This window comes from Pediculus humanus, genomic scaffold (genome assembly GCF_000006295.1).
Source record: "Pediculus humanus corporis 1103172108260 genomic scaffold, whole genome shotgun sequence".
Classification (NCBI taxonomy): Eukaryota; Metazoa; Arthropoda; class Insecta; order Psocodea; family Pediculidae; genus Pediculus; species Pediculus humanus.
In genome coordinates, this window is record NW_002987829.1 from 561,261 (window position 1) to 633,349 (window position 72,089).

General features: G+C 29.5%; 8 protein-coding genes across 8 annotated transcripts in view; 6 read left to right on the forward strand and 2 right to left on the reverse strand.

Moving 5' to 3' along the window:
- Positions 1–2,879, forward strand: part of Phum_PHUM492170 (DNA replication licensing factor Mcm2, putative) — a gene marked incomplete at both ends in the record, with an annotated part of 3,787 nt that extends 908 nt beyond the window's left edge. The window contains 8 exons of the mRNA XM_002430581.1: positions 1–512; positions 590–1,117; positions 1,209–1,367; positions 1,449–1,613; positions 1,697–2,179; positions 2,250–2,405; positions 2,533–2,646; positions 2,862–2,879. The exon at positions 1–512 is cut by the window's left edge and continues 70 nt beyond it. Of these exons, the coding sequence (XP_002430626.1) occupies positions 1–512; positions 590–1,117; positions 1,209–1,367; positions 1,449–1,613; positions 1,697–2,179; positions 2,250–2,405; positions 2,533–2,646; positions 2,862–2,879 (2,135 nt within the window). The remainder of the gene's footprint in view (positions 513–589; positions 1,118–1,208; positions 1,368–1,448; positions 1,614–1,696; positions 2,180–2,249; positions 2,406–2,532; positions 2,647–2,861) is intronic.
- Positions 2,880–3,195: 316 nt separating this feature from the next.
- Phum_PHUM492180 (D-beta-hydroxybutyrate dehydrogenase, putative) lies at positions 3,196–4,965 on the forward strand (the record flags this gene model as incomplete). Its single annotated transcript, XM_002430582.1, has 5 exons — positions 3,196–3,426; positions 3,826–3,909; positions 4,010–4,175; positions 4,265–4,728; positions 4,810–4,965. The coding sequence occupies 5 exons, from the start codon at positions 3,196–3,198 to the stop codon at positions 4,963–4,965; spliced, it is 1,101 nt and encodes a 366-aa protein (XP_002430627.1).
- A 510-nt stretch (positions 4,966–5,475) lies between these two features.
- Phum_PHUM492190 (uncharacterized protein) lies at positions 5,476–7,553 on the reverse strand (the record flags this gene model as incomplete). Its single annotated transcript, XM_002430583.1, has 5 exons — positions 5,476–6,063; positions 6,162–6,329; positions 6,428–6,630; positions 6,708–6,980; positions 7,076–7,553. 5 exons carry the CDS (start codon positions 7,551–7,553, stop codon positions 5,476–5,478), a joined length of 1,710 nt encoding a protein of 569 aa, XP_002430628.1.
- A 17,722-nt stretch (positions 7,554–25,275) lies between these two features.
- Positions 25,276–26,595, reverse strand: Phum_PHUM492200 (Cathepsin L precursor, putative; the record flags this gene model as incomplete). The annotated part of the gene is made up of 4 exons (XM_002430584.1): positions 25,276–25,842; positions 25,924–26,139; positions 26,240–26,392; positions 26,491–26,595. The coding sequence occupies 4 exons, from the start codon at positions 26,593–26,595 to the stop codon at positions 25,276–25,278; spliced, it is 1,041 nt and encodes a 346-aa protein (XP_002430629.1).
- A 1,900-nt stretch (positions 26,596–28,495) lies between these two features.
- Positions 28,496–29,749, forward strand: Phum_PHUM492210 (uncharacterized protein; the record flags this gene model as incomplete). Its single annotated transcript, XM_002430585.1, has 2 exons — positions 28,496–28,536; positions 28,627–29,749. 2 exons carry the CDS (start codon positions 28,496–28,498, stop codon positions 29,747–29,749), a joined length of 1,164 nt encoding a protein of 387 aa, XP_002430630.1.
- Positions 29,750–30,132: 383 nt separating this feature from the next.
- Phum_PHUM492220 (uncharacterized protein) lies at positions 30,133–32,056 on the forward strand (the record flags this gene model as incomplete). The annotated part of the gene is made up of 2 exons (XM_002430586.1): positions 30,133–30,147; positions 31,160–32,056. 2 exons carry the CDS (start codon positions 30,133–30,135, stop codon positions 32,054–32,056), a joined length of 912 nt encoding a protein of 303 aa, XP_002430631.1.
- A 2,206-nt stretch (positions 32,057–34,262) lies between these two features.
- On the forward strand, positions 34,263–35,028 carry Phum_PHUM492230 (cutile protein, putative; the record flags this gene model as incomplete). The annotated part of the gene is made up of 2 exons (XM_002430587.1): positions 34,263–34,271; positions 34,360–35,028. The coding sequence occupies 2 exons, from the start codon at positions 34,263–34,265 to the stop codon at positions 35,026–35,028; spliced, it is 678 nt and encodes a 225-aa protein (XP_002430632.1).
- A 20,377-nt stretch (positions 35,029–55,405) lies between these two features.
- Positions 55,406–56,760, forward strand: Phum_PHUM492240 (cutile protein, putative; the record flags this gene model as incomplete). Its single annotated transcript, XM_002430588.1, has 4 exons — positions 55,406–55,504; positions 55,896–56,357; positions 56,592–56,621; positions 56,650–56,760. The coding sequence occupies 4 exons, from the start codon at positions 55,406–55,408 to the stop codon at positions 56,758–56,760; spliced, it is 702 nt and encodes a 233-aa protein (XP_002430633.1).
- Positions 56,761–72,089: the final 15,329 nt, after the last annotated feature.

Below are 72,089 nucleotides of genomic sequence, written 5' to 3' on the forward strand. Positions count from 1 at the left end.
GCATGGAGATAGCGAATAGATTTCGTAATTTTCTGAGAACTGCAGTCAATGCCAAGGGTCGTCAAGTATTCAAAGAAAGAATGAGACGAATGTGTGAAAATAACGAGTCTAGCCTTGTAGTTGATTATCCTATGCTTGCTCAAGCTAAAAACGATTTGGCTTATTTGCTACCTGAAGCTCCCTTTGAAGTCCTATCAATATTCGATGAAGTCGCAAAAGACTTGGTGATGGAAATGTTTCCAAATTATTCTAGAGTAACAAAAGAAATAAGAGTTAGAATTGCTGAATTGCCTTTGATAGAAGATATTAGAACATTTAGAAAAACTCATTTGAATCAATTAATACGTACCACTGGAGTAGTATCTTCTACAACTGGTATATTACCTCAGTTGTCAATTGTTAAATACGATTGTGGAAATTGTGGAAACGTGTTGGGACCCTATCCTCAAACTCAAAATGTTGAAAATGGTCCAGGAAGTTGCAGCGTCTGTCAGAGTACGGGACCGTTCATTGTAAGTAGAATCCTGAAAATAAATTTTAATTTATAAGCTGTATAAAAAAATTAAAATAAATAATGTATATTATGTAGGTTAATATGGAAGAAACCGTTTACCGTAATTATCAAAAGATAATTATTCAGGAGCCTCACAACAAAATTCCTGGCGGAAGAATACCACGTTCTAAACCTTGCATTTTATTAGACGAACTTTGCGATCGTGCTAAAGTCGGAGACGTAATCGATGTGACTGGAATTTACACTCACAGTTATGACGGTTCCCTTAACACGGAGCAAGGTTTTCCAGTATTTTCAACCGTTATCATAGCTAATTACATTGTAGTAAAAGACGCAAAGCAAATAATACAGTCACTGACCGACGATGATATAAATTCAATCTTGAAACTTTCGAAAGAAAAAAAAATCATCGAGAAAATAGTATCCAGCATTGCTCCATCGATCTACGGTTACGATTACATAAAAAGAAGTTTGGCTTTGGCTTTGTTCGGTGGAGAAAGTAAAAACGCTGGAGAAAAACATAAAATCAGAGGCGATATAAATGTTTTAATATGCGGAGATCCTGGAACGGGTAAATCCCAGTTTTTAAAATATATAGAACAGGTTATTTATTATTTTATCACGTTAAAATTAAATGTTTTTAAAAATTTTGACGTAAGATAAAACCGGAAATGAAAAATTTATTATTTTTTAGGTTGCACCGCGAGCCATTTACACGACTGGTCAAGGTGCTTCTGCCGTGGGTCTTACTGCTTACGTGAAAAAAAATCCCGCCAATAAAGAATGGACTTTAGAAGCTGGAGCTTTAGTATTGGCAGATCAAGGCATTTGTCTAATAGATGAATTCGACAAGGTAAAAGTTGAACATTATACCAGAACGCTTAGAAATTTTTAAGGGCTGCAAAACTAATTCATTTGCTTTAATTTGGTAAAGATGAACGATAGAGATAGAACGTCAATACATGAAGCAATGGAACAACAAACGATTTCCATTTCCAAAGCTGGAATAGTTACTTCCCTTCAAGCCAGGTGTTCAATAATAGCAGCTGCAAATCCCATCGGTGGAATTTACGAATCGTATTTGCCGTTCGCTAGTAACGTATGATGATTTGATACCGTCAATAATTTCCCTTCTTCTCATTTAAACGAATACATTTTAATTAAAAAAAAAAAAAATTACAGGTTAATTTATCGGAACCGATACTTTCTCGATTTGACGTTCTTTGCGTCGTTCGCGACGAAGCCGACGTGGTTCAAGATCAAAGATTGGCACAATTCGTTTGCAATTCACACGTTAAACATCACCCGATACCGAACGAACACGTGGAAACCCCCGAATTGAATTCGGAAGACAATCAAATCCCGCAGGATTTACTTAGGAAATACATTGTTTACGCGAAACAATACGTTCATCCCACTCTTGAAAAAATTGATCAAAACAAAATAGCAAAATTGTACAGTCAGTTGAGACAGGAAGCTTTGGTCACGGGAAGCATGCCCATCACTGCACGTCACATAGAGAGTTTAATTCGAATGTCCGAGGCTCACGCGAGAATACATTTGAGAGAAAATGTCGTGGAAGAAGACGTGAACGTCGCCATTCGAATCCTTTTGGAAAGCTTCGTCGAAACTCAAAAATTTAGCGTCATGAAAGCAATGAAAAAAGTAACCATTTAATTTCAAAAAAAAAAAAATTACCTCGAAGGCATGTTGACAAACAAAATTTTACTTTCAGGCATTTCACAAATACTTATCATACGGGAGAGATACAGACGAAATATTATATTTCTTTTTGAGAGAATTGACAATTTTTCATTTGGGATTGGCGAGGAGCAAAGGAGATACGGACATAATGATTGTTAAAATACCCGAAAGGGATTTGATGGTCAAGGTAAGTGGGATACCCGCTCAAGCTAAGCATAACAAAACCTCTCGCCTGTATTAACGAGGGGAGGGGGAGGAGAGGGGAAGAAGAAGAAGAAGGAAAAAAAAAAAAAAGCAACAAATTTTTTTTCCAGGCTAAATCGATTGGTGTCAACGATTTGACGGATTTTTACAAAAGTAAAATATTTAAGGATAATAATTTTATATACGACGCCATGGAAAACGTAATCGTACAAAGTGTGCCGAACGTTTAAAAAAACTTTTTATTTCGTGTTTTTTTTTTTTTTTTTTTTATTTTTTTTTTTAAATTTAAGTTTAAGTTTAGTTTTAATAAATCGTTTTTTTTGTTTTTTGTTTTACTATTATTATTATTATTATTATTTTTTTTTTTTTTTTTTTTTTTATTATTATTATGTAAAGTTTTTATAATTTAAATTGTGATAAACGAAAACGAATCGTGTAGGCACACACGCAAATTTAAAATTAAAATCGGCGGGAAAAGTACGTTAAATAATAATAATGATAATATATTTGGCTTGAAATTGTATCTGGTTTTATATTTGGATAAAAGCCAGATGTAAAGTCATGGGAGCAAAGCGCGGCCATATTTATTAGATTTATCCGAATTTCATTTGTTTGCGTTCGAAAGGGGGGTAGTATTTGAACAAAAAAAATTAAAAAAAAAAAAAATTTAATCGAGTAAGTTGTTAATTATTTTTTGTTATTGTTGTGATTTTTAATAATTGGTTGATGATGATGATAATAATAATAATATTATTTATGTAAATGTTTTCAGGATGGGAAAGCAAGAAAAGGGAAAAATGAGGAATAAAATGGAACGAGAGGAAGAAGTTGCTTGGGATTTATTAGATCGTTGCCTTCTTCCAATAATATTTTCTCACGCATCGGCCGTCATAATATCGACCGTATTGAACACTCTTTACATATCTCAAGTTTCGTCATTTTCGTTATTTTTACTATTTCTAATATGCAGTTTATCCGGAGTTTTTTTCTACCACAATTTAAAAGTAAGTTTGCCTCAAATTTTAAATCTGAAAGGGTTTCATCAAAAGAGCCCCCTTGACACATTATTATTATTATTATTATTATTTAATTCATTGTAAATTTTTATGGTTTTTTTTTTTTTTTTTTTTTTTTTTGCATAAGAAAAACTATAAAATTTGAGTTAAAAGGAATTTGTGTGGAGTTTTACATAATTCGCAAGAGAGAGAGAGAGAGAGAGAAACGGGATTCTTAAAATAAACTTGGCTCATCTTCATTTAAAAAAATAAAAAAAAAATTTTCTAGTAAAATTAGATCGTTTCCCCCCCGCCCCCCGTTAAAAAGAAATTTAATTGTTTTTTTAATTTAAAAAAAAAAAATTCGTTTGATGACGATTATTATTATTATTATTATTATTATTATAGGTGAGAACGGCTGGAAAATGCGTTTTGGTAACGTCATGCGATTCAAAACTCGGTATTGCATTGGTTAAACAACTCGATGATTTGGTGAGTTTTTTGTTATTGTTATTATTATTATTATTAAACAATGATGATGATGATGATTGGGGGATGGTGGTGGTGGTGGTGGGGGGTGGTTTGCTTTTAGGGATTTACCGTTTTCGCGGGTTTCGTTAAGAAAAACGAAGAATCAAATAAACTCAAAGAAGTGACATCCGGTCGTTTGCACATAATCGAACTCGATGTAACAAACGAGCGACAAGTTTTATCAGCGGCGGATTACGTTAAAAAAAATTTACCATCGAAAACAAACGGTGGGTAAATGATGATGATAATGATAATGGATTTGAGATCACGTGTTGTTTATTATCATTATCATTATGATAAATTTTGTTTTTTTAAGGTTTGTGGGCTTTGATCAACAGCGCGCAATCCGCGGCTTTCGGAGAAGTCGAATGGGTACCACCCGCTGTTTTCCGTCAAGCCGTAGAAGTTAATTTATTATCCGTCATAAACGTGACGCAAACGTTTTTGCCACTTTTGAGAAAGTCAAAAGGTCGAATCGTCAACATCGTGAGCGTTCTCGGAAGGATTTCGTCACCCGTGAGAGCGCCATTTTGTTCCAGCATGTCGGGCGTGGAAAGTTTCAGCGATTGTTTGAGATTGGAAATGAGACGTTGGGGAGTGGATGTCGTCGTCGTCGAACCCGGGGATTTCACGACCGGAAATCTATGGTTTAACGATCGTAAAATGTTACAAGACGCGAAAAAAATGTGGAAAGAAATGCCGGAGGAAACGAAAGAAGATTACGGGAAAGATTATTTCGAATACAAAATCAGAGGATTGGAAGAATACGCGAAAGAACCGGTGAGCGAGTTGAAATAAAAAAAAAAAAAATGTCTGCCGCCAATTGTTTTAATTGAGTTTTCGTTTTGTCTTGTTTTTTAGGAAACGGATTTGACTCCAGTTGTAAAATCGATAATTGATTCCGTTTGTAGAACTTTTCCACTTCCGAGATATACTCCGATAACGAGAAGAGAAAAAATGAAGGTATTCGTATCCGATCACTTACCAAGGTCTGTCTATGATATTCTCTATAATTAATTAATATCTTTAACTGTTATATGTACGCGAATTCTATTAGTTTTAAATTGTTATCATCATCATCATCATCATCATTCTCATTATTATCATTTACCGTTTATATTATTTGTATATTAATAATCATTTGAACAGGAAACAAGAGTGAGAGAGAGAGAGAGAGAGAAGGAGAGAGAAATAGGTCACGGGACAAAAAGAAAAGAAAAAAGAAATGGAGGAAACTTAAATTAATTTATTTTAATAATATTACGTCATCGATTGGTAACGGTTAACGATTAACATACACGACAACATTGAACTCGACCAACTCTCGATTTTTTCGCATCTTAATTATTATTATTATTAATTTTTCTTATCACAGTTCGCTACGATTCTACTTTATCTGCACGTTTATCGAAATTTAATTTAAAAAAAAAAAAAAAACGATACGATATATCGCCGATCGATTAATCGCTCAAGGTCTCGAACGAGAGGAGGAACAACAACAACAACTCGATACTTCTTATTTGAAATTTAAACTTTTGCCGTACTTCCTTCGCTTTTGGTCACGCTTTTTTTAGCTTTTATAGAAATGGACGAATCGGATGTTCCAGGACTGTACTCATATTGGATTCCATCTTGTGGATTTTCATAAACCACGTGATTCGCTCTGTCGTCGGATATCGAATGATGATGATGATGATGATGTCTTTTCGATTTGAGATAATGCGTGGCTCTGGAGTCTTGAACTGGAGTTATCGTGTAACCCGCTCTTATCAAAGCATCGATTTCTTGTTTGGTGTAAGATCTCGGTTCGGTGGATGCTACCGGTGCTGGAGATGGAACTGCTGGAAGTCTCACGACTGGAACTTTTTCGCTGGAAACACCATCGGCGGCGGCGGCGGCGACGGAAGCGGCGGTGAAAGATAAAGATTTTGGAACGGAAGATCTGGAAACGAAAATTGAAGATCTCGACGTTGGTTGTTTACCTCCCTGTGAAAAATAACCTCTTCCGGCAACGGGATGAAGAAGAGTCGACGGGGATGATGGGATTTCGGGGTGCCTGATTGAAGAACCTGATACCGCCGCTGGAGAGGATTGAGGCTGTTGAACGTAATGAACCTAAAAATTAATTTAAAAAAATTTTTTTTTTTTTTTTTTTTTCATGTTTATTATCGCATAAATTCGTTTTATCGTTTTAGATAAGTTAACTAAATCACTTGTGGAATTGCTTCTGGAGCTGGATGGACGTATTGGGGTTGAGCTGTTGGTTTCGTCGTCTCGATGAGATATTGCTGTTGGGATAAAGCTTGCGACAAGTATTGGGGTTGAACGGATGAAGGAGTTGGCAAAACGGCTGCTGCTGCTGCTGCTACTGGTCTTCTTGGCTACAATAAAACGAATAAGGAGGGATTACACAACGTTTAACAGGTGGGAGTCGTTATCTCGTACAAATCGGTAAATATTATCATTATTATTATCTAACTTTATCTTGAGTTGTTTCGACGGGTTGATAGTATACTTGTTGAGGTACGGTAGTCGAACGGGATGATTGGGCGTATACTTGACTTTCAGGTACATATTGAGTTACGTATTGCGGTTGCGGTTGTGGTTGTTGTGGACTCTGTGCTTGGGCGTACTGCTGTTGGAGTTGGTAGGCTTGAGAATCGACAGGTACCGTTGTGTAAACTAAATACAATACCAATTACTTAAAGTTCTTTTGCAGGTTGAAGGAAGGAAGAGTCGTAGGGATGTCAGTCAGTTACCGATTCCTGGATTTTGCGGGTCTTGGTATTGCGTGGGCGGAAGTCCGGGTTGCTGACTTGAACTTGGAGCTGGAGACGCGGCAAAGACTTGCGGAGACTGAGAGTAGGGTCCCGTCGGTAGGGGTTGCGGTAATTGGGGTGGTTGCCTCGGTCTTGAAAGTCCATTTGCGAACCCGGCGATTTGAGCTCTTATCGGTGCATCCCTGAAGTCTTGCAGGATCCTCTGTTGTTGTCTCGCGTACTCGGTGAGCTTCGGCCTGGTACCTGGGGGTGCTGCGCGAGGTTCGCGCAGTGAGTAAACGGTTCAGTCATTAGTAAATGAGTTTAATTCAAATCCGAAGTAAAAGGGTTACATGACGAAAACTTACGTTTATAAGTCGGAGCCGGTGGCAAAACTTGCGGTCCTGTTTGTTCCAACGGAGATTGCAAGTAAACGTATTGTTGGGGTGCAGCAGCAGTTAAACCGTTGTAACTCGATTGACTCCCGATGGATGTCGTGTACTGTTGTTGGGGTTGTTGACCGAATCCCGAGAATGATCCTTGGAAAAGAGTACCACCCTCCGGAGAAAGTACGTATCTGGTCGTGGCGGCGCCCCCGGATTGTTGTCTGGTACCATCCTTGGAAACGACCAATTGACTGTATAACTGCGTCGGAGATTGAGTGGTGGTAGCAGTCACTTGCGATTGTTGCTGTTGCTGTTGCTGAGCGGCCAACTGATGTAATAAATTGTAATATTCCGGTGAAACTTGTACCGAGGATTGTCTTTCTTGTCTTCTACTTCCTCCTTCAGCGGCTGGTGATCTCTTAACTCTTATTTCCGGTTCGAGTGATTCGTATTCGAGCATAAGAAGTACTTTGTCGTTTTCATTGGCTTTGATGTCGGAACCGAAAACGGCCGCCAAGAAAAATATAACTGTAAATAAAAAAAAAATAAATAAAATTTAAATTTAAATTATGTAATTTCCTATTAAAAAAAAAAAATTTTATGTACATGACCGCATATTCGCATTTCAGAAAATAAATAAATAAATTTTTTTTGGTTTATATTATGTAAATTATTACATTTTTATTTATTTATTTATTTATTTATTATAAATAACATTTCCTTGACTTAATTTTATAAAAAAAAAAAAAATTTCTACACGTAGGAAAAGTACACGTGTACTACGAAAAAAAAAAAAAAAACTAATTACACGTTTAAATGCGTATCCAACCAAAAAATTTGTTTTTTTTTTTTTTTTTTTTCTATTTTTTTTTTCTCTCTCTCTCTCTCTCTCTTTCTCTTACAACACACACAGTAATATTCAAATAATAATTATACCTGAGAGAAAGAGAGAGAGAGAGAGAGTTAAGTAAACAGGATATGATGAAGTAGCCAAATAAATAAATAAATTGTGAACTATTTGAAATTTGAAATTAAAATTTGAATTTTTTTTTTTTTTACACGATTTTTAAATTGCACGAAATTTATTTATTTAGGATGTTATAATAATAATAATAATAATAATAATCATAATAATTTTTAACTCACGTGGAAAAAGTAATTAAAAGAAATTTAAATTAAAAAAATTCTCTCTGTATGCCTTCTTTAACGAGTTATTGCCTATGGCATTCATTTCAAAAAAGAAAAATTATCATTATCATTATTATTATTATTATTATTATTAAATCGTTTTCATTTCATCACGTGTAATGATAAAAACCGTTATAAATTTCTCATAAATTTAAATTTAACAAAAAAAATATTATCTAACAATAATTATTATTATTAATTAATTAATGGGCCCCCCTTTATAAATTTCACTCATAAATTAATTATCGATAAATAAATTTTTAATAATAATAATAACCAGTTCTCGAATAATAATAATAATCAGTTCTCGAATAATAATAATAATAATCAGTTCTCGAATATTAATAATAATAATTAATTACAATGATCTACATAAAACAAAAATTGTAATAATATTATTCAGATTCATTTTTAAAATATATATATATATATATAAAAGGAAAAACATTTTTTACTTTTCGAATGGCATAAATATATATTATTCATGAATCGTCATCATTATTTTTTTTTTAAAAACGATTGTAAATGATTCCTAATTATCATAAATGAATAATAAAGACACAACTCACTAACTAATACTATATTTATTTCCTTTTCTTTTCTTTTCTTTTTGATGAAAATGATTCGATATATTCGAAATTTATTCGAAATTTAAGCGATTTTTATAATATCGACTTGCCAACTGTTGCCAATTTTATATGAAAATGAAAAATAAGATTGTTTTTACTAAATTTTCTGGTTGATTATATATATGATGTAATAGTTTATTATTAAGGAAAAGTAATATGTACAAGTTTTTTTTTTTTTTAGTAAATTAAGTTAGTAGTGTCGAGTAAAAGTCAAATTTTTTCACTTCTCGTTTTCTGGCAAGTTATTTTAATTAATTTAATTATTTTATCATTTCCTTATAGTAATTTGATTATTTCATTAATTTTTTTAATAAGTGTTTGATGGATTTAGATAATTAAATATATAAATAATAATAATAATAATAAAGTTGGCAAGCGGGATCAGAGGCAGGCATAAATCTCTTATTAATTTACATTCGATTGAAATTTTTTTTTTTTTCGATTACATAATTTAACATGTTTCAATTGTTGAGAGCCATTCATAAAAGTAAAAATGTTTTCTTTCTTTCTTTTTTTATTATACAATTATATTTTTTATCCGTAATAAAATTAATATTAAAAAAAAAAAAAAAAAAAAAAAAATTGCAAAATTTCATTTTACCAAGGTTTTTTTTTTCTTTATCCTATTTGATTTATATCCCTTTTTCTAACGTAAGATAATTTTGTTACAATTTCTTTTTATAGACAAGGTTAAAATGTTTCCTTGCTTTAGTATTAATTATAATAAATACGATTAAGATAGAATAAAGATTTTAAATTAAACCGAATCGACGTCAAGGAAATGCTTTTTTTTCTCCTAACCACGTTTAAATTTTTTTTTTTTCCACCTCGGATTATATACATTTATACGATTTTACGGTTATTATTATTAATTTAAAACGTTTTGCTATGATTAAAATTAAAATTTATTACCTTGTTAAGCATTTTTTTCACGTAAAACAAACGATTTTCCTTGTTAAATGAATAACTATATGTATAACTACAACCTCACTGCGTTAAAACCATGAACACTCTGACCGACATCTTGGATCTTGTGACACGATGAGCGTCGATGGTTTGTTTGTTTCAATTACCCGCGAAATTTTTTCCCGCTCAAAAATTTTAAATTTTATTATTATTACGCGAAATAAACAAATACGTTAGGAAATACCTAAACGCGAAGGATGAAAGGGAAAATGTCGCATTTAATTCACTTAATTTAATGTCGGGTAATTAAAAAAAAAAAAATTTTCTTTGGGCGAATAATAATAATAATAATAATAATAATAATAAAGCAAGCAAGGTGATTTAATTGTTGGAGAGAAAGTCTACTGCTACTACTACTACTACTACTACTGACCTTATACTTCCTAAATTTTTTTTTTTTTTTTTTTCCTGGAATTAAAATTACGATTTTAATTCCATGTTTTAAATTTATCAAAAAGAGATTTATTCAGATTTTTTTAAAATTCTCAACCGTTTTTAATCGTTAAAATCTCGTATTTATTTGAAAAAAAAAAAAAAACGGATATGAAAACAACCGGTTAATAAAAAAATAAATATTTTTTTTCCCTTCCCTTTCGTTTTAAAATCAGGCGATTTGCCAAAATAAAAAAAAAAATTAATGTTTATCGTAAATAATATAATCAAAAAACTTTTTAAACTATTTATGACGTCATTGAAATAAATTTATTAAGTAATAATAATAATAATAATAATAATAAACGAGAAGAGAAAATTATAGACGAGACTATAATCTAATAAATAATAAAAATTCGTGACAAAATAATTAAAAACAACTCAATCGAATTAATAATAATAATAATAATAAAGAGAAGAAAGAAAATGGTAGACTAGTATTTTTATTTTTTTTAATTAATTAATTTTTTAAAAGATTCGACAAAAAAAAAAAAAAAAAAAATTGGCTCGTCGGGTCGTTGTTGTCGTTATTGCGTTAATTTAAAAAAAAAAAATGGCGGCTAATTTTAATCGTTTCCCTTATTTTTCCTTCTTGGAATGAAAGAACTAATTTCATTATTATTATCGTTATTATTATTATTATTATTATTATTTATTTATTTAAAATTATATTACCCCCATTTTTTAGATTTAGTTTTTTGTAAAAAAAAAAAAAAAAAAAAAATTTTTTTTATAACCCTACCTGTCCCGCTAAAAAATACTCAGCCTTGAGTTATTTTACTATTTTTTTTTTTTTTTTTTTTTTTTTTAGTTTCAGGTAAAGTTTTGAAATTTTTTTTTTTTTTACTTTGAATATTTTTTATAATAATGATGATGATGATAATAATAATTACGATAAATTTGTCGTGTAATGACGAAAAAAAAAAAAAAATAATTTACTCTATGACTCTATTATTATTATTACTATTCAACGGATTTAAATACGCGCGACGTTAACAACAAATCAAAAAAAAAAAAAAAATTATTATTATTTAATTGTCGGTTTCCCAATACCTATTATTATTATTATTATGATATCGATGTGGTCACGTGGTTTTTACGATAATAATAATAAAAAAACATTTTTTTGCGTGTTCGTGTGCGTGCCTGCGTTTTTCAAATTGACGTTTAATGAGAGGTAAATGAGAAAAACGTTAAAGACGCAATTTGATATTTCATCAATTCCTGTTATCATTCTTGTTATCAATCGTGTTATCAGTAACGTTATCATTTATTTAACGGTTCATTTCCCTAATTTACCCATAATGCAAAGTCACTCACCCGAATTTAAATGCATTCATTCATGGAGAAGGAAAATTTTTAAAAGGGAAAATTTCATTTCATGCCCTTGATATACCCCTCTCTCTCTCTCTCTCTCTCTCTCTCTCATGGTTTATGTCGTTCTACGTCGATCTATTTATTTCGCCTTCAAAGTTTTTTTTTTTTTTCCTGATTAGTTTAACGTGAAAATAAGTGAAAAACCGTGAGAAAAATCGTTCAAGGTTGGTGGGGGCGGGGGGAGGTAGAGTAACGGTTAGGAAAGAAATAATTTTTTTTCCTTTGTTTTTTTTAATTAAATATCAGGCGTTGATTAATTTATTAATCGATGCCTCCCCCTAATCCCCTCAAAATAAAAACGGGGGAAAAGAAATAAGGCAGAGAGAGAGGCGAGACAAGGATAAGAAATTTTTTTTTATTTTTTTCGTAGTCTGTCGTTTGTTGTTGTTGTTGTTGTAATTAAACAAACAAAATTCGTTTGTTGTTTTGTCAATGTAGGGAAATATATAAATTTTTTTTAAAAGTTCAAAACCACCCTTCACTAACCCTGACTTTTGCCTTTTGTCGTCTTCAATTTCATTTTTTTTTTTTTTTTTAAAATTTTCCCAACGCAATATTACGTTGTTGCCAAATTTTTTGTAAATATACTTTTTTTTTTTTCGTTTTGTAACAATTTTTTTTTTTAAATAATTACAATCGAAAATTTCATAATTTTTTTTAAAAAAAAAAAATAATAATAATAACGATTACGATGATGATAATGATGATGATAATGATGCGTGGAAAAAGAAAAAAAAAAAAAAAACATAATTTATCAATATTTTTCACGTTACGAATTATTAATTACGTTTGAAAGTGTTGTTATTAATGTGAAAGAAAAAAAAATGGCGCACGTAGATTTCAAAAAAAAAAAAAAATTTATTAACCGTCATTCATTAAATTCGAAAGGAATCGAGTAAAAAAAAGAAATTTACGACCTTTGACCTGCCAGTTTTCCGCAACTTTAAGCTAATTGGGTTTCAAGTAAAAAAAAAAAAAAAAGTTTAAGAAAATCGGTTGGAAATTGTGAGATGTAACGTGGAAGAAGAAAAATTGAGTTGAGAATAGGACAAGATGGAGGAGTAAACTTTCTCAACTTTTTTTTATTTTTTTTTTTAAATTCTCTTTCATTAAATTCGGTTGATTATCGTTACAAAGGAAGTAATTTAGAATTGCGGTAACAACATAACAATAATTAATCAAGTTAATCATTTCAACGTGGGAACAGACACACCACATGTTACATATATATATGTAACATTTTGAATACAATAAAAAGTTTTTCATAATCGTAATTTTTTGAAAGTTAACGAGCATCATCAACACAATCATCATCATCATCTGGATTTGGATAATAAAAAAAAAAATGGCGGCGGTCGCGAGCGCGCGCTCGCTCGCCCGCTCGCCCGTCCGCCATTTTCGAATAATAATTATTTAACGGTTTTTTTATTCACGCTCGACCGAAATTTTTTTTTTTTTTTTTTTTTTTTAAACTTTCATTCGAAATTCGATTCGATCATTATTTATTAATAAGGATATTTGCTAACTTCATCAGAATAAAAGTAATTTTTTTTTAAAGGAGTATAATTTAACGAAAAACTTGCGTAAAAACGCATAAAAAAATGTTTCAAAAAAAATTTATTATTATTATTATTATTATTATTATTATTATTATTATGTCATAAAGACGTAATTTTTTCGTTAAACGTTCAACTTTCGCGTTAAAAAAAAAAAAAGAAAAATTTAAACCGCTAATGAGACGCCTACGCAATAAAAATTCATTTTTTTAACGGAAAATTATCGTTCGTTTCGACGCCATTTTTTTTTTCTTTTTCTTTCTTGTTAAATTCACGTTTCAAGTTTTTAATTTTTTTTTAAAACCACGTTCGTATTTCATTTCATTTAATTTTTCTCTCCCGCAAGTTTTTTATTAACTCTTAACAACAATAAAAAAATTTACGATTTTTTGTGATTGTTTTTTAACTGCGATCGTCAACCGCCCCCTCCCCACTCCCGCTCCTCCTACCCCCCAAAAAAAAAAATTTGGCCGAGTTTCAAAGGCACTCCCGTCCCGTAAGGAAGTAATAAAAAATAGATTAATAAAAAAAAACATATTCGATTGACTCATTTTCATGAATTATTTTAAATTTCGGGGCCTTGCTACCAAAAATAATAAAAAAAATTTATTTCGAACGTGGCAGAAGAATCAACCTTTCGAACGTACAAATATCGAAGCGTAAAATATTACAAAAAATTCGTTATATTTTTTTTTTTTTTTACTTTTCCTTTTCCTTTTTCTTTTTAATTTCGTTTGACCGTCAAATCCATCGGTTAGTTAAAAAAATTACAATAATAATAATAATAATGATAATAATAATGATAATAAGTACCGCAAAAGAAAATTATTATTATTATTATTATTATTACTTTGGATTATTGTTTTTACCGTCGTTAAATCGTTTTCACGATGTAAAAAATTATTAATTTCCAAAAAAAAAGTTTAAAAAAAAAAAATCGTAATTAATGAAAGCGGAAGCGGAAGCAAAAGAAGAAGAAAAGAAGCAGAAGAAAAAAAAATTTTCTTTTTTTTCCCTTCCTGGAAAAACAAACAAAAAAATTTTCATTGTTCTCGTTCCGACAAATCGCGAAAAAATTAATCGAGAAAATTTATAATAAAAAAAAAAATCTGGAAATTATTTTTAAATGAAATAATAATAATAATAATAATAATAATAATAATAATAATGATAATGATAATAATAATAATGATAATAGTACGGTAATTCGAAACCTTTCCTGTTTTCTTATTTAAAAAAAAAAATTTTTTTTTTCTCCAGTAAATCTTTTTCTTCTTCTTCTTCTTCTTCGCGATAAATAAATACATTTAATAAACTTATCCAGTTAAAAAAAAAAAAGGAAAGCGAGTTAAATCTGGAAAATAAAATAATAATAATAATAATAATAATACTTGGTACTTACCTAATCCAATTTGAATGGTATTCATAACTCATGAACCAACAACAACTCGATATGTTCAACTACCCGATCGGACAAGTATAATAACACTGAATTCCAGGTACGACCATATCTCCATTTTATATTCCGCTCATTACAACTTTTTGTCTTGTTCTTTTCACGTTGTTCATATGTTCACAACGTGTACCTTATTTCTTCTTCTTCTTCTTCTTCTTCTTCTTCTTCTTCTTCTTCTTCCACTGTAAATGAATTCAAAAAATTATTATTATTAATATTAATATTATTCGAATAGTATCTCGTGAAAATTTTATTTATTTATTTATTTTCTTCGCGTTACGTTTACAATCGTTACATTAATAATAATATTAATAATATCGATATAATAATTAATAAAATATTAATAATGTCAATAATATCAATAATAATGATAATGAGTGAAAGGGAAAATTTGGGAATGATGATGATGATGATGATGATGATGAGGATTTTTTTTTTTTAAATTTTCTCCAGTTTTATTTTTTTTATTTTTTCTGAGGCATTCAAATTTTATTAAATAATCAACCCCTAAATAATAATAATAATAATGATAATAGTAATGAGTAAAAGGGAAAATTTGGGATTGATGAAAATGATAATGATAATGATAATGATAATAATGATGATGATGATGATGATTTTTTTTTTTTTTTTAAATTTCTCCAGTTTTTTTATTTTTATTTTTTTTTTGCGTTTTATAAATTTTTTTATTTTGTCGTGGCATTAATATTTTATTTGATAACCCACCCTTTTAAATAATAATAATAATGAGGATGATGATGATGAGTGAAAGTGAAAATTCGGGAATGATGATGATGATGATGATGATTTTTTTTTTTTAAATTTTCTACAGTTTTTTTATTTTTATTTTTTTTTTTTGCGTTTTATAATTTTTTTTTTTATTTTGTCGTGGCATTAATATTTTATTTAATAATCTACCCTTTTAAATAATAATAATAATAATAATAATAATAATAATAATAATATTTTTTTTATTAAATTCCTGGAACGTCCAAAAACAAAAAAATAGGAAGTTAACGTTTGTTTTGTTTTTGTGTTTTTTTTTCTTGTAAATTTGGCGTTTGTTTGTTTTCGCACAAACAAAACGTTATGTAAAAAATAATAATAATAATAATAATAATGATGATGATAATGATGATGATGTTGATGATGATTATGACGACGATGAGATTCGTTACACATAATTTTTTGTTTTTTATTACAATAACATTCCAAAATTTTTCTTAGACTAATTTAAAATTTAAAATATATATATATTAATAATAATAATAGTAATAGTAACAGTAATAATAATAATAATAAATGATGCGAAAAACAACGTGTAATGAAAAAAAATTATATTTTTTTCGATGTAATTAATATTAAGATGAGAAAATATTACTTAACAAAAAAAAAAAAAAAATGAAATAGAAAGTATTATAATGTGGAATTTAGAAAACGTAAATTAATATTTTAAAAAATAGAAAAGAAAAGAAAAGAAAAGAAAAGAAAAAAATGGAAAAAATGATTAAGTAACAACAAAAAAACAAAAACAAAAATGGAGAGAGAGAAAAAACACAAAAAAAAAAAAAAACAAAAACAAAAATATTATTATTATTAATACGTTTTTAAGTTCGTTAAATAAATAAAGATTCATTCATCCATCCATCCAATTTTTTTTTTTTTACTGGAATAAAGTAATTATTATGATAATGATAATAGATCAATAGAAATTAATAAATTTGAAGGTTTTTTTTTTTCGTAATAGTAATTCATCCATTTCCGTTTTTACTTAAAATTTGAAAAAATTAAAAAAAAAAAAAAAATTAAAAACTCTCACTCTTGGAAAAACTGATTACACTTAATAATAAATGAGCGGTTTCAAAAAAAAAAAATTTAAATTTTAAATAAATTACTTTTCCCCAGCGTTTATGGAAATAAAAAAAAAAAAAAAATTTTTTTTTTTTTTTTTTTTAATTTTCCAAAAACGATTTCAAAAAATCAACCATTTCCGGGTTTTGTTTAAAAAAAAAAAAAAAAACAGATGATGATTATTTTATATATATATCGATTATTATTATTATTATTAGTAGTATTATTATTATTATTATTAAAAAAAGAAAGACGTTTCGTTGTAAATTTCTTTTGAAATATTTAAATAATTTTTCTTAATTGACTTTTTTTTAAACGTGTCAGCAGAAACGACGAAAAAAAAAAAAAAATCTCAACGTTTTGTTATTTTCACGAGATTTTCGTTTTGTTTTTTGTTTTACGGCGGGCGGTGAGGGGAGGGAAGGGGAGAAAAGAAATTTTAATATTATTATTATCATCATCATGGTTTTTGTTGGAATATTATTATTATCATCATAGTTTTTGTTTGTCTTCAAAACGCGTTTGTCTTCTGTTGAAATTTTAACGATTTTTTGTTTGTTTGTTGGTTTCCTGCGGTTTGTTTTAAGATGTCGACCACGTTTGTTTTGATTTTGTTTTGTTTTTCCTTTTCCCTGTTCGAAACAGTAAAGTGTCATGTTTGAATCATCTCAATGAAAACATACAAACGCGAAAAAGCAGAAAAAGAAAAAATTTCAATGAGATATTTTTGTTATTAGGAAGCGAGTGTCGGGGCAAAAGGAAACAACAAACGAGTTTTCATTACCTCCGGTTGTTGTTAATCAATTACAAAACAAAAATAAAAATTTTTCATTCAAAATTTTTAATAAAATTCATTTTTTTCCTTTTCCGTTACCAAAAAAAAAAAAAAAAACAAATTTTTGTTTTTTTACGATAGGAGGCGACACCATCGCCATATTAAATAATTTTACATTTTTTTTTTTACATTTTTCCTGCTCCCTCTCACTTTTAATTTTTTTTCATTGTCGACGATAATTGATGACGAATTCGTTTTTTAGAACATTCCAGAATTTTTATTAATAATTAATTTAATCGAAGGTAACGAACGTTAAGAAAATTTTAATCGTTGAGGGAAAAAAAAAATTTTATTTTTCGATTGCATAATAAAATTAAATTAAAGGCGACGGTCACGGTCGTTATTTTTAGTTTTATTAAAATAAAACAAAAGCGAACGTCGCCTTTTTTTCTAGAAGGTTCAAGTACGTTTTAAAAAAAAAAATTTGCACGACAAAATTTTGTCGCAAACAATGACAATTTAATAACGTTCGACACGATAATAATTTGATAATAATAAACTCTATCGTCGTCATTTCTTTCTTTTTAAAGTCGTGTCATTAGTAACGATTGTTATTATTATTATACATTTAAAACATAATCAAATTAATTTTTTTTTTTTTTTTTTTTTCAAAGTCACGAGAACGTTTTTTTTCTCTTTTTCTCTTTATCAAAAACCTGATTTCGTTAATTAATAAATCATGAAGAGAGAGAGAGAGAGAGAGAGAGAGAGAGAGAGAGAGAGAGAGAAAATAAATTTTATCATTAAAATTAATTCATTGAAAAATTATTAAAAAAACGGTTGGAAATTACCTGTAAAAGTTTTTTTTTTTTTTTTTTTTTTTGTAAATAAAGAACAAGGTCCCCCAAAAAAACGTGTTTAGTTTAACATTTATCGATTTTGCACTCGATAATTAAAAAAAAATAATCGTTCCGTGATGTATAAAAATCGATTTTTTTTTTTTTTAAAATTTATTACACTATTTTTTTTCCTACTTCCTTCTTCTTATTCTCCTCCTTTCTTCTTCTTCTTTTTTATTTTCACTTTTTAATTAATGATAATTATTCTATTGCGAGCTAGAAACGCGAGTAAAAACGTAAATGTCTTGGTTAATTTTTACTTTTTTTTTTTTTTATGCGGCGTATAAATAATATTAAAAGATAAAAACAAAATATGTAACGAAACGCAGCAATGAAGCCCCCAAAGAAAAAAAAAAAAAGAAACGCATCAACGAAAGGTTATTACCAAAAGAAATAAAAAAACGCAGCAACGAAACCCCCTAAAAAAATAAAGAAACGCAACAACCAAAGGCAGTAAACAAACGCATAAACAAAAGGAAATAAAGAAACGCACCAACGAAGAGAAATAAAGAAACGCAGCAACGAAACCCCCAAAGAAAAAAAAAACAGAAACGCAGCAACGAAAGGCATTAAAGAAACGCAGCAATGAAAAGTAATAAAGAAACGCATCAACGAACGGAAATAAAGAAACGCAGCAATGAAAGATACTAAAGAAACGCACCAACGAAGGGTAATAAAGAAACGCAGCAACGTCACCCCCGCAAAAAAATAAAAGAAACGCATCAACGAAAGGTAATAAATAAAAATCGTGAAATAACGGTCGTTATTCGCTGTTGTTGTTGTTTTTGTAATTTAATTTTTTTTTTTTTTTTTTTTTTTAAAGACCTCCCGGGGAACCTTAATTTTGATCCAATTTCAAAATGAAATTTTTTTTTTACGAAAAAAAAAAAAAACCGTAAATTTTTAAAGTTTTTCACGTAAAAAAAAAAAAAAAAAAAAAAAAACTCGATGAAATTATTGACCCAATGCGATCGTTCGAATCGTGACGAATCGTATTAAAAAAAAAAAAAAAAAAAATCAAAACGTCATTTCCGGCGTATCGATTTTTTTTTTTTTTTCGACGATGATTATTATAAAATAATTTAAATTGATAAATGTCGCGATGTACAGGTGGTGTTCGCGTGCGTGTTCACGTGCGCGCTCGTACATCATCATCATCATCATTTGCAAGAATGAATTTTGTTAAAAAAATTCAATTAAATCGTTTCCTTCCTTCCTTCCTTCCTTTTTAACCGTCACTACAGGAACTTCCGGAAGCGGAAGTTATTACAAAAAAAAAAACCTAAATTTAAAAACTTATTGCATTTATTTATATATGTGTAATAATAATAATAATAATAATTCATCGAATTTCCTTGAGTGATTTTTAATGTACTTTTTCTTTTCATCTGTTTCACTTTTAATTTTTTTTTTTTTTTCGACAAATCAAATCGTTTTAACGCGCGCGTTTTTTTTTTCAAATTTAAAATCTCAATTTAATAAAAATAATAATTATTATACGAAAAAATTAATTTACGAAAAACGAACGTTTTACCATAAAAAAAAAAAAAAAAAAATCAAAATGTCGGAACGCTTATAAAATTTAAATTTAAATTTTATAAAAAAAAAATTAAAAAAAAATTACGCGCGCGTTTTTCGATTTAACGGAAATTTTTTATTATTATTTATTATTAATTTATTAGAATGACGATATATTGAAATGATGATGATGATGATTTTTCAAAGAGAGAATATGAAAAAAATAATAATAATAATAACGATGGTGATGGTGATGATGATTAATCAAATACCATGTTTTTATTTTTATCATTATTATTATTATCATTATTATTATTATTAATTACGTAATTTTAATTTTAATTTAATTTAATTTATAAAAAAAAACGCACGTTCACGTATAATGCGTAATAATTATTATTAATTTAATTTAATTTAATTTAAGATGGTGCGTTTGATTATTATTTAACTGGTCAATGACGCACCCATGAGGGATTTAAAAGAATCTCCGGTTGTTGTTTGTTTGTTTGTTTGCGCGTTTGTTTACGCGTTTGTTTGTTTGTTTTTACTACTACTTTATTCGCACGATTTCCTCCTTTTTTTTTTTCTTTTTTAAATAAAAAAAAATTTACGCAAAAAAAAAAAAAACCGTTACTTTAATAGCTTTAAGGTTTTTTTTTTTTTACTTACGTAATCAAGTCGCGAGTTGTTATTTTCGCTCCTTCCACTTTTCCTTTTTTCCTTTTTTTCCTTTTCTCCATTTCTTCATCAACAATTTCCACTAGTTAAAAAAAAAAAAAATTTGTTATTTAATTAAAAAAAATCGAACGTAAACGTTCGTTCGTTCTTAAACCGTTCGTAAATGGTTTGACAAACGATTTTACGTTATATTTTGTTGTAATGATAATAATAATAAAAATGTGTCGTTTATTATTATTATTATTATTATTACATAAAGAAATTAATAAGAAATTTTATTATTATTATTAATAATATTTTCATCGTGAAATGAATTAACACGTTATTAATTATGTAATTTATTTAAATAAATAAAACTTGTCGTCGTTGTTGTTGTCGTCGTCGAGTGGGTAACCATAAAAAAATAAAAAACATTTTGATTATTTTTTTTATATTTTTTATGAGTTTTCTTAAAAAGGAAGTTGAAAGAGAAAGAAGAAGAAGAAAGAGTGTAAAATGGAATTGGAAAATAAATAAAAAATTAAATGAGTTGGAAACAAAAAAAAAAATGATGAGAAATAAAAAATTGGAATAAGATGAAAAGAAGAATGAAATGAAATGGGATGGAAAAGAATGAAATAGAATTGAATGGAATGAAATGTAATAAAAAGGGAAATAGAATGAAATTAATCAGGATAAAATGAAAAAGAATGGGATGGAATAGAATGAAGAAGAATGGAAAGGAATTAATTAGATTGAATAAGAATGAAATCATATGATATGGAATGAAAAGGAATGGATTAGAATAAAATGAAGGGGAATGAAAAGGAATTAATTGAATATGAAAGGAATGAAATGAAAAAGAATTGGATGGAGTAGAATGAAGAAGAATGGAAAGGAATTAATTAGATTGAAAATGAATAAAATGGGCGAGAATGATAAGATCTAAATTGGAATAAGATGAAAAGGAATGGGATGAAAAGAAATAGAAATAAATGGGATTGAATGAAAAAAAGAAAAATGAAAATAAATAAAATGGAATAGGATGAAAAAGGGTTTGAATAAAATAGAATGGAAAGGAATGAAAAGGAATTAACTGAATATAAAAAGAATAAAATGGGAAAAATGATGAGAAATAAAAAATTGGGATAAGATGAAAAGGAATGAAATGAAAATAAATAGAATGAAATAAGATAAAAAATAGAATATAATGAAATTAAATGAAAAGGAATTAAATGATATAGAATGAATGAAAATGAAAAGGAATAGAATAAAAAAAATTGAATGGAATGTAATAAAAAGAAAAAATAGAATGAAAATAATCAGAATGAAATGAAAAAGAATGGAAAGGAATTATTCAGATTGAATAAGAATGAAATGTGTGGAATGAAAAAGAATGAAAAGAAATGTAATGGAATGAAAAAGAATAGAATGAAATGAAATAAAATGAAATGAGATTGAATTAAGAAGAAAGAAATGAAAATAAATAGAATGAAATAGGATAAAAAAAGGAGTGTAATGAAATAGAATGGAAAGGAATGAAAAGGAATTAATTGGATATAAAAAGAATAAAATGACAAAGGATGGGATGAAGTAGAATGAAAAAAGTAGATCGGAAAGGAATGGAAAGGAATAAAGTAGATTGAAAAAGAATAAAATGGAAAGAAATGTAAGAAATAAATTGAGATAAGGTGAAAAGGAATGGGATGAAAAGAAATAGAATGAAAAAGAGGAAAATGAAAATAAATAGAATAGAATAGGATAAACAAAAGAATGTAATGAAATGAAATGGAAAGGAATGAAATGGAGTGAAAAAGAATGAAATGAAATAAAAATGAATGGAAGGAAATGTAATGGAATGAAAAGAAATAGAATGAAAAGGAGTAGAATGAATTGAAAAATAATGGAATAGAGTAGAATAAAGAAGACTGGAAAGGAATTTATTGCATTGAAAAAGGAATGAAATGAGTGGAATGGAAAAGGAATCAAAATTAAATAAAATGAAAAGAAAAGGAATTGAATTGAATGATACAGAATGATTATGGGAATGAAAAGAAATAGAATAAAAAGAAATGGAATGAAAAGGAATAGAATAAGATAGAATGAAATTAATTGGAATGGAAAAGAATTAACTAGATTAAAAAATAATGAAATGAGATGGAATGAAAAGGAATGGAATAGAATAAAATGAAGGGGAATTAAATGAAATAGAATGAAAGGGAATGAAATAGAATGAAAGTTAAATCAAATGGAATGAAAAAGAATAGAAAGAAACTTAATGGAATAATAAGTACCAGAATAAAATGGAATGAAATGAAAAAGGAATGAAAATACTCATGAATGAAATTAATCAGAATGAAAGTAAAAAAAAAAAAAAAACAAATGAAAAATAAATAGAATGGAATAAAAGAAAAAAAAATTAAATGGAATGAACTGGAATGAACTGGAATTGAAAAAAAAAAAAAAAAGTCGCATTATTATTTTCATCATCATCATCATCATCATCATCATCATCGTCATCCGCCGTGCGAAAAATATCCTTAATACGGTTCTTATTATTATTATTTACATATAAAATTAAAGAATTTCCACCGAATGGAAAACTTTCACTATCACTCACTCACTTATCATTATCATTATCATTATCATTATTATCATCATTATTTAAATTTTCAATTAACGAAAAAAAAAAAAAAAAATTAATTTCCAGTCTGCCACCCCGATCGTAAATTAAAACAAAATTCAACGACGCATGATAATAATAATAATAATAATATTAATCAAATTCAATTATTATTATTATTATTATTATTAATTAAATCGACTTTTTCTTTTTCATTATTATTATTATTATTATTATTATTATTATTATCATTACCGTTATTAAAAAAATTGAATTTAAAAAAAAAACCCTCACCCTTTTATTACCACTCGGTGAATGAATGTTTTATCGACTCGAAATAAATTCAACCATTTAAAAACAACAACAACAACAACAACAACAACAACAACAACAGCAACAACCACAACAACAACAACAATAATAATAATAATAATAATAATAATAATAATAATAATAATAATAATAATGAAAATGTTTTTCCAAAAAAAATTTCCATAAACTTTTCTTTTTTTCGAAATGACTTTAAATCGGTCAGTCAATCAATCAATCAATCAATCAATCAGTCAATAGTTAGAGTTTTAATCGTGGTTCCAGACCGTGAAGAGAAACGAAAAGATAGGAAATAAATTCTATCACGATGACGATGATGATGATGATGATGATGATGAAAACGATTTGAATCCTCCAGGTACGTTCGCGTAAAGCCATAAATTTAAATCAATAATAATAATAATAATAATAAATAGGAAATTATTTTGCAATCGATTTCATTTTTTTTCCAATTTATTATATTAAAAAAAAAAAAAACTAACAATTATTATTATTATTATTATTATTATTGTATTGTTTTACCTTTACGGTTACGCGAACGTGACAATTATTATTATTATTATTGTTTTTAAATATTGGTTTTCGGTTAGTATTAGTAGGAGTAGGAATAGTAATAATAATAATAATAGTGAGAAGTCGCACGTAACCGAATCAAAAAATATAACAATGAAAAATGTTTTGCTTATTGGAGAAAAAAAAAAAACATTATTATTATTATTATTATTACATGAGTTTTCCCACGACTTTATCATTATCATTATTATTATCATTATTATTATTATTTACGACCGAATTTCTTAACGAAACTTTTAATCCTAATACCCCCACGATTTTAAATAAATGAAATGAAATCGCGAAGGTTTTTTTTTTCAATTCAAATTCAAAATGGCTGCGTCTAAATAAAATGAAACGCGGCGTCGATGGTGTCTTACATTAAAATTTTAATATCAATAGAGATTTATTATTATTATTATTATCGATTAGTATTCAAAAAATATATATGTTTTCGATATGAATACACGATATATATTTATTATTATTATTATTATTATTATTATTAAATTTAAATCGTGTAAAACCGAAATTGACAATGATATTAATAATAATAATAATGCGTTTCATTTCGAATTTACGATGATGTTACGTCATTTGAAACGAGTCGAGTTTTTTTTACGTAAAAATTATTATTATTATTTAAACGTTATTAAATATTCAAATCATTTTAGAAAATAATTAATATAAATGCTTACTTTTTTCCGTTTTTTTTTTTTTAAAAGGAAGAGAAAAACTATTTAAATAAAACCATAATAAAAAATTATTAACACGCACATGCACAATCAAAAATAAAAAAACCACAGAGTCAATGTTACGTCATTCGTAAATATTTTTGTTTACATTTTGACTAAACTAAAAGTCATAGAGTTTATAATTTTATTACATTATTAAAAATAATCTTTTAATCTTTTAATTCCTACATTTTTTCCTTTCACGGATAAAATTTAACCTTCTTATTAATAATAATAATAATAATAATAATAATAATAATAATAATAATAATAATAATAATAATATTTAAAAAAAAAAAAATTTTTATGCTTTAATAATTTACATCTTATTCGTTAATACGTATTTTATACGTTTCACATGCATTGATTATTGCCAAACGCCTTAAGTATTTTAATGTATGCTTTTTGTAGAGCATTCATGCATCGCAAAAAGCATAACTTAAAAATCGACGGGTAAACGAATTTCCTATTAAATTTAATAATCGATATAATCGAAAAAAATATCGTATATCGAAAAAATATCGAAATATGCCGTCGTGACGGTCGAACGGTATTTATAACAAAAAAAAAAAAAAAATGACGGTGCAAATTTATTTAAAAATAAATTTATTTAATAATAAAAAAAAAAAATGAATTCGTTTAAAGAGTTGGAAAAACGGGACGCGTGGCAAGTCCGCACATGTTATCGGCATTTCTTGCAATTTTAAAATAACCTCTTTCTCCCCAAGCCGTACCCCAACTGTTTCTCACGAGCCAATAATCTTGTTTTGTATCAGGATCAGTACCGTATCCGACAGCGACGACGGCGTGATTCAATTTCATCGAACTGCATTTGTCATCCGTGTAAACTCCTCCTTTGTATTTTTTAAATGCTGGAGAACTGGCATCCATGGAAACGGAAACGGGTCCGGTTGCGACGGCGGCTTTAAGAGCATCTTCATCGAAATAAGACACGGACACGTAGTCTTTGATTTTGGCCGTGAATTTTTTCGAACTGAACCTGCATTTTCCTTCGCGGACTTCGTACGGGTAGTCGGTTTCATTGTTTACACCTTCGTTGTCCATAACGTATTCGTAAACGTTTCTCGCGAGTCCTCCGTCGCATCCGAAATTACCAAATTCGCCCGAACAATCGAGAACGTTTTGTACGCTCAATTGCAACTCGGTCTTGTTGTAAATCATGAGTCTACTTTCCAGAGTAGCCAACTGCAAAACACAAAAAGTTAATCTTTTTTTTTTCAAAATAAAACAAATTAGAACCCGCCACCGATTTATGACAAAACCTACGCTGGCAAAAGCATAACACGATCCGCAAGCTCCCTGATCCCTGATCGGTGTGACGGCACCCGCTTCGACCCAATTAACGTAATCGGGTACGTCTTCGTTTTTTGCAACGAACGGCACTCCATCCATTTCGGGCAAAGCTGGAATTTCTCCAGGTTTTGCATTCATTCTATTAATTTTGTTGTAACCGTTGTACAAATCGTTGACTTCGTCGGATGTCTTAAAAATTAACAGAGAAAAAAACAATTATAAAATAAAAAATTTCGAACTGGAGAAAAATTCCAGACGTCGCGCGTTCGTCGTGTCACGTTTTTCTCACCATGTCGGAAAATTGATTTTCTCCCATTTCGTAACTGACTTTTCCTTCTAGAAATTTCAAATTGTGTTCGACGATTTCCAATTTGTTATCCATGTATATTCTCATTCTATAATATTCTTCTTCTGGCGTCTTATACGATTTACCATATTGAGCCTGGAATAATAATAATAATAATAATTATTATTATTATTACATCTATTCGATGACTTTTCATTTTTATTTTTTTTAATGACTCGAAAAATTTACTTCACCTTGAAAAGATCCCATTCTTTTTGTATTACGTTTTCGTATGAATTCGTGGCACCAACCGCGACGGTAGCCAAAAGGAAAACACCGACGACGAACAAAAACTTCATGACTGTAAAATAAAAATCAAAAAAAAAAAAAAAAAGAAAATTTTTCTTTAATAAAAAATCGATAGGAAACGCATAATAATAATAATAATAATAATACTTTTGCGACGATACTCACTCGAAAATCGATTTTTTTAAAAAAAAAAAACGAAGTAGAAATAATTAACGGATCGCCATTCCTTTTATAATAAATTTTTTATCAATGGATAGATAATAATAATTATCATTGATTTTAATTATTTTGCTATAATCGATTCGCAATCAATCGCTTTTCTCTCTCTCCCTCTCTTGTATTTTTTTCTTTTTTTATTTAAACGTCGTCCGTCCATTTTTCAGAACCGCAAAATAAAAAAAAACCTAAAAAAAACAAAAAACGTGAAAAAAGATCTCTCCTCCCCTCCCCTCCCCTCCCCTCCTCCTCCCGTAAATCTCTTCTCATTAAAAATTATCATCATCATCATCATCATCGTTATTATCGTGCAATTAAATATTATTATCATCTAATCTGATCGATCAATCGATTTATTTATTTATTTATTTAATTATTTATTATCTTGGGATTTTTCAATAACATATTCATTATTCTATCCTCGTTATTGACATTTAAAAAAAAAAAAATTTTTTTTTTACTGTATTAATTATTATTATTATTATTATTATTAATAATTAATCAATGACGATGATGATGATGATGATGATAAGTATAATAAATTACACTTGCCAGTGATATGCGTGAGTGAAAAATTCCAAAATCCCGATCATTTGTCCTGGAATGCACGCAACGATTTCCCAACGATTTAAATCCCGATAACTTAATCTGGAGCGCCATTCATTCATTCATTCATTCATTCTGGAATTTGAATGAAACGCATCGGAATCCATCATCAAATCTCATCCGACGTGTTTATGAGAAAAAAAAAAAATCTCACTTTCCTGCTGGAAAATCCTCGTATTACTCCAGGCATCGTCTTTCACGCTTTTCCGAGCGATTTTTCGAACCTGAAATATAATAATAATAATATGTATAAGCTCATGTACACCGATTAGCGAAAGACAATCAATCAAATTTTGAAATTTTTGGCGCCAAAAAAAATACACACAAAACCAACGTAAGTCAATGGAATTCCAGTCCTTATGTTGGGATAATGATAACACGCAAATTCACATCATCTACGTCATTTTTTTTTGTTTCCTTTGTGTTTAAAAGCCAGAAAAAAAAAAAAAAACATTGAGAACGCGTTCGTGACGTCATTTCAATGAGTTAGTTGTGATTAGTTATTTTTTTTTTTTTTTTTTAATAAATTTCGGCCTTGTTAAAATTAATAATAAATTTTTACGTTCGAAAAATCAATAAAAAAATCAATTAATCAATATTTTTGAAAAGCGATCATAATCGATCGCACTTGTTCGACTCGTATTCCATTCTGTACAAAAATTTTTCGTTATTTACGAAAAAAAAAAAAAAAAAAAAAAAAGTAGGAAATTTTTTCTCGTTTTTAATATATATATATAGTAAACGATAAATAAATGATTTGTTTTTTTTTTTTATTATTATTATTAAATTGACGAGTACGTTTAAATCAAATCAAATTAAAATTTAAAGGTGAGACTGATTATTATTTTTAAATAAATAAATAAATAATTTTTTTGTTTTTGGTAACCCGTTAAAAACGCCAAATAAAATTGTTTTCCTTTTTTCCCTCCCTCTCTCTCTCTCTCTCCCTCCCCCTGCGCAATGTTTACAAACAACAACAACAACAACAACAAAAATATGTAAACAAACAAAATGGCGTCGTATTTTTTTCCCATTATTTATTCACTTCGATTCAACACAACACATAAAATGAAACTTTGAGGGAAAAAAAAAAATTATCATTATTATTATTCGACAAGTACCGGCCGAATGGTGGACTTGTCGTCGACCTTTCCCAAAATTCATTCCAGGTTTTTACCTAAAGGAATGAATTTTCCAATGCGTAAAATTATTATTATTATTATTATTATCTTGATTTTCCGAATGTTTTTTTTTTTCAGGTTCACACGCGCTTTTTTTTTTACGAATCGCTTTTTCACGTTGAGAATGATAAACGCATTACGCGCCATAAAAAGCGCGTTGTTTAAAAATTCAAATAATAATGCCGTGGATGCCGATGAGGAAGGGGAGGAGGGGGAGGAGGAGGAGGAGGACGACGAAGACCGCGTCGTCGTCGTCGCACAAACAGAAGACAATAATAATAATAATAATAATGATTCGATAAGACGTTTCGAAAGAGGAAATTTATTCGAACGATTATTTACGAAAATGGTGACCGCATTGAAACAAATAATAAGAGATAATTTTCTACACGACGATGATAAATTCGAAATAGAATTAGAATTAGAATCGGATTCGAGAATATTCAACGTCATCGAAACGTGGCTGACCGTTTTATATTGCACTCTTTTACTCCGAACGAGATTCGTTAATTATTTGGAAAATTATTTGAAAGAAAACAATATGGACGAATCGAAAATCGGACGACAGTTATTGCAAGAGGAAAGCATGAACATGTATAAAATGATACGTAAAGCTCAAGCTCGATCACACATAATATTCAATCATTTGAAATTACGCTGCGAAAAAAATATTGTCGAACGGGCCGACGTGGATGATGATTCCACAGACGACGGAATTGATTTTTTCAACACCGGAAATGATAAAAATCCGACATTTGATTTAACAACGGCGACGACGGATTTCGACGATGACGTCGACGTCGATGACAGCGCCGTCGGCGGCGACGTCGTGAATCACGTTCCGACGGCGGATAATAACAACGCCAACGTTTTGGCTCTGATAGAAAAAATTTTAAATTTAAAAAAGGATTATTTAACGGTCAACGAGAGTCTCCTGTTGAAATTGAAATTTTTCAACAATTTAATGAACGCTCAATGTAATCAATTTTATTCGTCCGACAGCGATTTAAGCGATTTCGAAGATATTAATCGGAGAAATTTGTCGCAGAGCGGCGACGATCCCGATAAAAATTTCCAATTCGATTCGGAAAAATTCAAATGGGAAAAATTGAAAATATTAGAATTCACTCAATTTCTAGAAAATTCCATTAGGGAAATTTCTAAAACGGGCTCCAATCTTTGTGATAGAGAAAATCAATGAATGTAATTTAATACCGATGTAAAATCACTCTTACACCTTACCCCCACCACCACCACCTCCCCACCGCCTTTTAAAAAAAAAAAAAACTTGGCCGAAATGTTTCATTCATTCACGCATCCATAATAATAATGATAATAACACTAACAAAATAAATTTTTGTTGTCTTTTCTCTCGTTCTTTTTTCCTCTTCCTCCTCCCCCCCCCACGCACACACTTGTCTATAAATCAACTTACCCTTTGTCTCTCTCTTAACGATGCATCATCATCATCATCATCAGGGCGGATTTTTACCGGTGCCAATAGTATCTAAAAAAAAAAAAAAAAAAAAAACGTTAAAATAAATAAATAAATAAATAAATAAAAGTATTAAATCGCATTCAGGTATGACGGACGAAACGGTTCCGTCCTACCTGTGCGCATTTTTTTAAAAAGATTCTTCAAGGTCTCACCCGGTAACCAGTCGAATACACGTTTTTATTATTATCATCATCATCATCATTATTATTATTATTAAACACTATTTAAAAGTATTACAATTTTAACCGTCGTCTCGCGACAACAACAACAACAACAACAACAATTTTTATTATGGAAAAAATTAATAAATTTTTTTTAATTTTTATTTTTGTAAGTATTATTATTTATATATACATTTTTTTTAAAACGCGTATTATTATTATTATTATTATTATTATTATTATTATTATTATTATTATTATTATTATTATTATTATTATTAAATTATAATTATTATTTTTTGTTATTAAAAATTACGTAATTCTCATGTTAATAATAATGATAATAATAATAATAATTTTTAAATTAAAAATTGTCAATAAGTGAGTTTATTTATTTATTAATAATTATTTTCGATAATAATAAACTTTTTTTTGTGTGTGCGTAATCATTAATTTTTTTCATACCTTTATTAAAAAAAAAAAAAAAATTATGTATTTATTAATTTTTTAAACAATACATAAATAAATAAACGGAGGTTACATAAAAATGAATAAGCTAACAACAACAACAACAACAATAATAAACCTGAAAACCTAAAAACCTGATTTTTTTTTTTTTTTTGTTCGAAATAAAAATTTAATAACTTATTATGTATGCATAATTTTAATAGAGTTTTAATTTTAATTTTTTTTTCTAAATTAATGACGTCATTGTTTCATTGTTTAAAAGAAAAAAAATTATTATTATTATTATCATCACCTTTCGATTACGTTTAATAATAATTGATTCCGATCGTTTTGTATGAGTTTTTTTTTAAATACCGTTTTATGGTACGAAAACATTCGTTGTTGTTGTTGTTGTTGTTCCGGTTGTTGTTGCTTCGGTTGTTGATGTTGAGTGAATCATTTAAAAGATTACAAAGTTTTTTTTTTTTTTTTTTTTTTGTTACAGGGATTTTTATACCTTTTGAATGACGACGGGAACAAAAATATTTTCACAAACGGTTTACCCGTTAAAGATGGCGCCGAATGTAAAAATTACGAAAAAATTTTTTTAAACGTTAATAATCCGCCGTCGGATTCGACGTTTCCGTCGAAATCCGCGTCGGATTTAACCATTGAAATAACAAACAATTACCTTAAATTTCAAATTTCCGGTTGCGAACCGGGAGAAGTCGGATTGAGGAACGACGAAGTTTCCGGTATACAAAAATTATCCGTCGCATTCGTTAAATTATTGGACAAATCGAAATTTTCAACTCAGGAAGATGCCGAAGTTTTAGATTGGAAAGACGTGAATCCGATTTTCGTTTTGACGTCATCCGGTCTCACGATACGTTTCGTCAAAGAACCCAAATATTCCGATACCGTTCATAGAGTAAAAAAACATTTCGACAATTGGAATTTTCTAACGGATTTTGCAAACGGAGTTTTTGAAAAAAAATTAAAAGATTTAAAAGTCGATGACGTCATTGGTAATTCCGATGATTTACCACTTCCGGATATTTCCTCCTCCTCCTCCTCCTCATCGACCGGCGGTAACAGGAAAGAATTTGAAAATTTTTTATTTACCATATGGAAAATTATGAAAATATCCGTTAATTACGCTGAAAATAATTTTTACCGATGGTCGAATGCGAATTCGGCCGCGACGACGACGACTACGACAACACCGGAAGTCGAAGAAAACGCGGAAGTCGGACGTTCGAATGAAGATTCGTCGTTATCATCATCATCACCTTCGGAATCGTTATCGTTATCATCGGAAACGTCTCTTCCGTTGACTTCCGTTGTAAGGACGGAAAATGAAGAAGAACAACAACGAAACGACAGAATCATTCCACGCTAAAATAAAGAAAAAATGACGTCACAAAAAAAATTTAGCATAGAGAGAAAAAAAGAGGGTAAATCACAACAACAACAAAAACCGACGGATTTAAATTTCATAGAATAAATAAACAAACAAACAAACAATGATTTTTTCTTTTTCTTTTGTCTCGATAGTTTAACCGTGAGTTTATCGACAAAAAAAAATTTTTTTTTTTTTTTTTCAAGGTTAAATTTTACCTCTTTTTAAGGTTTGAAACGTTTCCAATATGTTATTATTATCATTATTATACATCGCCTTTGTCTCGTATGTTTAACTTTCCCATAAGTCAAATATATAAATATATTAATATTATTATTATTATTATTATTATTTACTTTAATAAATTATAATTTAAAAAAAAAAAAAATTATCATTATTATTTCTATTAAATTACAATTCCCAGCCTTTTTGGATATTTTTTATCCTTTTGTCCGATCGAACATTTTTTTTTTTTTTTTTTTGGAAGTCTTTTGTGTGTGGCAACAAAAAAAAACAATTTTTTATGGAATTATCCAGCGAATATATATTTTTCATTAGATAAGAGAGTAAAGCAGGGGTGGGGGGAGAAGGGGAGAGGGGAAATTGACATTCATTTAACCTGGAATGATGAATGAACGAAAAATTTTTTTTTATATTTTGTTTCGTTGAATATTCACGATATGGAATTTTCAATGGCAACTAATAATAATAATGATAATAAAAGGGTTCTAAGAACTTTTACGAGAATTATTCTCCAAAATTTGTTTGAAAAAAAAAAAAAAATATAAAAACGAGTGCCAATTTAAATCGGAAATTATGCGATAAATAATTTCCGTATGTGTCAATATTTGCTGGCATATTGGGTAAATATTTACGCAATAAAATGCGTAAATATCTGTCGTGATTGGCTAAAGAATGGTACGCACAATCACATTCCAAAAACGCGAGCAAACTAAACGTCCGTCCTACAAGGCGTAATTCCGAGAAACGATTGTCATGTGCTCATTCCGAGACGAACGGAAACGGAAACGAAATTGAAACGCGGGAATTTTAAAACCGAAATTAAAAACGGAAATGATTCCGGTCGTTATTGAAGGAGGACCGGAAGCCGTGCTGCGATCCCTGGAAGGTGCAATAAATTGAATTGCACAATTTTCCCAATGATATTCGAGCACTTATTTCTTTTAAATACCTGGAAAGCTGGAAAACTCTTCGTGTTAAAATTGAAAATAATAATAATAATAATAGGGCATGAGACTAATTATCGTTTCGAAACTACAAAAAAAAAGAGCATGAGGAGATATCATCAAAACAATTTTACAAGGTCAAGGTCACGCGTTTTTAACTCGACGAAAAAAATAAATAAATAATAATAATAATAATGATTTTAAACTGATATCAGTTTAAAAAAAAAGATTAATTAATAATCTTTTATTTAAAAAAAAAAAAAAAAAGTTCCAGTCATTCCAGGTAATACAAAAAAAAAAATTAGAAAATGCGTGTTTTGTGCCACGTAGACAAATCGACGACGGAAAACAAACGACTTACGCACGCGGCGTATTACGCTACCCCGTTGATTAACGAGTAAATAATAATAATATTAATAATAAATAAGGACGTTATCGCGGTGTACGACAAGTTGCATAAACGTTAAAAAACGGGGGGAGACGTGACGTTTTTTTTTTTTTTTTTTTTTTTTTTTTATAACAAATCATTATTATTATCTAACGCGAAGGGGATTTTCCTGTTATCGTTATCAATAAATTATTTATATAATTAATTATTATTATATCATTAACATATTTAATCCATTTTTAAAAGAAACTTGGCAAAAATTATTTTTTAACGACTCTCATTTTTTTTTTTTTTTTTTTCAAATTTCTTCCTGTAAATTTACGCGCCTGTATATTTTCTATTATTAGTTATTATAATTAATAAGCCAAATCACACTTCGACACGCACGCACGCACGCACACACACTTTCTTCTTCCTTCATTCGTTCATTCATCGCGTGCATGTGTCGCTTAAAATTTTGATTTTGTACCCGAAATTACGCAAATTAAAAAAATAAAAAAAAATTGGATTGATTTGTGCTTTGCATTTAAAATACGTTTTTAAGGAGGTCATCAATTCTATGGGAAAACATATAAGAACAAAATTCTACCAACGATTTCATTCATTCGCCATGTTCGATCGGACAAAACAAATGGAAAAGGTGAGTTTTTACCGATTGATTAATTTTTTTTGGATTTGCGTTTGTTGTCAAAGAAAACAAACAAACAAACAAAAATGAATTCTTACAGTTACTTTTTACGCTGGCGAGTGTTTTCCTCGTCGTCCGTGCCGCAGAACCCGTCGGACAACTTGTCGCATCTTCATCCCATTCCTCCGCTGACGGTTTGTATTCTGGACTCGATGGAAAAGTGGGTTCGGTGGCTGCACTATCGGCAGCACCATTGACAGATGCATCGTTAGCTGGAAGCGGGCAATTGGCAGCAGCTGCATCGCCGTTAGCCGTGGCGCAACCATTGACCGCGGCCGCACCATTACACGCAGCAGCAGCACCGTTGACTTCAGCGTTCGCAGTCGCTCCGGCACCGTTAGCCGCTGCAGCTCCGGCTCCCTTAGCGGTAGGAGTTCCGCTTCCGTATCAGGCGGCAACTTTACCATCATCACCCTTATCCAGCCTCGTTTCGAAAGCTCATTTTGGATTTTCCCAACCGGTTTCACATTTGGCCGTCGCAGCAGCACCTGCTCATAAATTAGATTACCCTCAATACGTTTTCGGATACATGGTACAAGATTTCTCGACGGGCGATAATAAAGCCGTGAAGGAAGTGAGAGAGGGGGACATTGTCAAAGGAAGTTACAGTTTGGCAGAACCAGATGGCACTAAAAGAACTGTTAATTATTACGCTGATCCCGTACATGGATTTAATGCCGTCGTGCATAAAACTCAAATTTTAAAGTGAAATTTTTTTTTGCCATTTATTTTATCATTATTATTATTATTATTATTATTATTGTTGTTGTTGTTGTCGTTCTTGTTGTTAATTATGTAAGATAATAATAATAATCGCAAATCACGTGCAATGTATTAAACGGCATTTTACAAATACGTGAAATGCTTATTAGAGATATGTAAACTTAGTTTCTATGAATTTTACGCGAATTCCTTTTTGTTATTTTGTTTCATTAAACAATAACAATTATTATTATTATCATCATTTCTACTTTTTAAAGTTTAAAGCGTTTTTTTTTTTTTAATGATTTCCCTCCATTTTCATTTCTCTATGAAAAATTCCATAGAGAAAGAATAATTTAAATGTTTTCGTTTTTACTAACCTTTACGTCACTTCCGTTTTTTTCCCCCAACAAATCCCTCATAGTCGGTTGGAAATTTTCATCGCTCCGCCACTGAAACAAATGATACATCCTCTTCCTCCTCCTCCGACCGCGTTTTTTTTTTTTGTAAAAAAAAAAAAATTTATTTTTAATTCTCCCATTACAAACCTGACTGACATCGTTAAAAATTATTCAATGAATTTTTTTTTTTTTTTTTTTTTTCAACTATTGCCGTCTTACTTTTCGGTCAAGTCTTTCGGTAGTTACTTTCGAAAAAAAAAAAAAAACTCTTCAACAACTTTTTTTTTTTTTTTCAAGCCGTCTCTTCTCTCTCTCTCTCTCTCTCATTCGGGAGGATATTACGTAATTATTTTTAACCTCTTTGCCCAATCAAGACAAACAATCAAAACCTGCAAAAAAAAAAAAAAAAAAAATTAATAAACTATTGCTAAAATTTATTGAAAACGTTATTTCAGCACTGTTTTCTTTCACTTGAGTCAATATAAAAAAAAAAATAAGGAATTTGACATTATATATTTATTTTATAAAAGTTGAGTCATAATTTCACCTAAGGCCAGAAAGAGAGAAAAAAAAAAAAAAAAAAACTATCGCAAGAAAAATTTGGTTAGAATTATTGTGTAATACTCTCGCGCGCCAATTTATTTTTATTTTTATTATGTTGGTACCCATTTTAATACCGAATTATTGGTTCGCAAATCCATATTATTGTCAATTTTTTTCTTTCTTTGAATGCCCCCCCCCGCAACTTCATCCACCCATCCACCAATTTCAAATAATTTTTTTTATTTACCTTAACGAAAATTATCATCATTATTTTATCGGGTTATTTCCATTCGGTGACGTCATTAAATTCCCAAAGTTTTCAAGTGATCGTCCTCGTAACAAAATAAAAACAATTTTCATTTATGCCTTTGAGCGCGGCTCTCAGAAATCCCTCCCAGATATTTTCTTATTGAATTTTTCTCCTGCCCGGAAGCGAATTTTATTCTGACACAAGAATTTCCATCGGAATAAATAAATCAACCGAAACCTGAAATAATAATAATAATAATAATAAAACGGTATTAAATTAAAATTAATTAATTTTTTTTTTCTTTAACGCGTCGGGTCGTTAGACTTGAATAAAAAGATTTTTTTTTATATGGACGTCGTCATTACGGGAGGAGGGACGGGGAGGGAGGGGAGAAGAACACGACCGGATGATAATAATGATAAAAAAAAAAAAAAATAGGAAAAGATAATCGAGAGGAAATCGTTTTTCCTTTTATCTTTTCCAACTTTTTTTTTTCTTTTTTCGGATATGCGCGAGAGAACGAAAATTACCTTATTAAAATAATTAATTATGTTAATAAGGTAATTGTTAATATCATCATCATCATCATCATCATCATCATCGCCACACCATAACATGTATCTTATTTTTTTTAAAGAATTGATTATCATAATTATTAATTTACGTGTTGTAAAACATAAGAATGAGTGTAAATGTAAATATGTAACGCGCGTATTAAAAAAAAAGAGAGAGAAAAAAAAAACAAGACAAGACACTCAGATGAAAAAGACAGAGAGAGAGAGAGAGAGAGAGAGGGGGGGAGGGGAGCTGCGAGCCGAGAAAATCAAAGTAGGATAAGATTGTGATTTAATTTCATTCACACATAAACGAAACGAATTATATTTAATAAAAAAAAATCTCAATTCACATCTTTTAAAATTCCTACACACACACACGCGCGCGCACATACGCACATACGCACACACAAACACTAATAATAATAATAATAAAGATAGCAAAATCGTTACGTAACGAGTAATACAAAATCCACGACGATCGCGGTTAAAATTTTTAAATACCCGAGTGACGTGAAATTAGATGTAATAATAATAATAATAATAAAATTTCTTGCATTGTCACGTGTCAAGACCAATTAATGAACGTAATGCCTGAAGGAAAGAACAAAATTTCTTATATCATCAAAAAGGAGTGCGTATACCGTGGTACGTACCTGGTGCTTTATGCGAGACTATTATTCCCTCCTCCTCCCCCCCCCGTCTCCTTCATAAATAAATAATAAAACGGTTATTTAATTCGGGATTCGAAATTGATTCCACCACGACCGCGTTTTAACGATCCGTTCGCTCGTTATTTAATAGTAAATAAGTCATTAAAAAAAAAAAAAAAAAAACCCACGACGATCGTTTTTACGTATGACAGATTAACAATTTATTTTATTCGGACGATGAACGTTACAGAAGCGGAAAAAAAGGGGGAAATTACTCAATCTGATAGACGCGAGTCGTAGTAATAATAATAATAATAATAATAATAGTATAAGAGCTGTTAACAAAAGTGAAATGGCCGCACGATAAATTTTTATTATTGTCGGCAATAACGAATAAAAAAAATAAAAAAAGTGATTGTATAGCGAAGAAGAAGAAGACTTTTTCTTTGCTCGCTCACATCCCCTCCCCGTCCGTCAATAAAAATCAAAGAAGACATTTACGATTTTTTTTTTTTTTTAAAACATTCAAAATGGCGAAAAATTAAAGATTTGTTTGTTGTTGTTGTTGTTCGCGATTATGACACCGTAACGATAAATTACACGTATGGGAACCCATCGGTTAAAATTAATAATAAAAATAATAATAATAATAATAAATAAATAAATAAAAAATGGTCGCTCGGGATAAAAATCAAAAATTTTTGTTGATTGTTATCGCGGTGTGAAAAATTTTTTAAAAAATCTACCCTTCACCCGTAAATCCGATTACGTCATTTTTTTAAAACGAAAAAAAAAATTTAAATAGGAAAACTAGCAAAAACCCAACCGGAAATGGATCATTTGAAAAAATGATTTTCCTCAAAGAAAAACCCCTTTAAAGCGACAGGAATCATTTCTTTCAGCAGCACACCCTTAGTTATTTCGTGAAAAATAATTACAAATGAAAAAATAATGATGAGAATGAATGAGAGAGAGAGAGAGAGAGAGAGAGAGAGAGAGAGAGAGAGAGAGAGAGAGAGAGAGAGAGAGAGAGAGAGAGAGAGAGAGAGAGAGAAAGAAAGTGAAAAGAGAAAAAATATTTCTTTTTTGTTTTTTTCGAATTTCCTTACCTTTTCCTTTGGACAGTTTAAAACCTCACCGGACAAACAAACAAACAAATAAACAATTGTTTTTTGCTCCAGTTATGCATAAGAATTTGGATCAACCTGGGTGGAGTGTGCGTGCGTGCGTGCGTGCGTGCGTGCGTGCGTGCGTGCGTATAAGGTCATATGCCGGGTCGATTTGCCCCGTTCACCTTGCCCCAGTCCCGGGCAACTATGTTACATAATTTTCATTTGCCCCCCGCCCCACCATCGGACGTACCGCACGAACCGTTCGAATCCGAAAAACTTTTTTTCTTCTTCCACGATCCGTCATTTTCGATTCGTTCATCTAAAAAAAAAAAATATTTTTTTCTCGTTTTCATTCTGAAGGAAAAAAAAATAACAATAACAATTATGCAATTACGAATGACGAATCATCATCATTATCATTATCATTATTTAATTTGATTCGAATTAAATTTGAAATCACAAACGAAAAAAAAAAAAAAAAAAAAAATTATAACAATTGAACCTGAATTATATTACGTCATCAACGCCGAACGTATACATCGAATGATACCGTGTTAAAAATTTTTTTTTTCTCTTTTATTATCAATTTCCGTTTCGAAATATTTCTTTTTCCCCTCCTCCCTTCCGTTATCCTTAGGTTTTTATTTTAAAACACTTAGTTTTTGGTCAATCGTGAGAAGGTTACCGTCATTGTTTTTCAAACACAATTTATCTCCGTGAGAAAATTATAACCCTTTGGGTGTTTTGTGTCACAACCGTGGATTGAGAAATGATAATAATAATAATAATAATAATAACAAACCGAAAGATTTTGGGGAACCGATAATGCGATGACAATGAAATGTTAAACAATAATAATAATAATAATAATAATAATAATAATTAATAAATTTACGAGAAGCGTGATAACGAAAGAAGGAAAAATTTCGTCGAATTCAAAACGTGAACGTGAATTTTTTGTTCGCAAAAAATTGTGAAAATAAAAAACCGAAAAAAAATTTTTTTTTTTTGCTGCCATCGTAAATACTGGTTAACACGCACACGCACACGCACACGCACACGAGCCAAGCATCCTGCGGGTTAAACATTTTCTAATTAACGCCTTTAAGGTATACGCGACGTAAGGTGACGGCCCACGAACGCCTCCCCCCTTCCCAAAAAAAAAAAAAAAAAAGTATTTTTTAATTATTATTATTTATTAATAATCCCCCCCCCTCCTCTGCGGATAATTTTACTTGTTGATAAATTTATCTTGGCAATAAATAAATAAATAATTTATTCACAATTATGAGCCCCTTTGCCAATAAAGCCTCGCCCATTTTAATAAAAAAAAAATCACCTGATAAAAAACACTTGCGACCCATTTCGAATTATTTAGATCGCGATACGTTTATGCAACAAATTAGTCAGTCATAGAGTAAATAAATTTTTTTTTTAACGATCTCCCCTCCCCCCCCCCCGGTTTTTGTAATTACGAGTGGTTTACGAAAAAAAAAAAAAAAAAAAAAAAATTTCGAATTAAATTTATTTTTTTTTTGATTTCGCGAAATTATTTTATTACGTTTATTATTATTATTATTATTATTATTAATTTATTATCATTAACAGGTATTCGCGACCTTCAACCTGACAAGTTGCACCCGTTTTATTAAAAAAAAAATTACAAAATTTTATTATTATTATTATTATTATTATTTCCCAAGTTGCAACCAATGAATTTCACCTGTAAATTAAATTTATTATTATTATTATTATTATTATTATTATTATTACTCATTTAAATTTTAATTGAAAAATTATAAAATAATAATAATAAATTAGGCAAACAACTTTTGAGTTACAAAAAAATTAAAACAAGAAAGAAAGAAAGAAAGAAAGAAAAAAACCCTTACTATAATAATGATAATGATAATGTTTCGTTGACAACGTGTGAAAATATTAATGAGAGAATTGCAATAATAATAATAATAGTAGAGAAAGAAATAAAACGAAACAAAATAATAATAATAATAATAATAATAATAATAATAATAATAATTTTTTCGTAGACATTTTCAAGGAATTTAAAAATTAGAATGAAAAAAATTTATTTTTAAAGGCGGTTTTTTCATTTTATCATTATCATTATTATCACCGGTTTTTTTTTCGGTCGCGCAATTAAAATTAAAATTATTACATTACGAACGGCAATGAATAATAAATGATAAATTAATCGATAATTACCGCCCGACAATTAATTAATTAATTTTTAAAAAATTATGTTATGTTTAAACCAGATCGGGCCGTACCTACGAAAATTTTTATTTTTTACGCCTTTTTTTTTTTTTTTTTTTTTTTTTTAAATGTAAATTCTCGTTTTCCTTTGTACCTGTATATACCTGAAAGAACTTTTTTAACTGGAAAATTTTAACGCGCACGTGGCATTATTATTATTATTATTATTATTATTATTATTATTATTATTATTATTATTATTATTATTATTATTATTATTATTATTATTATTATTAATTATTATCGCGAGTTTTAAACGACCTCAAATTTAAAAAAAATTTTTAATCAAATCTCAGCAGCAAATTTTTTTTTAAAATTAATATATTCCGGTTTAACAAGAAGCTTTTGCGTGTGCGTGCTCGTTTGGGGGGGGGGGGAAGGAGGGACACAAATGCAAAATACTAGCAAACAATGAAACGGTAAAACCTGTTAAGTTGTCTCCCTGCGTATGATTTACCTTCGATGTTGAAATAAAATTCACCGTTAAACTTATAAATAACGTTTTTCTCAACCGAAATAATAATGATAATAATAATAAAATAATATAAAATTATCGTGATTTAATAAATTGCGTAAAAATAATAATAATAATAATTCCGGAAGGAAACGGAAATCATACGTAAGGTCATCTGTTAACATATCACGGATCCGTAGCGTATACGTTTTGCATGGTAAAATTTTTATATAAAAAAATTTCCTATGCAAAAAAAAAAGGAAAAACGATGATAATGATGATGATGATGATGATGATGATATTGATGACGATGATAATAATAATTTTCAAAATTGCTTACCGGTCTTTTAAAAACAGCATTGCATTGACAATCGAACGGATTTTTCATAATTCCCCATAGTCCCTGAAAATAAATAATAATAATAATAAATTTTTTTTGATATATACTAATTACTACATACGTCGGATCGAAATTCTCGGGGGGCAGAAAAGAAAATAATCGAAGGAGCGAAACTCCGAAATATGAAATAGCAAATCGGGAGATAGAGAGAGAGAGAGAGAGAGAGAAATTCTTTTTTTTTTCCTTTAATTATCGGTTCGAGTCCTGAAAACGGTTCGTAAACGTAAAACAACTTTCCTTTTTTTTTTTTTTTATTTATTTTGTTGCAATCGGAGTAATTTAAAAATTTTAAAAAGAAATGGGTCGGAGAAGCAGACTAAATAATAATAATAATAATAATGATAATTATACGAAAAGTGCATCGCATATACATATATATGTAAGTCGTCCTTCGGTGATCAAATCGATCAAATCCAAAAGTGAATGAATCTAAATAATAATAAATTTTAAAAAAAAAAAACTTGTTTCTCTCTCTCTCTCTCTCTGTATCTCTATCTCTCTCTAATTCCTTTCTCATAAAAATAATAATAATAATAATAAAATTACTTTTTTATTACTTATTACTTCTTAATTACTTCCTACCACATATTTTTTCGCACTTTTTACATAATCTTATTTTTCGATATTACGCGTTTAAACAATGATGCCAACAAAAAAAAAAAAATTTTAAATGGTTATTTTTTTCTTGACAAGTTTTTGGCAACAAGTCGAACGCACGCACGCCATATTAGTGCAAATATTGTCAAATGCCATTGTTGACACCCTTTTCAAACGAAGAGACAGAGAGAAAAACAAAGTCATAGAGTAAACAAATTTTCGAATTATTTACCCCGTTTTTACAAAATTTATTTACTCTGTGGAAACGACGCCATTTTTTTTTTACAAAACATTTTTGCAACGCGGAAAAAGGCGAATTTAAACGACAATCGATACGCGTAATAATTTACAAACAACAAAGTCACGAAATATATTTTTTTTTATATTATGGGTTTTAATAATAATGGCGTTTTCGACCTTAAACCAGCAATTATTTTGACATGACAAAAATTGATTTTTTTTTTATTTTTTATTTTTATTTTGCCGGCGTACATGTCGGTCCGGTCGGAAGCAAGACATTTAGGCTTTTTAGGGCAAAAGTAATAAAAAAAAAAAAAATTTAAATGATTTTATTATTTAAACGTGAAAAATTTCAATTTAATACGGTGGTCGCTCGCCTTACAACAACTAAAAATCGTTGATTTCTCGATCACCGCCGCCATTTTCCCCCTACCCCGATTTATTAATTATCATCATTATTATTATTATTATTATATTTTCGCGCGAATTCAATCACATACCGACTCGTAAATTTGATTTTTTTTTTTTAATCTAACGTTTTGGAGTAAGGACATACGTGAATGTGAGAAAAAAAAAAAAAACCAAGAATGGAGCAATCAATAATTGAAATAAGAGCAAAATTTTCTTTTAAATTACATATTTCTTACTCGCAGGGGAAAAAAAACTTAGATCTAGCGGGGGGGGGAAGGGGGGCGGGTTAATGCAAGTGTCGCGATTTTAAAAATGTCACGTCTTATTTTTTTTTTTCTGCCACGTTAATTTTTATATTGCAAAATTCTCGCGATTATTTTTTCTCGCGAATTGTTTCGAAACTTTAAAAAACAAAAAATAACCCGCGCACGTACCAGCGTTTTTCGCGCTCTTCCTTATTTTTGTCAAATTGAAAAAAAAATCATTAATTTTTTTTTTTTTTTTTTTCATGTCTCCTAACCTTCGAAACAATAAATGGCGACGGAAATTTTTTTTTTTTCAATCGCAAAAATGTGTCGGTTAAGTGAAGGGAAATATTGAAAAATATTTACGAATTATTTTCCTTTTACAAATCGATCCTATCACACAATTATTGATTTATTATTGATTGATTGATTGATCGATCGATTTTTTCTCTCTCTCTTTTAAATAAAGTCGTAAACATAATGCGATTAAATAAACAACGCGTGCATTAAAATTAATTTGAATGCTAGATTATAAAGACAAGTTTATACGTGTAAAAAAAAAAAAAAAAAAAAAAAAAAAAAAAAAAAAAAAAAAAATTCCGACCCCTCAAAATTACCCAACGAGAATTTAAAATTTTGTTCTTGTTTTTGTTTTTAATCGATACCCGCCGCGTTTGACAATCGAATCATAATTATTTCTCTCGAAAGTATTAAAAAAAAAAAAAAGGGCAAAGGGCACAAAAGTTTCTCAGACGAGCAAAAAAAAAAAAAAGCACGAGTTTAAAAAATCGATTGTTCTTTTGCTCCAATTATCATTATCATTATTATTATTATTATTAATTACGTGTAAATAAATAGAAAAAAAAAAAATATGAAAGGAAAGAATTAAAAAAAAAAAAAAAAAATTAACGCAGTGGCGCGCGCGCGCGCGCGAGAGCATATTTTTATTCTTTCCTTTTTTTTTTGTTTCATTTTCAAATAATAATAATAATAATAATAATAATAAACAGGTTCAGGCACAAGGTCGCGAGAGAATAAAACCCTTTAGGGCCAATAAACCGAGCAAGCAAACAAGCAAGCAAGCAAGCAGCAAACATGCAAGGACTCGAGAGCTAACAACTTTCTATATTGCTACCATTAAAAGGACTAAAATCAAAACCAACACATTTGCAAGTCATTTCATTAACTCGGGGAACCACGAAAATTTTCTTCCCCCCATGTGACCCTACACTACAACCCTCTTCCCATAAGAAAAATCTTCGCGTTAGTGCGTGAGTGCGTGTGATTATTTTTTACGCGCCTTTTTCTTTTTATTGGCAAAATTCAAAAAAAAAATTCTCGGGTTGGAGAATCGATTCTCTCTCTCTCTCTCTGTCCCCAGAAAACAAATTACCAATTATTATTATTATTATTATCATTAATTTAAAAATTTTTTTTTTTTCCAGAGGTGGGAGGAAAAGCGAGCGAGTGAGCGGGCGTTCGGGTGGGGGAGTTTTTTTATTATATTTTTTTCTTTGGCAAAGCACGAAATGTTTGATTGATGTGATTTGTTACGACACGTACGCACTTACTCACGCACACACGCAGCACGCACGCACGCGCGCCTGTCTACCTACCTACCTACCTGCCTGCCTACCTGCCTCATTTTAATTTAAATTTATCTTTTTAAATTCTTTAATTATAACTTATTTTAATTTTATTTATAATTTTTTTTTTTTAAAGAGGCAATCAAAAATTTTGTTACGTAATTTTCTTTTTTTTTTTTGGGGGGAATTAATAATTCGTTCGATTTCCCACTCTTTGTTTTTGTGAATACCGCAAAAATATTATATTCTATTGTTTTATTATTATTTTTTTTTTTATTGATTTTTTCTCTCTCGTTTCCTTATCGCGACTATGTATTTTTTAATAACCCCCACTCCCATCTCTCTCTCTCTCTCGCCTTTTTTTACTTGGGTATACATTTGTCCCCCTTAATATATTCATTTTACATAATAAAATAAATAATTGGAATTTATCGATGGTGACATTTTTTTATTTGTTTTGTTTTGACGTCGTCGTGTTCTTTTTTTCGTATTCGTTTCGAAAAAAAAAAAAAAAAAACATTCACTTTTAATTGTTCCCTTCTAAATTGAAAAAATCGTTGCATAAAATAAGAGTGAATCACTACTAAAACTAAAAAAACTAATCGAGCTCAACAAGAGTGAGAGAGAGAGAGAGAGAACGATTATTAACAACAAACCAAAAAGAAACAAATCGAGAACAAAGAGGGAAAAAAAATCCCCCGTCTGTGAATATTTATAAACAACAACAGGAAACTAATAGAAGAATAATGAGAGAGAGAGAGAGAGAGAGAGAGAGAGAGGCGTAAATAATTAGGAAAGAATTCGAAACTTTCGTTTCCGAAAAATAATAATAATAATAATAATAATAATAATAATGATAAATAGCGTAATAAAAATCAATTTCTCAAGGTTTTCCAGCCGGTAAAACCTACAATTTTGTTTTGACAGACCTTATGCGTTTTTATCAATCGGTATGTTCACCAGGCACACTTCGATTAGTGGTAGTAGTCGTTTGTACGTACGTATATACCTATTAAAATTTTTATCCCTTTTTATCCCTAACAATAACTTATCAGCAATTTCTTTGACCTCTATCGAGTTTTACCTTTTTTTTTTTTCTTTCTTTTTACGGGTACCTCGTTTAAAAAAACACCCACACGAAATCTCCATTTTTATTCTTTCACTCAAATCACACGTCACGTTAAAAACTTTCTGTTATTATATATATATATATACACTCTCACGACATTCATTCACACGCACACGCACGCACGCACGCACTCACGCACCCATTCTCGCTACCTGCTTTATCCTATCGTCGATTCAAAACGTTTTTTTTTTCCTTCAGCAAAATTTTTTTTTTTTTTTTTTAATATTTTTGCGACGCCCTGTTAAAAAAAAAAAAAAAAAAGCTCTATTTTTCAGGTATCTTGCACACTCCCTGCCTCTTTTACCTTGTGTCCGTCTAAATTTACAAAACAAATTACAACCTACGTCAAATAAATCAATCTATTACGAACCTAATTTTTTTTTTTTTTTTTTTTAATTTATAAAAATTTTGTTGTTGGGTGTCGATTTCACAATGGACCCCGAGGTGATTTTGACAGATTTTCTCTCTCTCTCTCTCTTTTTAATGTTCGTATAAAAAAAAAAAATAATAATAATAATAATAACAATTGAAATTTTCAAGCCAAGCCTTCCGTATTACAAACGCTATTACGAACCCTAATTAAGTAAATATGTACCAAAAAAAATTAAGGTTTAGGGCGTGGTCGATACCTAACATTTAATTTTCCGGAAAAGTTTTTTGTTTTCATTTTCGAATTCGAAAGGGAAATTTTTTTTTTTTCGAACGGAAAAATTGATTCATCCACTGACGTAATTATAAATAATTAAATCGTTATTTTTAATGGAATTAAATAAACAACATAATGAATGAACAATAAAAAAATGTAGGTTTCATTCAAAATGGTCTTTCCCAATTTTTTAACAGGTACCTCCTCCTTATCGTTGACAAAAACACTCGACCTTTTCATTCTTTCTTTATTCTCTTCCATCATTCGATTCTTATGGCAAGAGTGCGCGTGTCATAAAAAATAAAATCCAATACAACATTCTAAAATCCACTTCGTCCGTCATACGCACAACACGCACACGCACACAAACGCACCTGAAAAATCATTCGAACGGTATTTTTTTCGCAGAAGGAAAAACAAAAAAAAAAAATCGGGTACGTTGATAAATAATTAAATTTAGTCTAGGAAGTAAATAAGTACTCATACGCACACGCACACGCACACGCACAAATAACCTTGGAACGTTCACTTTAATAATTTTATAATTTTGTCATTTCATTTTTTATTTAAGAGAGAAAAAAAAAAAAAAAAAAATTTTTTTCACCTTGTCAAATTGACGCGAGTTCCAGACATACTATCGAACGTAAATAATAATAATGATAATAATGATAATGATAATGATAATAAAAATGACAATTAAATATCCAGGAAGTTGTTTTTTTTTCCGAACCGGTAATTTAAACATTCAGTTTTTTTTTTTTTTATTACATTTTTTTTCCGATTCAAAAAAAAACAAACAAACAACAACAACAACAACAAACGACAAGTACGACAACGACACGACGATGAAATTTTTAATTTTTGTCATTAAGAGAGAGAGAGAGAGAAAAAATAATAATAATAATCACCCAAAGGTGTTTTTTTTTTTTTTATAAATAAACGAAAGCCTCGAGACGAAATTTAGGCGGGCGCGCTCGAGCTATCGTAAAAAGGTAGCAAGTGGAATTAATGTGATATTACTTACAGATTAGAAAATGTTTACTTTACGGTAAAATTAATAATATCAGCCTTGACTTTTTAAGTAGCGCCGGCCTTTGCCACCACAGTGCATTACTTGAAACAATACAAAAGATATGTTTCGTGAGATCTACGAAAAAAAAAAAAAAAAAACAAGTTGAATATACCAGACAAACGAGTCGAAACACGTAAGAAAAAATAACGCGAGGCATATGGGTTTTCGACCTCATACGAGACGACGATTCATTCAAATTTTTTTTTTTTTTTTTTTTTTTTTCCTCCATTTTACGAGAGAGAAACAAAAAGGAAATGAATACAATTCGGTTAATCTCACTAAACTAACCCGATGCGAAAAATCATCGTTTGAACAAATAAATTCAACGGGGGAAATTTAAATCATCAGTGACCGATCGACCTACCCACATACCTATCTACCTATCTACCGACTAGACAACCCTGAAAAAAAATTTTTTTTTTTTTTTTTTTTAGTTTATTGGCCTTCTTTTTTTTTTTTCCACCTGCTCGCGCCAAATTTACAACGTGCCGCCACCGCCACAGGTAGGGAGGGGCTCGTATCTCGTCCTTCTGAATAATATGATGTGCAAATGTCAATGTTAAGAATACACATTTCTCTCTCTCTCTCTCTCTCTCTCTCTCTCTTTATTATCATTCCATCCATTCATAAATTTACAATTAAATTCCTCATAAATCAAAACCTAACGTCACCGATCAAAGAATGAAAATAATAATAATAATATTAAAAACTACACAAATTGAAAACTTGTGAAATTCGATAGTGGTTGTCTGTTAATGAGTTATTTACAAATCGTTTGTTTTCCTTCTAAGAATTTTTCCATCGGGGTTTAAGAATGTGGAAATTAGAAAAAAAATTCTATAATAATAATAATAATAATAATCGATTGGAAATTATTCAAACCGAAATTTTTCTCCTATTTTTTATACTCCAATCGTGACCGTAACGGCTTCAGTAACATCCAAATTAATAATTTCACTGCGAATATTTTACAGTCACTTTTTTTTTTTTGCATGTAAACGGCCGCAAACTGTTTGACCGTGATAAAGAAATTTTTTTTTTTTTTCCGATCGATTGAAACGCATTCGCGCACGCACACGTACACGCAAAAAAAAAAAAAAATTTAATATTAGCTTGAAGTTATATATATATCGATAATTACAATAATAATAATATTAATGGTTATTATCGTTATTGTAACATTGAAAAATGACGGAGAATTTAATCAATCAATCAATACAATTACCACCGTTCGATTGAAATGTGAAAATAAAAATAAAAAATAAAAAAAAAAAAAAAAAAAAAAAAAAAAAGAAGAAAAAATGTTAATTAGATGAAACGTTCGAAATCTTTTTTAATTAAACACACCGGTGGCGTGAAATATTAATAATAATAATAAACGATCGATCAAAAGACCTTAGTCTAATTTTGTATAATTAAAAAAAATTTTTCCAAGATATTTTTCACGTATATGGAATTTAAACCTTATCGTGGAACGAACGATTTCGTCGTGCCATTAAATAAAAATGTGTTAATGTATCTAGATCACCGGTTGCTATTATTATTATTATTATTTTTTTTTTTTTAACGACTTAAAACAGTTTTGAATGATAATGGTTGCACAATGACTTGCATCTCATTCAACAAAATCCATACTCATCAACTCTCGTGGTATAAGAAAGAAAAACAATTTTAAAACGTTGTGACGATCGGTCACAAGAAGACGACACCCAAAGTCAGTTTGCTGACAGGAAAAAGAACCCACCCTTTTAAAAATTTAAATTCTTGCACTCAAGAAGTAAGATTGCGGTTCTTTAAAAGAGAGAGAGAGAGAGAGACTGCGCGTGTGTGTGGTAGAGAAAGAAAATATAGAAAAAACCTCGCCCCTAGCCCGTTATTAACTTTACTTACGAAGGTCAAATAGTAAAGAAAAAAAAATTATGTAAACACCAGTAAAATAGAAACAAGGACAAATAATTGGAACGAAAATTAATTGTTATCCCCCCGTTTTATTGCTTAATGATTTTTAAAAGAGAGAGAGAGAGAGATAGAGAGAGAGCGGGAACAAATATTAAGTAAAGAAATGACTTGGCAAAAAGGCGTGTCGGCAAGTAGTGGCCTGCCTGCCTGCCATACAGACCCAAGGGGACACCGTATTATTATTATTATTATTAAACGCAAATGAAAATTAAAATAATTTTAAAAATTAAAACAATACGAAGGGAAGGGGGAAGGGAGGAAAAAACTCAAACCTTATTATTATTATTATTATTTTTAGGGGGGGGGGGGGGGAAAAAAACAAAATTTCAATTTTCTCTCACCTTGAATTGTATTAAATAAATTAATAAGAAGTTTTGTTTTTTTTTTAAGGGATTTGTTTTGTATTGACAATTAATTGTAATAATGATAATGATAATAATAATAATAATAATAATAATACGTCAAACGCCTTGAAATTTATATAATGATAATAAAGATAATACGTTATTACGCTTTGTGTGATTATTATTACCGCTTGTTATTTTACAGTTTCCCATTAAAACACACACATACACACACTAATCCGTATACCTGCATTTAAATCTTTAAAAAAAAAACAACGCATGAATTATTATTATTATTAACATACAAATTTAATAGAGATTAACGTCTATCTTTTCTTTTTTTTTTTCGAAAGCGTTTAACATCGTTTCGACCCGAAAACCTAACATTATAAAAAAAACAAAACAAAACAAAACTGTTTAGCATTAACCTGCAAATTATTATTATTATTATTATTATTTTAACACCCGAGACTTTAATTTTTTTTTTTTTTTTTTTTTTTTTGGGAGAAAAGAAACCATGCATTCCCATTACAACAAAACGGTTTTTAGATTATCGAAACTAATAATGATAAAAATAGGTAGATTCGCATTGAAAACCGTAACGTTTTCCTCCGCCATATTGTTTTCCCATTACGTTCCCATTACGAAAATTTATTTATTCGACACGAAAAAAAAAAAAAACAATTTTCCCTTTGGTTTAATGAGAATATTATTCACATGGTCGAAATTGCACATTTAAATATTATTATAATTTTAAATGATTCAATACCTAGGCACACTTGTCCTATTAACCTTCTTCAAAACTATTTACATCGAACTATTCCTCCTCGAGCAAAATCAAATTTTAGATTTAAATTTTAAAGAAAAAAATTACTCATTATTATATCAACGTGTAATTGGTGGAAAAGTGAGAGTCGTTCGATCTATCGATCGATTTATCGATAGATCGTTCGCACATAACTCGAATCAACAACATATAACGATATCACGGGTTGACATATACACATCGGCGTGATAAATTAGTTTAACTATTATTATTATTATTACTTTTGGGGGGACAGAGTAATAAGAAAAAAATTTTTTTTTTTTACTCAAATTCATAATTTCATTTTACGCCACGACGGATTCAGGTTCCCCCCTCCCCTTTCATCTCCTCGTTCGTTTTTAAAAGGCAAACAAAAAAAAAAAACGATCTCAATGAATTTTGCCTTTCGAAACGAGAAAGTCAAATTAAATATAAAAATGAAATAATTTATTAATTTTTATTAGCAGTCGTTTTTTTTTTTTTTTTTTTTTTTTTTTTTCTATTTACACGTTCTGACTTTGTTCACCCCTTTTTATTTTATTTTATTTTTTTTTCTTGGCAAATGAAATTATGAAGAGAGAGAGAGAGAGAGAGAGAGAGAGAAAAAAAATTTTTTTTTTTTTTTTAAACGATGTTAATGACTTTTTACTCACGTTTAACCGTTTTCAAAATGGCGAACATTCTTCTACTCGAATTTAAATTCCTCGATGGGATTCGATGCAATTGTCATCCGTTCATCCCTTTTTGTATGCTCCCAAATTCTGTGAAAAAATAAAAATAAAATTAGAAAATTTTCCATAAACGCTACCTTAGTTAGATACCTACATGTTCCCTCCTCGATCCCCCTCCCCCTCCCCTCAGAAAGAAAAAAACGCGCGCGTTTCGAAACGTCTACACACTCGAAACGATAAATTTTCTTTATGCCCATAAAAAAAAAAAAAAAATTACAAATACACGTCGATAAATTTTATTTACGTTTAATAAACGTCGCTTCCGAAATAATAAATTCCAATTATTACGTTCCGGAACTTTGTCGGAAACAGTACGTATGAAAATTATTATTGACGTGGCACCAGTAAAAATTTTTTTTTATTGATTTTTAAAAAATCGACTTTTATATGGGGGGAAATTTTTTTTTTTTTTTTTTTTTTTTACTGTTGGCAAAAATGAAAATTAAACAAGGAAAACGTTTAGCGTTACGTGGGTTAAGGGAGCGGAGAAAAAATATACAATCTCTCTAGCAGGTAAAAATCCCCCCCCCGTTCGTACCTTTTAACTCAAATCTTAACCCCCTACCCATCAATAATAATGATGATAATAATTACGTTTTTTTTTTCCAACGAGAGTAATACAAACGCATTATCAAAATCGTGACGATCTACCCGCTACGTACGTGTTATCACACGAGGAAAAACTTTCTTTATTTTCGAGATACGCTATTATTATAGGTAAACGACTACGTAATTAAAGTTGTTTTACCTAATTTTATCTTTTATCCAGGAGGAAAATTTCTATAATAATAACGGAGATTCACTCCGCCATTTTCTCTTCTTTTTTTTTTTCTCGAATGAATTTTTTTTTTTTTTTTTTATTAAACGGCCCTGAATTTTGGAAAATTAAAAAAAAAATTTTTTTTCTTGTTACCGCGACACTTGGAGCAATTTAACAATGCTACTAATAATTATTATTATTATTATTGATTAAAAAAATTAACGAGTAGTAAGGTCAATAGTAATGATAATAATAATAATAAAAACTTTCCAAAACGATACGAAAATAATAATTTTTTTTTTTTTTTTTTTACATAGACCCCCGGGATCAATTATCGAATCGCCCTTGGTCGAAACGAACGTAAAGCCCCCCCTCCCTACCACAAAAAATATACCATTTACCAAATCGTGGTATATATCACGCCCATGACGAACGCTTATTCGTACCTATCTAATCATCGCGTGCGTTTTAATTGACAAAAAAAAAAATCAACCTTCAAAAATTTTTCGGATTTTCAATTAAAAAAGAAAAAGTAAAACGCGGGGGAAGGGAGGGAGGGGGGGCAGGTTGACAAAAAAAAACGGAAAAGCGGAAGGTGTACTTAAATACTCGTTTAAATATATATGGAACGCGTGCGACGTCGACCTTGTAACAAACGGTTAAAATTCGATTTGATTTAAGCAAAATAATGAAAAATTTTGTACAAGGCCGATAAAAAAAAAAAATCAAATCAAATCAAATCAAATATTACACAACGACATTTACTTTTCTCTCTCTCTCTCTCTCTCTTTCTCTCACTCTTATTATCTAAAGATGGCCGTTACGTGGGGGGGACAAAGTAAGGGACAATTTCCACTTTTTCCTCCTCCTTCTCCTCCCCTCCCCCACTTACAATTTCATATCAACGTATAATTTTAATTCGCCGATAAATTTTTTTTTTTTTTTTTACATTTTCTCCGGCGTTTTTTTACAAAAAAAGCGGGGGGAAATTAATACAGATGGTTGTCGTACCTTAGAGACAAGTTGTATGAGCATAGGGAGGGGAAGGGAGGGGAGGGGGGGTATTCAAATGACATTTTAAAATTTATAATAATTAATTAATGATTAATTTAAAATAAAACGTATTAAGCGATACGGTAGCTATACGAACGTTTAAATTACCCACTACCACTACCACTACCACCACCATCACTTTTACCCCCCGAGTCATTTCGTATTTTTCGAATCGCCGTATATTAAAAAAAAAAAAAAAATTATTACCTTTCATCGAATAAACATTAATATTAATAATGATTTTGATATGTTATTAAAGGTTACAATTAAGCAATAAAGTTTTCAAAAAAAAAAAAAAAAAAAATGATAAAAACAAACAAGGCATTTAATTTAAGGGTTTATGGCAAGGTTTTACTTTTTTTTAAAGCCTATAGAAATTTTCAAGAGGTAGACAAACGACAAACGGCGGTTCAACAACGAATCGAAAAATGCAACGACAAACAACAACGAAACCGACGACAAAAATTATTTAATCTCGTAAATTCCCATAAAGAGAACGAGAGTTATTATCGAAATAGAAAGTTTTTCCATTCGAAAAAAAAAAACGGCGACGACGACAAACAACAAACAACAATTTCGGCATATTGCTTAATTTAAAAAAAAAAAAAAAAAAATTAAAATAATAATGGCAAAGATGTAACCGTTATGCGTAATCGAAAAAAAAAAAAATAAATAAATAAATGTCACCTCGGGGTTAAAAATAATTCTTGTACACAAAAAAAAAAAAAAAAAAAAAAAAAATGACGGTGAAAACCGAATCGTCGTTAACAAACTGACCCAAAACATCTCGTCGTCGTCGTCGTCGTCATCGTTAATAATAATAATAATAATATCAACGAATGTAACAAACCCCGGAAGGTTTAAAAAAAAACAAAAATTGCGTCGTTCAAAATTAAATTTTAACTCATCAACTCATAATACTCCAAACAAGCAAACAAACAAATAACCAAACAAACAAACAAACAACCAACCAAACAACCAATCAAACAAACGAAAATGTTTCGAGTATATCGAAAAATATAAATCGTTATTCGATAAAAATAAATAAATCGAAAAATATCGAAAAAAACAATCGAAAATTATTTACAAACTTATACAAGTATATATATACATATAAATCATTTACATGAAATCGTCTGCTGACACGTAAAAAAAAAAAAAAACAATTTTCGTTATATTAATAATAATAATAATAATAATAATTTCCATTCGCGTAACAGTTTTTTTTTTTTAATCAAGCAAAAATAATATCGTCGTGGTAATAATATTTACAAAAAAAAAAAAAAAAAAAAGTGAAAGATGTATGTGATAATATATTAATGAAAAAAATAAAATGCATCCAAATTTTTTTTTTTCTACTCTTTTACTTTTTCTACCGAGTTTTTATGCCAATAAATTAATAATCATAATAATAATTATTATTATTATTATTAGAAAAACCTTATTATTTATTTACGTCATCATTATTTAATTTATTTAAATATTAAAGCGAGAAATAAAAAATAAAATAAAATAAATTTTTTTTAAAATTTAAACGTTACGTATTATGTTACATCAAACAGCAAAATTCATTAAATAAAAATCAATAAAAAAAAAAAATCCCAATTTTTTTTTTTTTTTTTTTTGTAAAACTCACCACCGCTGCCATTACACCGTCACCCTTTACGATAATGATAATAATAATAATAATAAAATTCGAGGGAAAACATGGAAATTTTTTTTTCGGCCTAAACGATTCTCAAAAAAAAAAAAAAAAAAAAACAAATTACCCAAAAATCAAAAAATTTTGTTTTTGTCCCTTTACGGGAAAGTTGTTAAGTCCCAAAAAAAATTATTAAAACTAAAATATAAAAATTATATGGGAGAAAAAAAAAAAAAAAAAAAATTGCCCCGAAAAGAGAGAGAGAGAGAGAGAGAGTCGCGTAATGTAAAAAAAAAAAAAAAAAAAAAATTAAGAGTGGTAGATTGAAATCGAAACGCATAATTTGTTTTTTTCACGAAGGATTTTTGACCCCCGATTGGGGACTCTGCCCCTACTGCCCCCCTTTTTTTTTTTTTTTTTGGGAAAATGAGTTACGCCTAATAGAAAAAAAAAAAAAAAAAAAAAAAAACAAAAACAAAAACGCCCGTAAGCAGGAATTTAAAAAAAAAAAAAAAGTTAAGCGATGCAGAGAGTCACGGTCAAGGAAAATGACCAAGGTGGGAAGAAAATATCTCTCCAGCAACGTTGCAACACATCCGTGAATATGGAAGGATCTTGGAAAGTATAGTATAAAAGAGATCTCAAGGTAATTGTGAAGCATAGTTTTCAATACTTTCAATCTAGTAACATGGCATTCAAGGTATGTACTCAAAAAAAAATTAAAAAATTAAAAAATTTAAAAAATTAAAAAAAAAATAACCTGTGTCATTTTGGTAGTGTTTCTAGTGTTTTGGTTTTTAATTTTTTTTTTTTTTTTATACTATTTTTATTATTATTATTATTTTTTTTTTTTTTGTGAAATATGTGATTTCGATAGTTTTTTGGATTACGATTTAAAAAAAAAAAAAAATTTTTTTTGGATTAGTTCTGAGTATTTTGTGGTAAGATTATACACGATAATTTTCCGACAGGAGAAGGAGTAATTTTTTTTTTTTTCCTTCTTCTTCTTGCAGCTCGTTCTTTTCGCCGCTTTCGTCGCTGTCGCTAGCGCCGGAGTTGTTGGTACCTACCACTCCGCTCCAGCCTACGCCACCTACAGCGCCGCTCCAGCTGTTGCTAGAGTTGCCTCCTACAGCGCTGCCCCAGCTGTTGCCGTTCACGCTGCTCCAGCTGTCGCCACCGTCCACGCCGCCCCAGCTGTTGCTGCCGTCCACGCTGCTCCAGTTGCCGCCGTTCACGCTGCCCCAGCCGTCGCCGTTCACGCCGAAGAATACGATCCAAACCCAAGCTACAGCTACGCCTACGATGTTCAAGACCACCTCACCGGAGACAGCAAATCCCAACACGAAACCAGACAAGGTGATGTTGTCAAGGGATCTTACTCTTTGACCGAACCAGACGGTTCCAGAAGAACTGTCGAATACACCGCTGACCCACACAACGGATTCAACGCTGTTGTCCACCGTGAACCAGCTGTCCACCCAGCTCCAGCCGTCGCCGCCGTCCACGCCGCCCCAGCCGTCGCTGCCGTCCACGCCGCCCCAGCCGTCGCCGCCGTTCACGCCGCCCCAGTCGCTTCCGTCCACGCCGTCCACGCCGCCCCAGCCGTCGCCGTCCACGCCGCCCCAGTTGCCTACAAATCCTTCGGTTACCACCACTAAGTCACACCTATATCTCCTAGGTATGTTAGTGTAGACTTAATTTTAAAGATCCTTATATCCAAAGCCTTCCTTTCTAAGGTATATAATATCACACACACACTTAAAGATTTCCTGCACCAGATCTTTTATCGAGTCGTTTTACATCTCCGTAGAAAAGGTCTTTTGGTGCTTAAATCTTTGTGTTTTACAATGTTTCAGTATTTGTTATATTTTGTAAATATGACCAAAATAAAAAAGGTTTTATATTAAAAAAAAATTAAATAAAAATGACTTTTTTTTCTTTCTTTCTTTTCCCACATTCCTTCCACAATTACCAACAACCGTATAACGGAAAACGAAAAGAGTGAAAGTGAAGAGAGAGAGAAAGAAAAAAAAAATTTTTTCTCTCTTTTTTTTTTTCTCTTTCGTGGCAGGAGTTTAAAAAAAAAAAAAAAAAAAAAAAAAAAAAGCTGCAATAAATTTCGAATAGGTTTATAATCGTTAAACCGTTCGAAATTAACGCAGTCATCGGTCAAAAGAGTTACCGGCTCTTTGAAAAAAAAAAAAAAAAAAAAAAATTTCGAGCGGTTCGAAATCGAAAATTCGCGTAAGTTTCCCGGTAAAAATCGGGAATCGAATCGTTAAATAAATTTTGATTTTGGGGGGGAAAACAAAAAAAAAAAAAAAAAAAAAAAAAAAAATGCGACAAAAATTGTTAACGCCGCGTTATTATGTCAGCCTTCGTTTGTTTGTTAAGTTATTATACAACAACAACAATGTAATAATGTGTTCGAAAAAAAAAATTTTTTTTTTTTTTAAATCGTGACAGTTTTCGAAAAAAAAAGTCATTCTAAATGAATCGATGATTCTCTCTCTCTCTCTCTCTCTTCTTTCGTGGATAATACGTCATAAGAAAAACATGTTACTACAATCTCACGCATGCAGGAATCGACACACTCGAAGAGGAAGTTTTTGTTTTCGTTTTTTTTTTTTTTTTTTTTTTTTTTTAATTCAAAGACTAGAAATTCAGGTATTGGGAATCTCGCTATAAAAAAAAAACCTAGCCAGACCGATTTTCATTTCCGCTCTCCCAAAAAAAAAAAAAAAAAAAAAAAAATAACGATTGCACTAAATAAAAACAAAAACCGAACCTGACACCGATTAATACTCGAAGGGAAATCAGTTTGTTTTCTTTTTTGTTTGTTCAGATACCGAACCGTGCATACAATGGAAACGCGTTTGTTTTTGTTATGCAATTACGTTTTTTGTTGTACGTTCAGAATCCCGCTGTAGCCGTCGGTTAAGCAAATCGTTCGTTACGCAAATCCGCCATGTTTAAATTGAGAGACTGGTAAAATAACTACGTGTGACCCAAACATCATCTCTCTCTCTCTCTCTCTCTCTATTTTTTTTTCTAAATCAAACCCCTCAAACTAATAGTAAAAAAAAAAAAACCATTATAGTTTAAACAAAAACAAAAAAATTTTTTTCGTGTGCTTTCTCTCTCGTCTACAACAAAACCAGTTATAATGATAATAATATTAATATTATTATTATTCTCGTTCATTTCGCTAAAAAAAAAAAAATTTAAATTTTTATCTAATAAAAGTGAAAAAAAAAAAAAAAAAAAAAATTAAATTTTGTACTCGAGTTATTACGCAACGATATATATAATAATAATAATTATTATTATTATTATTATACTTTGTTCTGCTTCCACGATATTTGTAAGAAAGCAAACGTCGTTTAAGTTGTCGAATCTAACCAACAACAACCATCGTCTGTCTTTGGCAATTGTTGTTTATTTATTGAAATAACTCCAAATATACCGAGATTCGGAGTGATAAATGAGTTTTTTATTGACTTTCAAAAGGCTCCCGTAAGAAGTGTAATCATAATCATATTATTATCATTATTATTATTATTTTACGGTTACGTAATTCCACAATATCTCCTTCAATAATCTACTTTTCAAAAAAAAAAAAATAATGTCATTTACAAGCGCGGCCATATTATTTATATTTATGTAATAACTCGTCAACAAATATGCAAAAACAAGAGTTTTTATTATTATTATTATCATTACAATAAATAATAACGTAATTTATTAGTTCGGAATTATATATATATAAACATATGATAATAACTACTACCACTACTACCACTACTCTCATTTTTTTTGCTTTTACATAAGTGTGAGAAAGAGATTTTTAAAATTCTGAGAGTGAATATAAAATTTTTTTAAATGTTTAATGCAATCACGATTTTTCTTTTTTTTTCGTTTCTTAATAATAATAATAATAATAATAGGGTAAGAAAATTAATTTATAAATTCTAGTTGTTGTTGTTGTTGTCGTTTGTTTGTTACTTTACAAATATTACCGTAATTTAACTGGAATTTATAAAAAAAATTTTTTTTGTTTTCGTTTATAAATAACGAGAGTCACGTTGGATAACCCGGTAGAAGAAAGTTAATAATAATAATGATAATAAGAATACTCTACAAAATGTTTAATTTAAAAAAAAAAAAAAAAAAAAAAAAAATGGCGTTTAAGAATATAATTTTGCATGCATTTTAAAATTACAATGAGAGAGAGAAAGAGAGAGAGAGAGAAATATCTAGCAGACGAATATCTAGACCGCGTAAAATGAAAATTCAAAATGAGTATTTTTAAACTACTCGTCGAATGACTGATTTGCACCGCATTCCGACACAAAAAATTAAAATTTATCAATTTATTAATTTAAAAAAAAATTATTTATCGATAATCAATCAATAATCGAATCCATCATCGAAAATTTAAAAAATTTTTAATTTGAACGAACGGTAATGAATAGAATTCGGAGAAAGTCGAAATTTAAAAAAATAAACATTTTCATGAAGTAATTTTTGCAAAAAAAAAAAAATTTTTGGGGGGGCGCGAGAGTTTTTGAGTTTGAAATCAATTAAAAAATGCAAATGAGGGGCTAAACGTAACGGAAAATTAATAACGGTGAGTGATTGACTGACTGATTGATTGCACTTGCATAAAATTACACATTAAAATCTAACTTCTGAAAAACCTGAATCGGTGACGTAACGACTTTGCCCTGCCTCGGTTGTGAGTGCGTGTGTGTGCCTGCATATATCTGTCTACCTACTACCCATTGCATTCACTTGTTGCAAAAATGCAACAAAAACATTCAGACAATTCTTTACACCCCAACTATTCGCACCTTTTAATTAATTTCATTAGAATGGCACGTATCCAATTTAAATCAGGTGGTTCAGCCACGAGGTAACAAAAACCTACCCGCAAAATGGAAAACTTTTCTTTCTGATAATAATAATAATAATAATTTCACCTGTTCGTTTTGCAATTAAAAAACAAAAAAATTTAAACGACCTTAAAGAAAAAATCAAATACGACGGGGATGGAGGGGGGAGGGGGGCGGCGGCGGCGAAGGGTTGCCACCGTTTGAAACGGATCAAGGTGATTACAATCGTTTTTCCGTTTGTTATCGTTCATACGTGATCAAAGGTTATTCGACATTTAACCTCACGGAACCTGGAAGGTCTCGGTCATAATATTACAACGAACGGTTTTAAACGGGAATTAAACGAACCACGCTTCACGCGATGCGTAAAAAAAATTTTTTTTTTTTTTTTAAACGCCATTTTCAACATGGATCCCGCGGAATCGTGCGTTTATCATTATTATTATCATTTTTTACATGAAAATTATTTCATTAGAATTCTAATTTCCGATTATATAAATTTATACAATCGATTTTTTTTTTTTTTAAATTAATTTTTCGATCCAAATGGTAAAAATATTTCAATCATTTGAATTTCGGCCAAATGATTTTTATGTAAAAAAAAAAAAAAAAAAAAAAAAAAAACGAAAGACGATGGAATTTTTTTTTTTGGTTCATTTTAACAAAGTCTTTAACTTAAAAAATTATCGACAATTTCGAAAAGGTTATCGATTGATTTTTTTTGCCATAAGCAAATCACATACTTTTAGGGTCGTCACAACATTTCGACAAGTTTTTTTTTTTTTTTTTTGCTGATTTCTGTGAGAGAAAAAAAAACGAGGAAATGAAATGGCGTTAATGGCGTTATACATTTAATATTTATTGGTCGGATTATTAAGCAACTAGCGAGTGGTTTCCATGCCTTTTTTTTTTTATTTTTAAATTCAGATAAACAAAAACCCACACGCATGCACGCACGTACGCACACACGCAATTTAAACAATCAAATTTTATTTATCCTTAAAACCTCGTTCGATTTCTCAATACAACGAGAAAAAAAAAAAAAAAACGAAAAATGTATACATGCATGCAAAAATTGATTCGTAATAATTAAAAAAAAATTACTTTAATTATTATGTGTTATGATAATACGAAAAGAGAGAGAGGGGGGCGCGGGGAAATAATTATAAACCTTTGAAAAACGTTTAACCTCATCCGGATGGAAAAAAAAAAAAAAATCATTATTACAATTTTCCAAACGATTTAGCCCAGTTCGTGTTTTTTTTTTAATAAACGTGAAAGTAATGACCTATTGATAATAATAAATAAATTATTTAATGGTATACGTAAACAATAACTATTGTTTAAAAAAAAAAAATTTCTTCTTTCTATACAACGTTCGACGGCTACGGTTTTTTTTTTTTAAAAAAAAAAATTCAAAGTCATAAAATTAATATTACATAAATTAAATAGTTTTACTATCATTATTATTATTATTATTATTATTTTCTAAGGCTAACCAAAGTACGTAATTTTTTTAAAGTGAAATTAAAATTTCATTATTTAAACCTGTCCCGCATAAAAAAAAAAAAAAAATTATTAATAATTTTGCGGCAAAGTTAACACGAATTCGTTGAATTGTTTTTTATTATTATTATTACTTAAAAATCGATAAGAAAAAATTCATTTATCGGTAAAATCGAAAATTGAAAGGCACAAAAAAAAAAAAAATACCGTGTCAAATACGCGCTATTGATCGATCTTCCTTATTGCAAAAACCTACTTTTTTTTTTTTTTTTGTTAAAATGAAAAAAGGGAAATTTTTCGATAAAGTTTTTTTTTCGACCGACGACTAACGAATTTAATTTTTCTATTGAAACGTTATTGCGTAACCCATAACAAAAACAAAAACAACAACCAAAACAACAACAAAAACAAAAACAACAACAACCAAAACAACAACAAAAACAACAACAACAACCAAAACAACAACAAAAACAAAAACAACAACAACCAAAACAACAACAAAAACAACCAAAACAACAACAAATACCTGATTTTTTTGAATATTATAAACAATCTCTCATAGATGAAATTTTAATTTTTTATCTGATAGAAATAGCGAGTGAGAACAACGCAAATTAAATGAAAGTTACCGTTTGTCTTCCGTCTTTTTTTTTTTTTTTTGTCTATTTTAAGATTTAACGCGATTTCAAATGATAATAATAATAATACTACAACATGTGTTTATATACATATTTTTTGTTGCTATCTCGAAAGCTTAAAAGTAAAAATCTGTGAGATTTTTTTTTTTTTTTTGGGGGGTTCAATATCATTAAACCACCACAAGATTCACATCAATACTTTCAATACTAATAAATTTTAAAAAAAATTATTCGAATGAAGAAACAGGACGTGATACTGTTAACACATAAAATTATGCAATATCCAATATGTATATATACACACACTACATTCTTGCAAGAGGCTGCTAAATTTTGATGAATCAACCAAAATCTACCCGGAAGGCTTATTATCACATTTTCCCCTCACGGTTTCCCACTAGACAAATGAGGTCATTCATAATGTTTGGTCGAGAGGTATCATAAAGCCCACGCACCCTTTCAAACACCCAACTGTACTTATCAATCAATCCTCAATGTGAGAGACCAATAATGAATGAATGAATGAATGAATGAATGAAGACATTTTGTAACATTTGACTCATTTGCTCTGTAACATAACATGTAATGAAGCCACCAATTCCTTCAAAAAAAATTCATCAAAATATTCTAATTTAAAATTCATACTGTAAATGTACAACAAACAAACATGGCCGACATTCACATCTGTTAAATTTAACTTGGACAAATAATAATTCATTACAAGTACTTGTTTTATGTCAAGTAAAAAATTAATAATTTTTTTTTTTTTTTGCAATGAACTATTAATTATTAGTTAATAATATATATATCCGTTGGATATCGAATGAAACAAAATTCAGAATGGAAATTAACTTACCCAATGATTAATTAAGTAATGCTGAGGAGTCGTGGGAAGAAAATTCCATCCGCACATCTGAAACAAATACAAAAAATAAAAATAAATTTCCCTTCGGGTTAAATTAAATAAATTTTAAAAGTAAGCAGGAAAAATTAAAAATGAATAATGTAATACACAATACTTTTAAATTCACGTTTCATCCGCCACGTACGCGTAATTTGGAAGTTTCAAAAAAGATAAGTTATATGTAGTTAAATAGGACGACGACGACGACGACGCCATTTTTTTCATCGAAATTGAATTGTCAGATTATGACGTCATAATTGCCAACGTTGCATTAATTATTAACAACCTTCTTAATAATCATCAATCTACATTTTTTTTAAATACAATATTCGTTAATTAATTTTTATAATCTATCATTACGAACTGGTTTTTTTCTTTTTGAAGGTAATTCGTTATTAAAAGTAGTAGTAGAAACTAATAAAAATGTCACACGAGATAGATAGATAATTTCGATTGCAATGAGCTATTTTTTTTTTTTTTTTTTTAGCTTTCCATTTTGTTTCAAACGCGTACCGAGGGCCACATAAGCATTTTTTTTATCTAATTTAGATAACATTTCTAATAAAGGAAGTAATACGAAACCCAAACAATTACATTCTTTTTAATTTGAGAAATTAACAAAATGAAAAAGAAAAAAATTATTTACATGCGTAATGATGAACGACCCTCGTATAATTTCTGTCATTTATTTAATTTCATCCGTTTACTTTTCAATCTTCTCCCATAGTTATTACCATGATAAAAGCATTTACGTTTTTTTTTTTTTTTTTTGCTAATTAAAAATATCGAAATCAAATGAAATATTATTTATTTTCCGTTTTTAAAATTCGCGTACTTTAAGCGGTTTCACGCATCACTACATTCGTTGGTTTTTTTTTTTAATTGCTACAAAAAAAAAAAAATTTTTTTTTCCCGTATAAAATTGTAACTTCGACCTAATTCCGACGCCGTTCTAAAATTTCGAATGAAAATGTAACGAATTTTTCCACAGAATTCCCTCTCATTGGCTCTTTCGCTAAAGTACGTCACAAAATGTTTTCTTTTTTGACTACCAGACTGCGCTCATTGTCCGTTGTTACGTAATAAACCAAAAAAAAAAATTGCAACTTCAACCCAATTCCGACGCCGTTCTAAAATTTCAAATGAAAATGTAACGAATTTTTCCACAGAATTCATTCTCATTGGCTCTTTCGCTAAACTACGTCATCAAATTGTTTTCTTTTTTGACTACCAGCCTGCGCTCATTGTTCATTGTTACGCAATAAACGAAAAAAAATAGCACAAGGGAGGATTTTCGGGTGATTTTCAAAAAATGAGTTTATGTAAAGCCTAACTTTTACGTTGTTTTTACCTAAAAAAAAACAATTATTTTATTTCCTTTTTTAATTTTATAGTAATATTACTCCTTCGTAAGAAAACAATAATAATTATTTATTATTATTACCATTTTGGGCTTAGGTACGTGTAAGTTCAGTTACTCGGAAGTTTCGGCCATATGATATATTACGATTAACGTCCGTTAGTGAATTTTTTTTTAATCACGTTGCACCCGAATTTATTAAATTTTTATGGCATAAAAATAATGCACTTCCTCTATCAAAGGCCAATATCGATTAAAATAATTTTGGCGCGGTTTTTTTTTTTTAAAAAAAAACTTATTCGAATCCAATATTACGCATTCAAAAATTCAAATTAAATGCATTCATAAATTTTAATTTGTTGAAAATATTTCATTTTTATTATTTCCTATTTAAATCATCGCGCATGAATTATTATTATTATTAATTTTCAATAAAATAAAAAAACTTTTTTTAAATTTAAATCATTATTAATCAAAATTATTATTATTATAAATACTTTAAAAAATTTCACAATCGTTTTTTTTTTTTTTTTGGTCGCGTTTACCGTTACCTAGTGAATTATATCCGAAACTAATTTTAAAAATGACTTTTACCGACCTCTACAGTTTTTTTTATTTACTAAACTTTTAATATAGTTTTAAAAATTTTCAACAGATGGCGTTAATTTTTATTTACAAAAACAATAAAATAAATTTTTGTGTGCTGTTTTACCATCACTCATTTGTATTATGATTCTCCATGCGCATTTAAAATCATAAAAAAAACAAATGATAAATAAATTTTTTTTTTTCTAAATCCCTTTTCTTCGATATATTCACTTAATACTTTTCCTACACTACGATTTCTTTGGGGGTCCATGTACGAGAATCCCACCTATCTCAAATGAATGTAAAGAAAAAGGGTTAAAATAATAAGTAAACAATAATTTTTCGAATAAACAAAACAATGACTTAGAAAGTCTTAGAAAGGTTTCATTTCGAATTACACAAAACGTAAGAAAATTTCTTTTCATTTTATAGAAAATAATAAAACGCGCTATATTTTTATAGTTTGAAATTCTGGAGAAAATTTTTTCATTTTTCAAATTAAAAATTTTCCAGCTAAGTGATTTTAAAAGGGGTAATAGTAATATTATTATTATTATTATTATTTTTTTTTCCTTTGACTACATCAAACTTTTTTCGACTAAAGCCTTTTTTCCCAGCCCCCCCCCACATTTTTCCAAAAAAAATTTGCAATTTCCATTTTTTTCCTTTTTTTTATGGTTCGTTTTGCGACAAGATAAAATTCTTGTATATCAATTCAATAAATCAAGTTTTTTTTGGGGGGAGGTCCTGCCCAACGTACGTAAAATTAATTTATTTAGATCGGAGAGAGAGAGGGGGGGGGGAAATTAAATAAAATTATTTTACGATTTCGACTTTTCTTTTTTTTTTTTTAATAATTTCGTTTGATTTATTCGTTTTTTATTTCGTCAGAATCAAAATTTTACACGTGTTTGTTTGTTTGTTAACCTTAAGTTACGCTTTAAGGTATTCCTGACTTGCACTCGTTTAAATTATTTAAAACTTAATTTTTTTTTCTTTTAGACCCCCCCCCACCCCCCGCGAGTTAGTGTTGTAAATTTTGTAAATGTCAATTAAATTTTTTTTTTTTTTTTTGGAATAAATATATAAATTTGGTCGTGAGGAAAAAAAAGAAAATGTCGTCGTCGTCGTCAATAATTTCTGGAAAATTTCATTGGGCAACAACAGTAATGATTGATGACAATGATGACAGCCAAATGCTTAGTTTGGAAAATTTTTTGGGCAAGACAGAGAGAGTCAGTAAGAGAAAAAGGCAAAAAAAAGAGAGAGAGACAGTAAGAGAAAAAGGCAAAAAAAAAGAGAGAGAGACAGTAAGAGAAAAAGGCAAAAAAAAGAGAGAGAGAGACAGTAAGAGAAAAAGGCAAAAAAAAGAGAGAGAGACAGTAAGAGAAAAAGGCAAAAAAAAAGAGAGAGAGACAGTAAGAGAAAAAGGCAAAAAAAAGAGAGAGAGACAGTAAGAGAAAAAGGCAAAAAAAAAAAAAAGAGAGACAGAGAAAAAGAGGGAATGAAAGAAAGGTACAGAAAAGAAGAGAGAGAGAGAGAGAGAGAGAGAGAGAGAGAAAGACACAAAAAAAGAGAGAATGACAGAGAGGGGAGAGAGAGAAGATCGAAAACATTTTCTCGCCTTAAAAATTTGTTAAACCCCCCCCAAAAAAAAGAATTTCGAAAAAAGGTTCGGAAAAAAATTAATTTTTCCCGGGTTTTTTTTAAAATTTCACCGGAAATCACCATCGGGATGGCGATGCCATCACGTGGAACGCAACCAACCACCGACTGGCCAAAATTCATTTCGTCATGAGCATTAAATACTCTCTCTCTCTCTCAAATTACATATAGAATAAATAACTCGAAATCGTTTTCGTTTTTTTTTTTTTTGTAAATGACCTCAGAAGGTCGTGCGGCGCAATTACTTCATGGGTGGGGACTGGAAAAATATATAAAACCAGGTTTTTAAAGCAAAAAGGAATTCGACCTTCGCATCGGGCCTTCCGCATTAGACCCCGAGTTGCAACCCACTGACTGGACCACTTAGTCTCTTATTCGTTCCGGGCTTGCTCGTTTGGAAAAGATTGAGAGAGAAAGAGAGATAGAGATATAGACTTTTGTAAAAACTCGACCAAACTAGTATTTCCTCCCACAATTATATATATTATACCCGTATACATTTTTTTTTTTTTTTTAAATTTAAATGACAGCCAAAAGGGGGGAAAAAAATTTAGGATTTGAAATGAATTTGCGTTTGGTCAATCAAAATATGGATAATTTAATAGGCGTGACCCTGATGAAATGAAAAATAATAATAATAATAATAATAATAATAATGATAATAATAATAATAATAATAATAATAATAATAATAATAATAATGATAATTTGAGCAATATGACAGTTGGAGAAAAATACTACCCTCAAGGCTTAGGCGCAAGTCGATTTTTATATTTTTTAAATTTCACAATTTCGCGTAAAGCAAATAGTAATGATAATAATGATAATAATAATGATAATAATAATGATAATAATAATAATAATAATAATAATAATAATAATAATAATAATAATAATAATAATAATAAATCGAAGGTGGAAAATAATAAATTGTTTTTTTTTTTTTTTTTTTTTTTTTTTTACCACTTCGTTTTCCCGTGACAACTCGACACGACCACGACAAACGCAGGTACGACAATAATACTAACGATAATAATAATAATAATAATTTTTTACCTGTTTTACTTAACGAAATTTCCTTGTCGTGTAAAAAAAACCACTTCCGTTTCGGCTTAATCGAAATCTCAATCGAACCTTAAAAAAAAAAAAAAAAAAATTATTATTATTATTTATTTTACCTATATATTTTTTACCGTCGTCATCATCATCATTATCATCATTATTATTATTTTAATTTCAAGAGTTCGATTAAAAAAAAAAATAAAAAAAAAAATACTGCGCAGAGGCACAAACGCAAAAAAAAAAAAAAAGAAAAAAAGAAAATCTGGGTGGAGCCTGACACGTGGTATCAGGTTCAAAGCGTGATATTACATCACGATTCATTTCCACATAAGGTGATCAATATAAGGAGGTACTCATTTTTTTTTTTTTTAATTTTAAATCCTCTAATTGGAAACAAACGATTTTACATATAAAAAAATTATTATTATTATTATTATTAAAACTAATTAATCAAAAATTATCGTTTGGAAAATCCATGCGCAGCAGCGAGTGAAAAAATTTTTTTTTTTAAATTTAAATAATTTTTTTCCCGCGTTTCCCCCCCCCCTTTACCCCCTCCTCCCCTCACGAATTCTTTCCGTCGGTAGTCATAGAGTAAGAAAAAAAAAAAAATTCTTCGCCGATTAATACGAAAGTAAAAGTTAAAACTGCGACATTTTTCATAGAATCATATTTAATAATAATAATAATAATAATAATAATAATAATAATAATAATAATAATAATAATAATAATCGTGACACGTTCAATTTTAATAATTTTTTTGTTTTAAACTTTCGTTTTTTTTTTTTTTTTTTTTTGTTGAATGCGAGCGAGCGAGCGAGAGAGAGAGAGAGAGAGAGAGAGAGAGAGAGAGAGAGAGAAACGAATAAACGAACCGGAAATACCTGAGAAATCGCTTTGTAATCCCTTAAATTTTAATAATTTTTTTTTCTCCGTATTGCGCAAAAAAATTTTCAATTGTGAAATTATTATTATTATTATTATTATTATTATTATTATTATTATTATTATTATTATTATTATTTAGTCTCCCACATTTTTTGTTTGGAAAAAAAAAAAAAAAAATTTACCGCCGCGATCGGCGAGAAATACAAAATTAATTAATTTTTTTTTTTTTTTTTTTTTTTTTGTATGGATTTCCCTCGGAGCCATATTTGTTTTTTTAAAATAATTCGAAATCGAATTTTCTTCTGGAAACGATTTAGACAGACATTTTACGTTTTGGAATTTTTTTTTTTTCCAGACCCAAACCCAACAACGTTCCCGTGGACTCGATTCTTCCCCCCCCCCTCCGCGACGACAGCAAAAAAGAAAAATTTTAATTAATTATCCCGGTACGGTGAATACGAAACGTACCACACGTCGTCGACGCCTTAAAAACTTTAATAATGATAATATAATAATGATAATGATAATGATAATTTAGAGAAAAAAACCGAAAAAACCAGTCCTTGAGAAGGTTGCATACCGTTGGGCACCTCGATAACTTGTCCCATGTTGATTCAAAAAGGGTGGATTCAATCGAGTTGGCCAATTCAGTTTTTTTTTCTCCAGTGACCTTCCCTAAATCAAGGAGTTGACAAATCAAACTCGATCTAGTTTTTTTTTTTTTTTTTTTTTTTTTTTTTTCGTTTTCTTTGACCGCCTTAAGAAAACAAATATTTTCTGAATTAAATTGAGGATTTCCTTATTCCAATTTTTTTTTTTTTTTTTTTTTTTTTTTGCGGGACCTTGACAGGAATAATTGATCGCGCCTTTTGCAACATCTAATAAGCAAAAGCAAACGCACACAGCAAACACACGTCGTGGTATTTTATCGATAGAATCCATTTTCCTTCCTTCTCCCCGTCTCCACGTCTCCTTATAAACCTTTTTCTTTCTCTCACGAACCTAATACACTCCCTATCCTTCGTGTTTATTTTGAAAATGGTAACAAACAAACAAACAAACAAACATCTCACACGTAATTAATCAAACTTAACGAAATAATAATGATAATAATAATAATTTGAAATCTCAGACCGGCCAAGGAATCGTTTCAGACAAACAAACAAACAAACAATAAAGTGAATTTGGAAAATCTGAAATTGTTTTGTTTTTCTACCGAACAAACAACAATCATACACTATCGATTAATTAATCATCATCATCATCATCATCAATTTAATAACCCCCGTACGAAATTAACCATTTTCAAAAAAAAATTTGGTCAAAATTTGAGCCTAGACCTAAAAATTTCAAGGACGAATTATTGAGAGAGAGAGAGAAAAGGATAGTAGAACACATGATGATGACGTGTTTAATAATTCTATAACAATTTTTTTTTGCAAATTGCTTCAGGGCACATTGCGGTAAAATAATTTAAAAAAAAAAACGAACGGGAAATGACGTCGAAAACGATAATAATGATGATGATGGGGAAAGGGTAACAAAACAAAAAGAAAATTTTTTTGTTTTTTTTTTTTTTTTCCTTTCCTCTCTCTTGTGCATTAATTATTATTATTATCATAACATCATTTCGTATATAAATAATTGAAAGCGTAAATTACATAAAACAATTTCTTTTTTATGTGTCATTTATTAATCATTACTAGGTCAAGGACTTAATCGATTCTTGCCAAACAAACAAACAAACAAACATCAACAATCAAATCCGCTTCAGATTCTGCAATAGTGTATGTGCATTGTCTAAATTATTGGCTCGTTTGATTTTCATTTCACTTTTCAAATTCCCTCGTGCATTATTTAAATATTAAAGCTCGTCATTAAAACAAAAGAAAACAATTTTATACGCGCGTGATTTTAAATGGTGGTGACGTCGACTCGGGTGACACAATGCAAAACGTGACCGACGGAAAACTCACGGCAAAAAGGTTACGTGACCGCGGGGGGAAGAGCGAGGGCTTCCCTCGGGGAACGACGTAGAAGTAAAAATTGTCACCCCCATCTAAAATCAAAATGGCCTCCCTCCCCTCCCCGTGTATGTGTGCATTTTATCATTATCGAAAGGGATTGCATCACGAGGACACAATGCATTTAAATAAAAAAAAAAATTTTTTTAAAGGGCGTGTATCGCGCACGTACGTACAACCGCTAGAAAAAAAAACCAACAAACGACTGGTTTTCCAAAATAAGAATTCGGTGACCGATTCGGGGGGGGGGTTGGAGCGAGAGGGGGGTAACGGGTAAGAAAACAATTTTCGAAATAAGCAAATATTTTTTTTTACCTACTACCTTGAAATCCGGGGGAGGTTTTTTTTTTTTTAACAAACAGAAACAAGAATGGAGATAAAAATCGACAACAACAACAACAACAACAACAACTCGACGTTTTTTAACGAATCAAAAAATTAAAAATTAAAAATTTCGCCATAGTTCTCAACATTTTAGCGACTAAAATAAAAAAAAAAAAAAAAAAAAAAAAAAAAAAACGGGGTTGGTCACTTTATCAATGTCACGCCGCCGCGTAATTTAATTAAAAAAATGAAAATGTCGTGCCTTCGAGGGAAATTTGTTTTTTTTTTTTTTCTTTTTTTTCTTAGAGTAATAAATTATGGGAAATATATTTAAATACTCTATGACATTTTTTTATCATTATTATAACTATTCGATAGTTTTATTATCATTATCATTATTATTATTTTCCGATTTAACGATCGCACGTATAAAAAAAAAATTTATAAAGTGGCACTATCACCCGTTGGTGATGATGATGATGGTCGTGGTAGGTTTTATCGATAGTTTATTTCCACGTCTCGATTTTTTTTTTTTTTTTTTTTTTTTTGCGAAACGTTTGTTTGTTTGTTTGTTTGTTTTTATTTTTTTTATTCGGTTTGTTGTCTCGATTGGAACGGCCCAAAAATTTTCGTAATACTTTAATTTTTATCTCCGAGGGTTTTTTTTATAAATTCGTAAATATTCGTTTGACGTTAAAAAAAAAATTAAAAAAACTTTTCCGCTTGTCTCGCATTCGCCCCGAATTGTCTATTTTAGAGAGAGAGAGAGAGAGAGATAGATAGATAGATAGATAGATTTTGTCTATTAAGTATCACTATTTTTTTTTTCCTTTTTCTTCTTATTATAAATTATCGTGTGCAAATTTTTTAATTTGTTCATTGAACAATTTGAAATAATAATTTTAAGGCGGTGAGGTAAACAGCTTTCTAATAAAAATACACATATATACATTATGATACGAGTGTAAAATTTAATCGATCGTTTGATAAACAAATACTCGTTTTCTGCACAAAAAAAAAATCGTTAAAACTAAAGAAAAACCCTACTAGTTTTCCGCTGTCGACAAAACGCGTAGAAAAAAGGAAAAACCCTCGCAACGAGACGGGAAATTTTCGGGAATATCGAGTCCGTCCTTGAAATCAACAAAATGATTTGGTGGGTTTAAACACGCACACGCACACGCACTTACTCATATTCTTACTCATGAGTACACACACACACACACACACACACACCCATCTCCGAGCCTAAAGTTCTTTAAACAAAAAAAAAAAAGGATTTCGGTTTTTTTTTTACCACCTAAACAACCCGATTCTCGTACGACACCAAAACTCGTTAATGCTGTG